This window comes from Pinus tabuliformis, chromosome 3_1, assembly GCF_031772625.1.
Source record: "Pinus tabuliformis cultivar Carrire ecotype Pingquan chromosome 3_1, CPIR1, whole genome shotgun sequence".
Taxonomy (NCBI): domain Eukaryota; kingdom Viridiplantae; phylum Streptophyta; class Pinopsida; order Pinales; family Pinaceae; genus Pinus; species Pinus tabuliformis.
The window spans coordinates 787,912,330-787,984,418 of NC_142301.1; the positions used below are offsets into that span (position 1 = coordinate 787,912,330).

A 72,089-nucleotide genomic window follows, 5' to 3' on the forward strand; every position below is an offset into this window, starting at 1 on the left:
GCAAGAGCTGGCGCCATCTTCTCGGCAGAATTAATGATACATTTGAGAGTCATGCACTGGCTGTGTGGTTTTACCAAGTACGTCCAATAAGAATCCCAATTCAACTTGGTTAACCTTTTGATGGACTCTGCTTTTTCTTGAGCCTTCTGTCTCCAGCTTGTCTGTAGATGCTGTACATTTGGTAGATATTTACATACCACTTGAGGATATCCTTGATAAATACCACTGGTTTTTGAGTTCAGGTTTTGCCTTTCGCTTTTAGCATTTTTTCCTACAAATTTCCGGGCTTACAGGCAACTGAGCGATTAGAGGCTTTCCTTCTCAAGGGGTTTTGCCTGGCGATGCGTGATTAGCGCTAATCGCGCATCGGAAACTGCCTCCTTTTCTCGATCTGGGCTTCCCTGGTGCTATTTTTTGCCTCTTGCGCGCCTTTTGTTAGAGGATATAAACCTTAAATTTTGTGGAAAGAATGACTTCGTACATTCTTGGCTCTGAGTCTTAAACTGTCGGTCTGTTATCTCAGCCTTATCCAGTACCCGTTTGACCGTGTCCATGTATGGAAGAATTTTAGGCCTTGCCACTATCTGGTGCAAGAACGAACATGCTAGTTTTGTAGTAGACGCCTCAGATGACTCGTGTGAGATAGCAGTAGTTGTAACGTCCATTATTCTGGGGTTTTCTTCCTTGAGTAGACTGTACATGCCTTCCCAAGTAGTAATACCGGCATCTTTGTTACAGGTGGTGTCTGTGTATAAGGGCGTCATCTCTTTATCTTCAGAACTCGGAGCTTTACCCTTCTTTCCCATAATATTCTAAACATTGCTATGTACACTTCTCTGCTCTTTGCTCCTGCAGTTTACAAATGAGGCAAGAGTAATGATAAGAAAAAGGTGACAGGAAAGCTTTAAATGCCGAAAACATATAAAATATATCACCCTACGTGAAATGGCTCTTCGATCAGATCAAAACCATATTTCATTAATGATTGCCAACTAACTCATTAATTAACATTAACGCGCATAACTGGGCATCGGTTTATGGAAAAAACTTTTTCGAACAACGAGCCCTGTAGATCTGCGATAAGGCGATTTTGCGATTTGCTTCGCAATATCGTAGATCGCAATATCACAAATTCGTTGCATGTGGCAATCATCCGTTACAATGTGTTTTCTGCGAAATGTGATTTGCGAGATGCGCCATCGCATATCGGCGGTTTGAGGCATTTCAGCTTAAGTGATATTTGAGGCATGCGATGCGATGAGGGTCTTTTGATGCATGATTTCGCATCGTGATTTCGCAATCTTAGGATTCCGCTTGTAGGAAGGCATCCATTACCTTTTTGCGATGCGACGCTTTTTATTAAGGGAATGGTTTTGTTCGAACTTATCATAAAACTCAAGTCTTTTTTAAATTTTTCGGGGATTCTCCTATGTTTATGATAGTAGGTTTTATTCAAGAAGGGAATACAAGCACTAATTTATTTTTTTAAATTTTTGAATAAGGGTCCCCACTTATTTAGTATTAGTAATAAAACTAGATAAGAAGGGGGGTTGTTGTTGGCCACAACAGGTTTATATTTGGGTTTTGTTATAGTTTTGGTTTTAAAATTAATTCAACCACCATGCAGGTGTTCAAACATTATAAGACCTTAACTCTAAGAACCCAAATTAGAAAAAATGCATTCCTAAACTCGGTGGAGGGAGTTCGAATGCACCTGGTGGGTTTTAAAAGATAGTTTGTTCATTGAAGTAGAGAGGGAGTTGTTTTGGGTTTTTGTATGCAGGTTCTGGAGGTTATAGTTGATTTTATTTTCAGTGTAACCGGGGCATCGTGAGTCGGAATTGGAAACCATGACAGGCGTTCGAAAGTTGGTTCAGAGAGATATCCTTTGGCAGTGACCAAAAGTTCCTCCGTGCACATTCAGATTGGTCAAATTTCTGTGTAATCGACCTCTTTGGTTTCAATCCTAATAAAGCGGTTGCCCATCTTGAAAGTGGACCCGAAGACGTAGTCCATCAGGGATGAACTCCGTAACTAATCTTTCTGTCTAGTATCGCTGTATTTTTTTCTGTTCTCACTTCTGTTTTACATCTTACTCATGTTTTATCAACTATCGTAAAGTATTTCTTCTCAAGCAGTTCTCTCGGTTTCTGCACTTTCAGTTAACATTCTATTCATTAATGGCGCAATCAATTTTACTTCAGTTTTAACATATGAACATTCCAGATCATTGAATAGTAAAATTCTCTAAGCAGATTCGCTAGCATGTGAAGGTGCATTCTGATCATTATCAATACTGTAAGAAGTGTGCACTAAATGAAGAAATTGATCGTACATAATAGAGGCCACTTCATCATCATTTATTTGCACCTCCATATTGGAATTTTCAATTGTGTTAATGTAATTGGAAGGAGTTTGAGAAAAGTTTGAAATAATTTCACATGGATTATGAATGGGAGGAAGAGAGAAAATATGTTCAAACCAATCTAATAATTCCTCTTTTGAAGGCTTTTCTTCAATTTTAAATCTCAAACAATTTAAACGAAATTGAATGGTAAAATCAATCAAAGACTCATTTTCAAACCTTCTTAAATTTTCGATTTTGTCACATATCTGTTCGTAGTTATAACGGTCAAAGTTGCAAGGAACATTGTAACAAATTGATCCCATCTATGAATTGAGGCAACTGGAAGCGATTGACACTAGCTTCTGGTTTTTTCCAAGAATGTAAGAGTAAAAATCCCGCATAAAATACCATCATCAATTCCTTGAGGAATAAAATTTGAAAATTTTTAAATAAATTGAAAGGCATGATTAAAATCAGAAGAATTTATCTTACCATTAAACTTTACCTGAGACAAGAGTCTTACCACTTATGGTGGAGTATTGGAAGATGCACGTCCAGAAATACAACTCCAAATTGGAAGTTTAAGAGGAGCCATTGTAATAAAAATACGATGTTAGAATACAAAGACTCCAATAGATAACAAGTTTTAGGCCCTCCTTCTAGTGCCAAAATGTTGAAGCCTCGAAATTTGTTGTAACAACATGGGGGATGACCACTCAGTCTGGACCTTAAAGCAACTCCTTTTCCGTTTGGAATGGTGGTTCCGACTGGTTCAACTAGGTCCAGTTACCTTCTCTCAATCTCCAAAATGGCTTACAATATGACTTTCATCCACCAATGGAGAAGAGACATCAGATCAACCCTCTTGCTGATCAGGCAAGAAAGTGATCCTTAAGCTGATCTGGGGCTCAGCCAAGCCACAACTAAAGTTTGCCTCTTTGGGAAGAGGACTTATAAGAATGTAAAATTAAATCTAAATGCAAACTTATTCTATAATGCAAGCAAAATGAACTAAATCCTAATCCTATCTCAATTAGGTAGATATAGATCTAACCCAACTGAGAGCAAGATATTTAAATGATTGGGATTTAAATATGTTTGGCTTATAATGAATATCAAGCTAACGAAGTAGTTCAATTAACTGACATTATGAATACCAAGTCACATTCTATTAAGAGACCTCTTGACTGAAATAATCAACCAACAAAATTTAGGAAGAAGTTCACAAAAATGATATTGATTGTTTAATCAGTAATTCGAATAATTAAACAATAATATGAGGAAGAAGTTCACAACATATTACTATTTGTTAAACTAGTATTAAAAGACAGATTTCTGAGTAAATAGTTACTCAGAAATCAGAATTCAACCCATAAGAGCAGAGATAAATAATAACATATGATTGAGACAAATTACTCATACCAACAAAAGTGCACAAATATGAATAAAATGACACATTCCTGCCATCATAAAATGAAACTAGTATTTAAAACAGTAGTATTAGAAATACCAATTTATTGAATCTATTTCTCTAGCTCTGGTCTCCAACAGTGCTTTACATTGCTTGAATATATGTTGTTACAACAAGAGCTATAGAAATGCAAACTCTGGCCATCACACATAATTCAAAATGCAAAAGAAAAATCCTCAATAATCCCTAGATATTAGATTTTCACTCCTCCCACCTACAACTCTAAATCCATATTACAGAAGTGCTTTTAGAATTCTAGAATTGCAGAGGAGAGAAGCCCTTCTTACATTCTACAATATGGTATTTATAATATTTATAAAAGAATTTAGGATAAGAAAGTTTGTTGAAGAATAAATCCTCTTCATCAATTTTTCATTGGCTCAAAATTCCATTCTTCTATTGCTGGAGCATTATCATTGATTGAGATCTTGTTCTCCTCATCTCTTCAACTGTTTTCCTACAAAATCAAATCAAAACAAAATTAAAATGCAAAAATAAAATCACAATGTCAAATCTGGAATTAAAATAAATCTAATCAAATTCAATTAAATAAATATTTGAAAATGAAATATGAGCTTTCTATTGATGTCTGTGATGATTTAATTGGCCAAGGATATCATTGACGATTGAATTTGCATTCAGAAGAGGCTTGGGCAAATGAAAATGCAGAAAATAAACCTCAGAAAAATTAGTTTTATGAGAAGGGTCTTCAATGAAAATCACATCATAATTCATATTGCCGACACGTTTCAAACGACGAGTGTGGTGACGATGAACCACACTCGTTGGTTCGAAATGCGTCGGCAATATGAATTATGATGTGATTTTCGGTGAAGACTCTTCTCATAAACCTGTTATGGATCGCAGAAGGCTTAATTCAACAAAAAAATAGTTTTATTAAAAAATTCGGAGCTTGATCTTCTGATAAATTTTAGACCCAATAAATGATCAAATATGTTAATGAAACCTCCTTAGAAATGTTTTCCATGATTTTATCTTTCCAATGAGCCGTCCTGGGCCTCATTTGGTCAAGTGAAACTCCATTTATGAGCTTCTAAAGTTGGTATATTAAAATTGCCAGAATTCTGGAATTTCTGTTGCGTGGGCTAAAAATTAGAATTTTTGATTAAATTCTATTTCTAAATTAGATTGCTATTATTAATTAATTAATAACAATTAATTATAACTGCATTATTAATTTTTTAATAACTATTTAATTAAAAAAATTAATTAAAACATTTAATTTAATGATTAATTAAAATAGTATTATATATATATATATATAAATTTAAAAATATTTTAATATTACAAAACCCATGGTTCATGTATTAGTGTGAGGATGGTGGAGAGTGTAGTAATTAGTGAGGAAGGTATGGAGTGATAAGGTGTGACGTGAGGGTGATGGTGAGGCGAGTGAGGTGGAGGGATACGCTGTGAGGGTGATGTGAGGGTAATGTCATGGATGGATAAGGAGGATCGAATAAATTTTATGTTAAAGATTTTAACCCATGCACATTTTAAAAAATTGCGTATCAGAGTTTTAATATCGGTTCATAAAAAAAATAAAATAAAAATATTTGCGATATGCGATCTGCGATGTATCACAATCGCAATATGGCATCGTAAATTTTGATCATATTTTTTGATCATAATTTTAAAATTGCAATTCTTGGAAGGACGCAAGTGATATGAAGTGGGGCCCACATGGAATTAATAATCCTACAAATTGGACTATAACCACTTTGCAATTTTGAGAATTTGGTCTTGGCAATTTGTTTTAAAATAATAAATTGGAGTAAATTACCAAGATTCCGAAACAAGTTTTCATCCATTGTATGATTTAGCTGGGTCATTTTGTAAGACCGTTAGTGAAAAAATGAAAAATTAATAAAAGTTAACTAAAAGTCAATATTTACAATGAATGACTATTGAACTTGTTTACTTACAAAAATTGAAATATTATACATTTATTTATAATTTTAGTCCACGCGATAAAATGATCAAACTTCAAAGTAGTGCCATTTACAAATCGTTTGACCAAATCAGGCGAAACAAGTATCGATGTAAAGCTTATGAAAAGTCAGATCCAAAGAAACAATCAAAACATAAATCTGAAGAAAGTAAAAAATAAAAGCAAAAATTCTTAATGAAAATTATAAAAGGTGTTCTGCCAAGAAATAATGGAAAGGGTCCCCATTATTTGAAGTAATTGGGGGGTGTTGGGTTTTTCCTACAACACAACCACAACTTTTTTTTTTTTCCTATCATGCATGATCCTCATGCTCAATATTTGTTGTGCTGGACCCAAATCCTTCATTGCAAACTTGCTGCCCAAATCTTTCTTTAACATATTGATCATATTCTTATCATGCCCAACAATTAACATGTCATCCACATATAATAATAATATGATATACTTTCCTTGATCATACCTCTTGATATAGACACAATGGTCAACTTCCAACTTGTGAAAACCATGTTCCAACATGAATGAATCAAATTTCTTATACCATTGTCGAGGTGCCTGTTTCAACCCATAGAGGCTCTTCTTCAACCTGCAAACTAGGTCTTCTTTGCCTTTTTCTATGAAGCCTTTTGGCTACTCCATATAAATTTCTTCCTCCAATTCACCATGAAGGAAAGCAATTTTTACATCTAATTGTTCACATTCTAAGTCTAAAGTAGCAATAAGACCAAGAATGACTCTAATGGATGACATTTTGACATCATGTGAGAAACTTTCAGTGAATTCAATACCTTCTTTTTGGAAAATCCTTCACCACCAACCTTGCTTTATACCTCTCCTTCTTTCTGTCACTTTCATGCTTAATCCTATATACCCATTTGATTTGTAGAGCCTTTATACCTTTTGGGAGATTTACCAATTCCCAAGTTTTATTTTCCAGCAAAGAGTTCATTTCTTCCTCCATTGCTTTCTTCCATTCTTTATTGTGTTCAACTTTACAAGCTTCTTGAAAACAATTAGGCTCGCCTTCATCAATCAATAATATATAGTTTGAAGGAGGATACCTTTGTGAAGTCTTATGAGGCCTAGACAATATGGGAAACAACTGTGGTGGTGTATTATCAGGTTGTATCTCATGTAAAGGTTTCTGCAAGGGTCCTTTTTATTGGTGTTCATCATTTTCCACTTGTTGTCCTTCCTAGTTGTGAATTTGTTGTCCATTTTCTTATATTGGTGGGATGTTCCCCTACTGCTCTTCAAACCTGTCAATAACTTTCATGACCTCCAGCTCACCTATAGTCCTCTTAAACATTTCTGACTCATTACATATAACATCCCCAATTCTAATAATTTTATGTTTGACTGGATCCCATAGACGATAAAAAAATTCTTCATCCACATATCCCAGAAAAATGCATTTCATATAGTTACCATGTAACTTAGTTTTATTTTCTTTGGGAATGTGTAAAAATGGTTGACATCCAAAGATTTTCAAATGAGAATAATTCAACTGCTTATCAGTCCAAACTTCTTTAGGGATGCCACCATCCAAGGCTAAAGTTGGAGATCGATTTATAAGATAGCAAGCTGTCCTTACAACCTTTGCCCAAAAATGCTTCTCCAAACTAGAATTTGACAACGTACTTCTCACTTTCTCCATAATCACGCGATTCGTCCTTTCTATGACACCATTATGTTGAGGAGTACCAGACACAGTATTCTCATGCTTTATGCCAAACCTGTTACAATATTCCTTGAACGCATTTAAGAAATGTTCTCCATCATTATCTGTTCTTAGGCACTTGAGCAATTTGTTAGTCTCTCTTTGAACAACAACATGGAAATTTTGAAATATTTCAAACAATTCACTTTTACTTTTCATAATGTAGGCCCAAACCTTCCTGGATGCATCATCTATAAATTTTACAAAATATGATGCTCCTCCTAATGACTTGATGTTAATAGGCCCAAACACATATGAGTGTATCAATTCTAACAATTTTTTCTTTCTATCATGGCCACCTTTAAGGAATGAAACCCTTCTTTGTCTACCATATATACAATTCTCACAAAGATCAAGATTATAGGATTTCAAACTTGGTGGTAAATTTTTACCAACAAGGATTTTTAAGCCCTTCTCACTCATGTGACCTAGGCGCTTATGCCACAAATCTGTTAAATTTCCTTCTTTTGTGACAACAACCAAATCTAATTTTCCTATAATTGCCTTTGATGTATATAATGTTCCTATCTTGGGTCCTCTGGCCACGACCAATGCTCCTTTGCTAATTTTCTAGCCTCTTTTTCCAAATCTTTTGGAATAGCCTCCATCATCTAGTCGTCCCATAGAGATCAAACTCATGCACATTTATGGTACATGCCTGACCTGTTTCAACAATATATCTTGGCCATCCTTCATCTTGATTTGGACATCTCCCACTCCAACAATACTGCAAAAGTGATTATTCCCCAAATGCACTCTACCATAATCATGGGGATTATATGCAACAAAACTATCTTTGCATGGGGTTACATGGTGAGATGCCCCAAAGTCAAGGATCAAATCAAAGCTACTTCTAGATGTATATAAACATGCATCCTCTACTGAAACAGTAAATAACACATCACCATATGTGACTATAGCAGTAGTCTCACCTTCATTTGTGCTGGATGAATTATGATTTGTACTGGTCGATTTTTTATCCTTTTGTCCTTTCTTCAAGACTTGAAACTCTTTCTTCATGTGCCTAGGTTTTCCACAATGAAAGAAAATGATTCTGCCCCTCCTTGATTTCGATCAACCTCTTGATCTTGATCACCCTTGTTGGCCTCGATCAATTCTCCTACCACGATCAACTACAACTAGAGCTTCTCCTCCTTGGTTTTCCACAATTGACTTGTGACACAACTCCTTATTCATCAAACTGCTACTAACATTATCAAACTTCAAGGTCCCTGCAGGTGTGGAAGTTCTCATAGCTACAATTAATTTTTCTTAGTTGTTTGGCATAGAACACATTAATAAAATAACTCTAATTTCATCATCTAGAATGATTTTAGTAGAGGTTAGGTTACTAGTAATAATATGGAATTCATTCAAGTGCTCAACAACTGAAGCACCCTTCTTCATCTTGAGATTGTCAAGCTTCTTCATCAAGAACACTTTGTTTGATGTTATATAGATCATGGAGCTTCTTCCATAATCCTTCTGTTGTCTTTTCTCTGGACACATTGAAATACACATTCTTTGCTAGATATTAGCTGATTGTTGCAATCGCCTTTCTATCTAGTTTATTCCACTCTTCATCCATCATCGATGAGGGTTTCTTTGTTGTGCCCTTAATCGACAAATACTGATCTTTTAAAATCAGTGTATCCTCCATCTATGATTTCCATAGGGAAAAAACAGCCCCGCTCAACTTCTCCATGCCAGTTACTACTGTTGTCTCCAAAATACAATTCACACCCCAAAAACAAATCTCCACTTACAAAATGAGACTTTGATAATTTTTCCTTACCAACTTTTAAATAAAGAGCCAAAAATAATTAATCTCCTTTAAAAAAAATAAATTATCATATAATAAAAGATCACCTCTTAAATTTATAGTGGCTAAGATCACCTCTTAAATTTATAAAGGCTTTAATTAATTAATTATGCTACACCTTTTAACTTAATTAAAATTCTAACCCATTCTCAAATTTAAGAAATCAGTATTCTCAAATTCAAGAGATAAAACCATTAAAAAGTTCCTTTTCTAATAATCGACAATAGCTCAACTTATTTCAATGGCTACTCCATAAAGCCATTATAGATTTTTTCCTTTGTAAACGATGCCATACTAACATACTCAATGCCATACACAGACACGATGTTGCCCGCTCTTAATCACACATCTCTGTTTTTCTTCAACGTCCGTCCTTTTTCCTGTGCAAGGTTCAGGTAGGCACCCAACAACTTGATATTGTGGAAGAAAATGATGCCTACAGATATGCGACGACCCTGACAATTTTAGATGATGAGAGCGCAATTAATGGTTTCAGAAACAAGAGGCTTCTAGATAAAGTTCATTTTGCGACCATGTACAAAGCGTATTCTATAGGGTCGGAAGAAGCTAGATGGCCTTGGTCTATCTCTGATACCAGTTGATGGGAAATCAGAGCATACACAACAGGTTCAAAGGGAAAAATTAACATACAACTTAGAGAATCCGAGTGGAGCACATCGAATTCATACAAAGACAATAGAACACTGCGTTTATTACAAATTCAAAGACAGGACAAACTGATCATAAAACTGGAAGAAATCACAAGATTTTTATTACGGGATGACCTTTCCTTAGCTTGGATTTCTCAGGTAGAGGCAAATACAAATTTATAGATGAAGAAGGAGGATCTTGAATTTTCTGCATGTGATTTAGATGACTACACTGTGAAATCATGAAATCTAGAAGTCAAATTACGGTGTGGTAGGTTCGGCGTGGGTGTGGTGGTGACGGCTAAAAGTGGTGTCGAAAGTAACTTTTGGCGTAAGGTGGTGCCGACTTATTCATTATGGATTCACATTTAATAATACTCCTTTGTTTGTAAGAGGAATAGTGTATTAGCCCCAACCCCTTCCAGAGATTCCAAGACTCTCCCTTGCATAGAAAATAAAGAAAATGAAAGATGGAAAAAGTGAGAGGAAGGCCAAATTAAATGAAAGGGAGCATGTACATCCTTGGATACCCTGAGGACTGATGGAGGGGAAATGTGGGGAAAATTGGAGCACTAATATTAAAGGCACTGAGCATGATGGGCCGACCCTTCACACTCCCGCGCCATGATAAATCTTCAGGAAAACAAGGCTAGGCGATTTGAAAAGATGATAAGATGGAGGATATGGTGGTGGTAATTTGTTTGCAGCGACAGGAAGTGCCTTGGGTGTTATCTGGTTCGCCTTCTCTTTCTGCATGAAAATCAACTTGGACTTCTAGTGCTATTAAATGTGCTGATGGCTAAAATCCACCTCAGATCAACTTAGACGTCAGGTCCAGACACATAGTTCCATTCTTTGTCAGGCTACTCATTCCAAGACAACCCATCGATGGATGTTTATCAATATTATTGGTCCAAAAATAAATATTTATGCAATTGATTTCTAATATTTCTTTCATTGAATTAGACATGAAAAGCAACACATTGAAAATAATAAATATTTCGCAATGTATCAAGGCAAAAATGATAAATATTTTTTAAAATAATAAAGATTTCTAAACATATCCATTCCCTTAAGCACAGACACTTTGAGATGCACCCTACACCATGTGATGAAGTGGATTAAGTATCTTGGAATGATGAAGTGGATTACATATTTAACATATTTTATTGAAGGCTCCTTAGGGAATTGGTTAGAGCACACGACATTATAAAAAACCATATTCTAAGAGTAATTATATTATTTTTCTTTATAACAAGGTGTAATTCCCAAGCTTCAGTAATCAATTCTACACATCATTCAATCCTCTTTGGTGATCTCATTGCAACATGTTTTTTCAATTTTCAATTCCACAACAACCTCCACCGAGAATTTCCACATCATCTTTACATTTAGTGATGTTGACTATAACTTTTAACAGTTGGAATTGTGCTCTATCTCCTATGTATTCTATTTTGTTGAAATCCATTTCAAAGTTGATTATACAACTGGTCACTGCTAATATTGAAATGCCTTAAAAACCATACACCCCTAACAACTTTCTAAGGGACACAATTTCTTTTGATGCATATTTTAGTAGATCAAATCAAAAGAGTCCATTGTTAATCCAGATATTATATACATTTCCTTACGACATCACTAATATATATTTACGCAGATATGTGTTTTCTCTGCGGGCTTGGGGTGAAGCAAAAGCTGCTTCACCCTAGCAAATCGCAAGGATGCATTTTCGCCTTTCTGTCTAATGAAAATCTGACACGTCGCCATTTAATCACAATTTTCCAACTACATTATGCCACGACTTTGTCACTGTTTTCCAACTGTTGAAAATGCAACAAGAAAATCGTAATTTAATTTTGTCCTTGAATTAAATTGTAATTCTACATCTCATGACAACTTGTAATAGTTAACTAAGTTAATTTGACTTAGTTGGCTCAGTTAATTCGAGGTGGGAGTCTAACAAGAGTCATGTAGAGTGTCTCCTATTTTTTAGGATCCTTCGTCGAGTTTATTTTGAGTTGTAATTATTTAACTCAGTTTAACTGAGTTAAATTCAGTTAAACTAGTTCCCTATTATGGAGGAATTAGTGGGAGATCCAGTAGTGGGGTGTAACATTAAGAAGTGGGGTGTAACCAACATTGATCAACCAGTAAACTAAATATTCACTCATAATTAACTCATGCATGTCAGATCAGAGAAAAACCCAGTTGAGATTGGAGTTCAGGGACAGTGTACTATAAGTTGTATAATCATCTGAATTGTACAGGTCGTGCATGCAATCAGAGGAAGGCCTATAAGGATTGCACAATCCATATTTGTGGAATTTCCCAATTAAATATAGAATAATTCCCAAGGAAACTACACAAGAAAATAGGAGCTTGGCAGACAACAGAATTGGCTAAGTATTGACTTGAGCTTGTCTTGGAAGCAGTGCGATAGATAGAGATAGTGCACAGGTTTCTCGGCCTTAAGAAAAACATTGTAATTTTCTCATATTTTTTTATTAATGCAATATACATATAGCAAGGGTTTTTAGCTGTGGCTTTCCCCAGAAAATTATTGTGTTATCTGTGATTGAATTCTTTCTCTTATATTTTTTGTGGTTTCATCGATCGTTTATTGTTTCTGCTAATGAGTAGAGTAGATTCAAGTCAATTGTTTTAGCATATTATAATTTGCAGTTTGAATCTATAAGGAATTTCTACATGGAGTTTCTACCTAAAATTAAACGATACACATTATAATTTTAAATTTTATGTTACTAGATTGATTTTGAATTCTCATAAAGATGTTAGTCGTGTTAAAAAACCAATCATTTTATTTATTATTACTCTTGTTAGACAACCAACCATTTAACTATTTATTTAGTTTCTAAAATATTTTAAAATGTACAATTAATGCACTTTCCACCTAAAATTAAACTATACACATTATAATTTTAAATTCTCATAAAAAATATCATTAAACTAATTTTGAATTATGATGAGAATGTTATTAGTGTTTTCTCTAATAAAATTGCCTTAGACCAAAACAATCAATTAACTATTTATTTAATTTTTAAAATATTCCAAAATTTACAATTAACACATTTTCCACATAAAATTAAATTATACACATTATAATTTTAGATTCTCACTCGAAATGTTCCTCCACTGATTTTGAATCCTTATGAGGATGTTACTTGAGTTTAATTGGGGTTCCTACTTAGACCCGAGATATGGAACGCATCCCCAGGATATATATATATATTACCATGATTTATGCAATAGTTTGCCAGCTTGTAAGCATAAGCTCTAGTTCGTTAAAAATTACATGTATGAACAACTATGTATGCTCTAGTCTGTTAAAAATTATATATATGAAAACCTATCTTCTAGATTTTTTTTTCCAAGGAAAAAAGGGTAATTTTATTAGTGAAAACAAAATTACATGTTGCATTTGATGAGAATACATTGCATCATCAAGTCTATGACTGATGATAATCAGAAACAAACAGAAATCAAACTAATATACATTGAGGAGAAAAGTTAGGCTTTTCTCCCTTTCTTTTTCTCTACCTTGCGCCATTCCCCAAGAGACAGTGCTAAAGAGACAAGTGCAAGCTGATTTCCAACTTCAAGTCTTGCATTGTCCTTGTCTGAATCTGAATTGTCTGATGAATGTATATGCTTGTATCCACTGGTATCCATTGCTTCTGGTATGTTTGCTGGTAGTACTAGATCGTTCTATGATTCAGTAGGGTCTTGTGTGGATATCCCATGTGTTTCTGGTACCTGTGTTTTCTGATTGTTTCCCATGTGTGCGGGTTCCTCCCCAGCTTCGTCCTCCTCCTCTTCTGGCTAAGGTGGGGGGAATTTCCAACCTTTGGTCTATTTCCCATTCTTTTTCTTTCTTCTGGTGTCTTTCTTGGCTTTCGAGCACATATTTTGAAGATGCCCTATTTGCCTACAGTTTCTACATCTAAAAGTTGTGTTCTCATAATCTAAAAGTTGTGTCCAATTCCGCTGTTTGTGGATGAGTTGTATGCGATCCGGTAAGCCTTTGTTGAGATCTACTTCCACACATATATGTGCATATGAGTAGATCCTTTCCTCCAATCTTTGGGTATCTGTCTTGACATATTTCCCAATGATGTTTCCAATACCTGCTAGAACATGTTCGTCCCATAAATGGAGAGGGAGATTGTGCAGTCGGACCCAAACCGACATACTGGAAACAACCATGGTGTTTGCATCAAATTCAGGGAACCAAGGTGTGATGAAAAGACTTCTCGATCCCTAGAACCATGGGCCATCATGTAGGATGATGTCTCTTGCTTCCGATGATGGGAACTTTACAATAAAGAAACCTTTGGAGCAGAGGTGTATTTCACAATGTAATGACCAGTTGGTCAAACCCAATGATATAGCTCAACTGGTTTTGGCCATAAACAGTTGAAATGACATATAATGGCTTGTGATTCAAATGTAGCACAATGCTCATCTATTTTTGGGCTGTCTATAGCTAGTTCTGGAGTGAAGTTCAGTTGCTCCACTATGTACGGGTTAGGGGTAGCACCTATAGGTTTTGTTGGTTCAGAAACTATGCTTTCCCCCCCTTGAAGGATGTTCTTAAAGGAGAGACCTCCATTAATATGCTTCTGTTTTGTTTCTGTTCTCTTCGAAGTATTGTTTCCATAACCTCCTCTTGCATTATTAATTTTACTGGAGGTTTTGACACCCCCTCTTAGTCTCAGATTTAGGATTATGGAGGATGTTGATAGTATATGATAATCCTGCAATGAATGGTTATCCTGTAATGTTATGCCCTGATCTGAAAATGGAAGGTACTTGAAAAAGGGTGCAAGGTATCCATTTTCATTTATGTAAAGGAGTGAAAAAATACTCCAAGTTTTAATCTGAAAATGTGAGAATTTCTTATTTCTTATATAGAGATAGACTGTAGGAACATTTACCGGATATGTCACCTCTGAAGAGAGGATGAGATCCAGAGGCTACCTGGCCCTCTATAGGCTCTGCCTAAAGAAATAATAGAAGTAACACTCAGATGTCATTAAAAAAAAACCTTGCTTGATCTTGACGTTATGCAGAATATTAGCTTGAAAGAGGTGTATGTCTTATCTTCTGTTTATGTGTTTTTAACTTGATTTGCTTCAGCTGATATTAAACATATATATCAGACATATAAGGCAACAAATAAACATCACAAATAACAACAAATTTAATAAGGAATTCACCCCAATCTCGTGGGCTATGTCTCCTGTGAGCTCTAGTCAAATAGACTTGGCTCTTTGGGATTATGGCTTGAATTCTTTTACAAGTTCCACACTCAACTCCAAAAAGTTACTAACTGAACCTATGGGTTTAGAAAAACCATATACATCCCTGTCATGGCTGTCCTCTTTGTGCACACCGATCTAGGCTCCCTTGGACTTGATTCCTTCAGTAGATGCACTAAGCTTCCCTGAGCTTCTTAATGGCACAAACTCCTTCAGAATGCTTCAAATGTCTCTGAAACCTTTGCTAATGTCTCCATAACATATCTGACATAAACAAATGACTGTTCATTTGCTCAAAATGAGCACTGCATCCCCGATCTAGGCCTTCTCCCATGGTTGGCTCTGGGCTGCCTGGAACTTCTCTTCAGCATCTCGGCCTTTAGAAGTCTATAAATGCTTCTCAAAACACCTTCATTGGATTCAAAAGGTTCCTTACAACAGAAATAGGTTTTGGTTTCACCTCAAACATATGAACCTAGCCCAGCACAGCTCAATCACTAAAATGGCCCTAGTGGCTCCTGGAACTTCCACGAAGAAAAATCACCTGCCAATGATCTCTGTTGGCTATGAAACCTGTGCCAATGGCTTCAGAAGGTCGAAGAGCCCCAAAATATTAAAAAAAAAAAAAAAAAAAAAAAAAAAAAAATTCATCCAAAAAGGACTTCCCTAGCCAAAGTTATGGCTCATTCAATACCACTGCCAGTTTGCCCCTAAAAAAAATCAAGTTAACTTTAGTCAAGGCCAGATAAGCCTGCCAAATATGGCGGGACCGTAAAAAATGGCACCACTGCCAAACATCCGCCAACTAAACCTTAATTGCCAGCATAATTGTCAGTTAACTCCGCTGCATGTGATCGGTTCCGGAGGTTGGGGGTTAAATGCATTGAATTCTGTGCCGGGCGGTTTTGGTTAACGATTAGTCTCCGTGGTTTCCGCCGGGATATGTGACCACTTTGTAATGTTAACTGTTAAACATTGACCGCCGGAATCGTGGTTTAGTCGTTGGTTCTTGGACTATGGACTTGTGGAGTGGGGACTGGCCCCTTTCGGGCCCGCCACAAAACAATTTTAAACTTTAAATTAAATTTGGTTTGCAGCCCTTAACAACTCCGCTCCGGTGGTTGAACGGTAAGTCTGTGGGCTGTTAAACCGAAGGTCGTGTTCAATCAGCACCAATGCCCAAAAATAATTTTAACATACGCCCCCATTCTGCTGATGTCACCTGCGCCACGTGGTGGCCTCCGGGCCTACCACGTGGCAGCCTCATATTGGCTTGCCAGAAATGGAATATTCCAGAAAATATTCTATTTCAAATATTTTTTGAAAAAAGTTCAAAAATTAAGGGTTATTGGGCGATTTTCTTTTTGACATAACTTTTTCATACGAAGACCGTTTTTCGAACTGTTCGCGGCGCCAGAATCAGGAGGACGAGTTCTATCTGGTCATTCAGGTTTGAACTAGTTCTGACCACTTTCATTTTTGAGCATTTTTTGACATTTGGTCTTGAGCTCCTGATCATGCCCCCAAATATCAAATTTTTCATATAAGCAGGGTATCTGACATTATGCGAGATGATGTGTTTCATTTGAATCACACTGTCTATATTATTTACCCATATTAGTAAAGAAATGCCAACCGTGGTTTTTAAAAATATTTGAAAGCGAAGAGGATTTACCAGGTTTTGGAAGACAAGGTCCCTTTTGTTTTCGAGGGGCTACACTGATACAAATATCCCATTTCGCACAGTACTCTGTTTGGCGTGGTAGATGGCGCAAGTCGAGACAGGGGCCACCCCATCCGTGCCACATCGCAACTCTTGTGCCAATACTGACTCAGGAGAGAGGTTGATGGAGTATAGATCCAGTCGCAGAGGGAATTTTTCCTGTATTCCTTCAGATCTAATAAATTTTTAGCCTCGAGTACCTAGTACAGATGTTCTCCCATCTTAATCTGTGTCATAACGCTGATTTAGTCATGTAAGATATCCCACCTTCTCCTTATTGCCTAATAATCTTTCTGTCTTCATCTTTGTGCGACTCGAAGGTTTTCCTCTCGAGTATTTGGCACCAGGAGCATTGCAAAGACCGCATAAGGGTTCTGAGGCGCATAGTGTTATAATTAATGGAGAAAGTTAGTATTTTCCACATTTGGTTGTTTGTTGTTGTAGGATAGGATTGAGACCCACTGATTAGGTCTAATATCCTATTATTTAGGGAGTGGTTCAAACCACCCTATTTATGTGCTAGTTTATATGTAACAGGCCTTTGTGAGAAAGGATGTGGAGCGTTCTTCCAGTGGCAGTCTCCAGGTGTAGTCTCTCACTTGAGAGCTACCCAATTTGATTAATAATGTTTTATTCTTCAATTTTTATCATGGTATCAGAACTTCAGGGCTGAGAATGAGCATGTGTTCTTGAGTGGTTGTTTATGTGAAGTGAGTGGAGAGGCAAATTTGTGTGTGTGGATAAGTCAGTGCTGCATAAGAGGGTTGAGCAGGGCGCTGTCCAGAGATTTGCGTGTGAGTTGTTGATTGAATGTTGTGTCGACTGCGTATGGTGTTGAGTTTTTTTGTGTGAATTTGGAGAGCTTTAGTGATAGCTCGTGAGGAAGTTGTGTGCCACATGTGTGGAGGAGGCGCATACCTCAACTGAGATTTGTGTAAAGCGCATAGAAGTAGTGTTGTCACTCTGGGAAGGAAGTATGTCTACGTGGTTGTTTTATTATTCAGCGCCATAATGGATTATAAATGAAACATTAAGTTGGAGGTTTGAGTGGCCTGTGTGTCGCATTGATTTGTGAGCTTGCATGTCAGCTTTGGAGAATCTGGTCATGTGTTTTAGAATCGGTATCTACCACCTGTGTGAAGAGCTGATGGAAAGGTCTATCAAATGATTCCATCGATGGAGCTCGTGCCTCAGTTGATAAGATTTGTCGTTATTTGCGTAGGGAGGCACTGTGAATTGTCGATCTATGCATTGAGGAATTCGTAGATCGAGCTACCTGGTATTGACTGTGGATACCTGGTGGTGAACTTGATGTGAGAGGCCGCTGTTTGTGGATCGAATTCCATAGGTTCATCTTGCTGCCTATTACTGAGATGGATTTGTAGTTGTTGTCATTCGATTAAGGCCAATTGTGAAGGCCGAACTACTGTTCAAAGGTTGTGTGAAGGTCAATTCCTACTCAGAGATCATGAGAAGGTCGATTGTTATGAAGTCACTGTAGTGCTGAGACATTGGTGTAGATTGATTTCTGAGCTCAAGGTATTTGTTGGGTTCATGAAATAAGTTGTGCTTGTGTGGCCTCTTTGAATTTATGCGTTGTTGTACTGCTAGAGCATTGCTGCGTTGGACCAAGTTGCACGAGGCAGTAAAGGCAGATTCGTTTGAATCCTGGTGAGATCTGCTATCGGTGAGATCTGTGGCGTGGGAGAGGATGTCGAGTTTGTAAAATCTGCTGAGATTTGTCAACAACGAATATCTAAGTGATCCGTGGATTGCATACTAAACAGACGTGTATGTGTAGCTGGAGAGAAAAGCTACAGGATCTATGACGTGACTATGAAGCATTGTAGCATTAGTTGTTGATTTCGAGCGTTGATTCGGTAGAGAAGAAAGAAGAGGAGAAAAATCCTCACAGCAGAGTCTGCTATTTTGACCTCTGTTCCTCCATTTGTTCCAAGAAGCCAGAACGCCGGCATAAACCTCTAGTGGTGGTGCTGACGCTGGTGTGGCACGAATGAGTGAACTGTGCTGCGATGAGCGTGAGCATGAAGGTTGAATTATTGAGCTTGCCTGGTTTTGGTGAATTATGGGCAAGGTCCGTTGAATTGAAAGCAGTGGTGGCAGTGGAATAGATGCTCAGCAGTGGTGGAAGCTGTGTGCTGGTGATCTGTGGAGTGTTGGCTATACATAAAGCAAGGTATTCGAAGGCCAGAGTGGTGTTTCCAAGGCTGAAGGTCAGAGGGTGTTGTTGCTCCCTCGTACTCACCATCTTACAGCAAGGTTGAAGGTTCGTAGCTCGATCTTGCGTGGAGGTTGGGTCTACACTGCTGGGATATTTCCTCACAAGAATTGCCATGAATCTGGATCGGTGGCACTGTGTTCGTGGAGACGAGATCTGCTTGTCGTGGTCAAGGAGTTTGACTGAATTCCTGTTGGTCGGATATGTAGCGGATGAGTTGAAGGTCGCGTGGAGCAAAATTTTGTGGAAAAAGCGTTGTTCTGGTTCCTCTGTCCAGCGAGGAATCTTCTCCTATGGATTGATTGCGTGGAGCATGTCAACACTACGTTTAACTAGTGTTGCTATTTGTTTGTGTAAATGTCGACATCATTTATGAATTGGGAATTTCCATTTGACCTGTGCGTGGGACAAAGTGTTGTTTGGATCCCTCATTGTTCGATCAACCTGGTGGCCCATCCCTGTGTGGCTGGAACATTAGCGCTATTGGAGAAAGTACTATTGGAAAGTTTATAGTAACATCTAGAGCTAGTATGTAGTAGTGCAGTGGTCAGCGGACTGTTCCTGATCGAAGTGTTCTTGCACACTCGATGCAGGGGAGAAAATAGAAGGAGAAATGGGTCAACAAAGGAGACTGAAAGAGTCTCGAAGAAAACTAAGGAGAAAGCATCAAGGGACAGATGTAATATATTGTTTTGCTGAATTTGGTGAAGAGTTTCCAGTCGACGCTGATGGACTTATAGCTGATCAAGTCAAGGATCATGATGTAGATCTAGAATTTGATGAAATTGTTAAGAGGTTAATGCCGGATCTACCCTCTTTTTCAGGTATGAATTATGAAAGCTGGGCAACTGAAATGAAAACAACATTATGGAAGGTAAATTTATTGAATTATGTTGAAGATGCTATCAATTTAAACTATGATAGTGGAGATGCATCAACATTACGTCTTATAACATCTGCATTAGATGAAAACATCATGTTCAACATACTACATGAATATGGTAAGATTCAAAATGCAAAAGTTTTATGGGATATTTTAAAATGAAGGTATTGCTCTTGAAAATGATGATTGTGTTTTCAATCACATCACTGATTGTGAAATTGAACATGTCAACATTGAAGATGCAATGATGGGTGATGAATGTGTGCTTGTAATTGACATTAAAACATGTGATGATGAAGATACAACCATTATTATAGAATCTGTTTTTTTTTTAATGAAGAAAGCTTCCTTGATGCAGAGACCTATGAAGTCAAATTTGATGAGATCTATGTATCTCATGACGAGTGGATCAATCTGATGCATGAAAAGCATCTTATTGATGAATTGTTGTTCAGTGAGAAGAAAAGTCTATCTCCATATACAAATCAAATGCAGGACAACATGTTTGCAACAATAGAATTGAGTAAAAAGGTTGAAGGCATGAATCAACAAACTATGTCAGTAGAGAGAGATGGAGAAATGAAAGCTCTCTTGAAGGAGTAGGAAGACAAGAGCCAATATGGTCCTCTTTATGAATCTAACATTGCTTTTAAGTGTGCAGATATTAGCATTCAAGGAGAAACAATTGAAAAGTCCCAAGAACCTGCAACATTGAATGTTAGCCTACAATCGAGATCAAGAAAGAGAAGGATAAGAGTTCAAGCGTTCCGCCTTTGGGGAAGAAAACGTAAAAAGGAGGAGAAGCTCCATCACTACCTTATGGCAAGAAAAGTGAAGATGAAACTTCATTGATGAATGAACAATTATGGACTCTCAAGCAAGAAGAAAAAAAATCAAAAGCTCAGTTACCGAGTTTTTTTTATGTACTATTGTAAGCCTAGCTGAGACTAGACCAATAGGGATAAGCTATTTTTCCAAGCACCCATTCTCCATTAAGGGGAAGTGTTAGAATTAATGGAAAAAGTTAGCCTTTTCCACATTTGGGATAGGATTGAGACCCTCTGATTAGGTCTAAGATCTTATTATTTAGGGAGGGATTCAAACCACCCAGTGTATGTGCTAGTTTATATGTAATAAGCCTTTGTGAGAAAGGATGTTTGTGAGAAAGGATGTAGAGCGTTCAGTGGCTGTCTCTAGGTGCAGTCATGTAGCTGTCTCTAGGTGCAGTCTCTCACATGAGAGCTGCCCAGTTTGATTAATAAAATTTGATTCTTCAACTTTTATCAAAGAGGCTTTGAGACCCTGTCCTCTCATGAAATTGTTGCCGCCCCCTTCCACAAAGACCGTAAATGCAGCTGCGCTAGATTTATCCATGCTGCCATATTCAATCGATCCACGCGGGAAAAGCCATCTCCGGTGGTATTAAGCAGTAAGAGGAAACACATACGACAGACCGGATTCGACCTGGTTGCCCCTTGGATGTGACGCCACATGGAAAAGGGCTGCATTTCCTGTACATTCCAGTTCTCCTGCGAACCAATGTCCGGGTTATTCGCGCCGGTTTGGTGTTTCAGTTTGTGCCCACCTAAATGCTAGAGCCCTCAAGTGACCAGGTTTCTCGGATCCTTGGGTGCCATTTGAGCCATCCGAGGGGCAGTTCTTGGCGGCCGATCCAAACCTCGCTTGTCCACACAAAGAAACGCTAGCTCCATTTAGCTACATTTTTTCTCTGATTTCCAGTCTCGATACTCTCGATTTCGGAGTTTCTTCGACCATTACAAAGCTTAATCCACGCTCTATTGTTTGGTAGGCCATCATCTTATAGAAAAACTTGTCTGGCAGCTTTGAATGACCATTAACTAATTGTGATTTTGTGATTTTGTAAAGCTGGAATACTGAAATGCCCAAGAAAATCCAAATGAGTGTAAGTTTTCGTTTATCTACAATGGCATATTTTATTATGTTTTTAGTTAGTGTGGGGCTTGCCATTTGTAAGGAACATGTTTTTTTAATATGTACAACTTGAATACTGATGTGCCGAAGAAAATCCAAAAAATGTGAGTTTTCATTTCTCTAAAATTGCCTATTTTATTATGTGTTTAGTTAGTGTGGAACTTTCCATGCGTAAAGACGAACATTTTATTCAAGGGAAAATTATGTTCTTATACATCTCAGTAATATCTTTGGATTTTTGCTTCTTCATGTAGTATGATTATTATATTAAGGAATTTATAAGCTCATTATTTCTTAGCTTAGTCAATTAAAATGAGATATGATGCATCATGTTCATTATGATTTGTTATCTATGGTATTGAGTGGTTTAAGTATCATGCGTATTTATTTATTTATTTTTTTAAATGGATTTTAAATTGGTGAATTATAGTGTTTATGATAATGTGTTTTTTGAAAAATTTTATGTTTTAGTTTTGGTATTTAATTTTGTTAGCAGTTTGATGGTGATTATTTAAGTATCATGTATGTTTATTTATTTTTGAATTTTTTATTTTTATTTTTTAAATTGGTGTATTATAGTGTTTATGATAATGTGTTTTTTTGGAAATTTTTTATGTTTTAATTTTGGTATTTAATTTTGCTAGTGGTTTGATGGTGATTATGATAATTTAGTTAGTGTTTCTCTAGTAGATCTTTGATGTCTCTATTGTAACAAATTGTTTGTATTTGGGAAGTTAAATAATATTAGTCTTTTTTAAGACGATTTCTCACTTAAGGATTACATCTTTCTAGTGATGAAACCATTTGTATTGAACATTTTTTTAATGTTTTTTTTGTGTTTTTTAATGCAATTAATAAGTTTGTTTGTTGTAATTAATGTGGAATGACAATGTTGTTGTCATAATTTTTGTTTAGGATACATTTCATGTATGGTGATTTGATTTGAAATTTAGGTTTTTGATGTGCAATGTCCATTAGATGTTTTTTAGTTTCTTCATAATGTTATATGTGACTTTAACCCCTTAGGGGCCAACTCAATTGGCAATGGTCGTGAAAATGAAGTCTTATGTGTGAGGAGGTTTGAGGTTCAAATCTCGTTGATTCATATGTGCATGCAGAAAGGGCATACATAGGCACCGAGAGGTTATAATGGTAGTAGTTGGAATTAATGGTACCAATTGGAATCAAACCTCTGTCATGCGAGTACGAGACCAACCCAATTGTTGATTCCTCTAAATACAAAAAAAGGTTAAATGTGACTTTGTAGTGATCATATATTGTTAGAAAAATTGTCATAAAATGACACAAACGAATCATACTTAGTTGACTATAAACATTGAAAGTTATCCACCTAATCATCTCTACATGGTTCAAAAGGATGATTTTGAGGCTCTATACATTAGGCTTGGGTCCCTACATAATAATTTTATATTAATGAATGGAATATCCTCAATTTGCTTATTAATTCCCTCTTCAATCATCACTCGTCAATGTTGACCATTTATGAATCCTTTTGAATGTTTATAGTAATGTTTTGCAATTCATGTTCTTTGATTTTCCCTTGGTAGATATAATTGTTAGAGTTCTTGTTTTGGGTTGATTTATTGAGTTGAGAGGCTCATTCTACAACCTAGTATAATGTGTAACTCTGTACAACTGCCATCAAAGTTGAAATTTTACTCATTCGGCCCAACTAATAATAATAATAATAATAATAAAACTATACAAAATATTTAAATAATGTTGGTTCATAAAAAAATTTGCACATGAAAAAATTGATTTGCACATAAAAAAATTGGATCCCTCTCGGATCATGTTAGATCCGTATTTAAGATGGATCTATACTGGTGTATATGTTAACTCAATACTTGATTGGCCAATATAGTTGTTTTTTTTTAAATTTATTGTTTCTTCGACCCCTCCTAATCCACTTATTGATTAATGATACCTATCAGTTGTATTATTAGATTCACATCTACGTTTATTAAAGCAATGAAATAATGGATGATTCCCTCCTTAATCTAAACCTAAACCTATGGATTTCTCTTGTTCCATCCAAATCCTATTGTGTACCGCCCATTAATTGGAAATCATAAAAGACTCAAGTTTTCCATAATCTTAGGGTTAGCCTATTTTCCCTCTCACAACACCTATTTGATTATAAATAGAGGTGTTACTCTTGCATTTTTTTAGCTATGATCTTTCAATCTCTAATATTTTTAGGTTTACTTTTTTTCAACTAGGTTTAGTTTGTTAAATAGGTTTACTAGATTTACTAGGTTTACTCGGTAGATTAGGTTTACTTGGTTTATTAGGTTTACTATGTTGACCTACTTTTATTAGGTTTACTAGGTTGATTTATATTTACTATATATTTACTTGGTTGACTAGGTTGACCTAAGTTTACTAGGTTAACCTATGTTTATCAGGTTGACTTAGGTTTAAGGTTGACCTAGATTTACTAAGCTGACACAGGTTGGAATATGTTTATTAATTTTACTTAGATTTACTAGGTTGAACTAGGCTTATTACGTTGACTTACATTTACTAGGTTGACCCAAATTTACTAAGTTGAACTTGGTTTACTAGGTTGACCTAGGTTTATTAGATTTACAAGATTGCCATGGTTAAACATGGTCAGGAAGTTAAACATGATCAACATGGTTATCATGGTCATTTTAGTTAATCATAATCAATCATTTACATCCTTAATAAACCATGGTAATCATGGTCAACCATGGGTGACCATGGTGAATTAAGGTCAACCATACCAACCATGGTCAACCTTAGTTGATAAAGGTCTACCTCAATCAACCATGCTCAACTTTGTCAACCCTCTACAACCATTAATGTAACCACTATTCTAATGTTAATGTAACATCAACCATGGTCGACATTAATGTAATGTGAATGTAACAATGTGATAATCATCAACATTAATCTAACATTGTTAGATTAATGTGACATAAGTACATTGTGACATTAATAGTTGACGACGGTCAACTTCAATCAACCATGGTCAACCTCATCAACCTTGTTAAACCATGGTCAACCTCATAAACCCTCTTAAACCATGGTCAACCATCAACAACAATGGTCTTGACAACCATTTTTAACCATAGTGAGCCGACATGAACCATAGTCAATCATGCCATGCACCATAGTCAATCATGTTTTACGAATACATGCCATGCATGTTAGTTGTAAGTAGCACAATCATATTAGTAATTGTGGTTGATATGCCAATCAACTACTATTTAGTCTCGTAGACCTTAAAAAATCATTTCATTTCATTTTCCACCTTTTATATGCTTTTCATGTAGATAATAACAGTGAACTACATTTATTAACATGATTGTGCTAATAATAATTTGATTTAGTTTTAACATTTAGTTAAATTTCCTATAAAATTAAAAATGAATGATCAAATTTAAGAATTTTTAATAAAATCTAAATATTATAAAATTTCCAAATTTTGTTATAAATTTTTTTAATTGAGTTTAAAGAAATTTTAAATATTAAGTTTAAAGAATTTTTAAATAAACCAATCAAAACATTTGATGTTGGTAAGGGCAGAGGGGATTTGCGCTGGCGACTTCTGTGGAGGATATCCGCTGCGCAGCACATGAAGCCGACCCTCAGGTGGACTGCACGACAATGATTTCTGGCCTACGAAATGAGTCTAATATTGGTGGTGCTGCCCTCAAGCTCTGACGAAGCCTGAAGCCGACCCTCAGGTGGACTGCACGACAATGATTTCTGGCCTACGAAATGAGTCTAATATTGGTGGTGCTGCCCTCAAGCTCTGACGAAGCCTAATGGAGTACAACATCGAAATGCTTCTTTATCTGCAAGTGGTGGTTAAAGAATATCTGAGGATGCATCTGCCGGGTGCTCTCCCATCACGGGCTCGCCTCTGCACGGAGGATGTGGGTTCCTGCTCGCATGATGGCCGTGGTGAGCATGTGGTCCGTCACTCATGGCCCAGATGAACAGCTCGGATGTTGAGAAGCTTGCCCGGGCACACTCGCCAACCGACAGGAAAAGGAGCAATGCGTAATTCCACATTCTGACCGCCTTTTAGGGAAACCTACAATCGGGTTAAGGATGGTCTGTGTGAAATTGTTGAGGTCGTTCGTACATCTCCGGGTCATCGGTAATGGACGTCGACAAAGTCCTCTGTCGGTGCTCCTCGATGATGGCTCTCACAAACGATGTTACACGTTGGACTAACCGAACGCAGAGGCTATGGATTCTGAGGGTGTCAAGCGCTGGTAGTGATGGCAAATGATCGGTCCCGTTGAATGCACCTTGGAGCTCGAATCCCTCATCCATCGGCTCCGAAAGAATTTTCTCATTCTCAGTATGGACGGACCGTCGTCCCATAGCCCCGCCGAACGTCCAAGTGCTAAACCTCAGTATCCGATGTAATCATCGAGAGGAGGCTAAATGCCATGAGTATTAACGAGACACGGAATTTGTGGTGAGCATGATTATAGCTTGTAAAAGCAAGGATGAGTATTAACGAGATAGGGAGTTTGTGGTGAGCATGATTATGGCTTGTAAAAGCAAGGATTTAGTTGGATAATAATGGTATAAATTTAGAAGAATTGAGAAAAATTAGAACAGAGAATGAATTTTGTATCTCAATATTCATGAGAGAATCAATACTTAAAACCATTAAATTAAACTTAATTGCATCAAGCATTAAGGTTAAGTAAAGCTAAGTGTGTTTTAAGTTATGCTAATGTGCATGTATACCACATGCAAAAACTAAACCTAACTAATGTGCATGTATACCAACACTCCCCATTAAGCATAATTTAAGTGAGTACGATGCAAGATGGATGAGTCCTAGCAACAAGGCCATTTTAGGTGCCCATATACAATGCATGAAAGAGTAAAGATGGAAAACTAAAATATAACTGCTAGGAAGTTGTGTCCTTCACCCCAAGACGATCCCGCAAAATGTGGAACTTTTTCTTAGTGAAATTTTAGTGAAGATGTTGGCAGTCTTCGCAGAACTCAGACAGTACTATAGATCGATGATCCCATCATGTATCAATCCTTTGATGTAGTGCATGTGGATCTCAATATGTTTGGTATGTTGACGCTGCAATGGATCTCTTCAAAACTTCAATGTAATATGATTGCCGCACCATATGATAGTGAGGCGATGTTTAGTGATACCAAGCTTGGAAAGGAAACACTACAACCAAATGGCCTGAATTGCAACATTGACTTCTCCTATGTATTCGGCCTTTGCTGACAATAAAAAAATGGCAACCTACTTCTTGTTTGACCAACAAATGGGGCCAGATCTCAAACAAAGTACATCACTGTAAGTGGACTCCTTTGCAAATGGACCTGGAGGAACACGCTTCCTTTTCAGAAGTAGAGGTATTAACTCCTATGATTGGATCAATGACAAATTCTCCTTATCCATGGTTGCATGGGAGTATGGATTCCTTGCAACTTCATCATGTGTTTGGAAATCAAATGCATGTACCATATATGCATGCATTGGTCTCTAGGGATGCATGCATGCCTTCATGGATGCATACATGGTGTTATAGATGCCTCTTTGGATGTGTGCATGGGTATGCATGACTTTGCGACTGAGAGTGTATGTGGGACATCATCAAATTGAAACCTCATCAGATCTATATCATCAACATCATCAATAATAGAGGAATTAAAGTCCTCTTCTAAGTTTTTGAAAACAATGTCTCCATATGTTGCAGACAATGTCTCCATCTGTTGCAGAGCCTTCATCACCAGCGAAGGAAGAGATTTCTTCATGTGCAAAATCTTCGTTATTGGACAAGATAAAATTCTCATCTGCAACATTTTCATCAACAACAGAAGAAGCAGAGTTTTCATGTGCAACACTATCTTGAGAATAATTGTCCATGTTGTTGAAGAAGTCTTTACCAGTTTCATCACTACTATGTTAGATCGTGCTCTTTGTATCTAAATGGTGTTATTATAGATCATCTTCATCGCCATATAATCCTTTCGATGTAGTCACGATTTTCATGTGACAATTCAATATCTATGATCTGATAAAGAATATCATGAGACAAAGATAGACACAACCTTCCATAAACCATGCCAGATTTATTAAGCCAATCGAACTTCTCATCCTCTAACATTGGTTTTGTCTCAATTCCCATTACTATCCGGTACAAGTATTTTCTCCTAAGATGTAGCAAATCATTGGCTTCCATTCATATTATATGTATGGAGTGAGAATGGCAGAACCTAGGAATTCCATTCTTTCACCAATTCAATTTTCCTGCCGTTTTTTACACTTTCAATTTGTGGAAAATTCTATCACTTTCAATCTTCGAGCAGTTTCCACTGCTTTGATCTTCAAACCTACAAAAAATTGTTCATGCACCTTCTTCAGGCCCCTCGTTGCTTTGATACCATGTTAAATTATTAGGATGTGAACAAGTAAGGACTTAGCTGGAGAATAATTACATAAACTTGCAAGAATTGAGAAATATTGGAAGAGACAATAAATTATGTATCTCAATATTGATGAGAGAATCAATACATAAGACAAGTAAGTTAAGTTTCACTGCATGCAAGTACTAAGGTTAATTAAAGTTAACTAAAACAAAGTGTGCGTACATATACACCACATGCAAGCACTAAAGCTAAATAATGTACATAGACAATAATAATAACACTCATGTCCATAAAACTATCTAGTATTCACCATCATGTGTGGCCAAGAATGGGTGAGACGCCTTTCTTACATGTTGCAGCTCATGCATGGCATCCCAAGGTGAACGAGGAAACCACAACCTCACAAACAACAATGATAGATATTGCTATATAAATCGAGAGGCCACTGCTCTGTGCAGAAATATTGTTAGTTCAAACAAAGAAAAATCCACATACTCCATTCTTTGTAAGAGGAATGGTGTATTAGCCCCAACCCCTTCCAAAGATTCCATGACTCTCCCTTGCATATAAAATATAAAAAATGAAAGATGGAAAGAGTGAGAGGAAGGCGGAATTAAATGGAAGGGAGCATGGACATCCTTATATACCCAAAGGATTGAAGGAGGGGAAATGTGGGGAAAATTAGAGCACTAATATTAAAGGGACTGAGCGTGATGGGTTGACCCTTCATGCTCTTGCATCACGAGAAATCGATAGGAAAACAAGGCTAGGTGATCGGAAAATATGGTACGATGGAGGATATGATGGTGGTAATTTGTTTGTAGCGGCGGGTAGTGCCTTGGGTATTATCTGGCTAGCCTTCTCTTTCTGGGTGAAAATTGACATGGACTTCTAGCGCCATTGAATGCGCCGATGGCTAAAATCCACCTCAGCTCAGCTTAGATTCCAAGTCCTGACACATAGTTCCATTCTTTGTCAAGCCACTCATTCTAGGACAACCGATCTATGGATGTTTATCAATATTGTTTGTCCAAAAATAAATATTTATGCAATTTATTTCTAATATTTCTTTCATTGAATTAGACATGAAAATAAACACATTGAAAATAATAAATATTTCGCAATATATAAAGGCGAAAATGATGAAGATTTCTTAAAATAATAAATATTTCTAATCATAGTCATTCCCTTAAGCAAAGACACTTTGAGCTGCACCCTACACCATGTGATGAAGTAGATTACATATCTTGGAATGATCAAGTGGATTAAGTATCTTGGAATGTATTATTTATAATGGACATACCCCTTACATATTTATCATATTTTATTGAAGGCTCCCTAGGGAATTGGTTAGAGCACACAACATAATAAAAAACTATATGCTAAGAGTAGCTATATTATTTTCCTTTATAACAAGGTGTAACTCCCCAACTTCGGTAATCAATTCTACACATCATTCAATCCTCTTTGGTGATCTCACATTTTTTTTTCAATTTTCAATTCTACAACAACCTCCGCCTATAATTTCCACATCATCTTTACATTTAATGAGGTTGACTATAACTTTTGACAGTTGGAATTGTGCTCTATCTCCTATGTATTCTATGTTGTTGAAATTGATTCAAAGTTGATTATACAACTAGTTACTACTAATATTGAAATGCCTAAAAAACCATACAACCCTAATAACTTTCTAAGGGACATTTCCTTTGATGCATATTTGAGTAGTTTAAATCAAAAGAGTCCACTATTAATTCCAGATATTATATACATTTCCTTACGACATCACTACTATATATTTACGTCGATAGGCATTTTCTTTGTAGACTTGAAGCGAGTAGACAATGTTCACCCTAGCCAATCACAGGGCTGCATTTTCACCCTTCTGTCCAAAAAAAATCTGACATGCCACCACTAAGTTAGTTTGCAACTACGTTATGCCACGACTCTATCACCATTTTCCAACTAGGTCACAGGAACTGACAGCACCAACATCCCCGTCGTGATGTCACCATTTGCCAATTGGGGACTAACAACATGAACATCCCATCTTGCTGCAACATGGTTGTGGCTGTTATCAGGATTTATGCGTTTGCAAAGTTTCTTTCCATGGAAGAAATCTTGAAGGAGTTCCTTTACATTCGAAATGTGGTTGAAACCTCCCACTAACACAACTTTGTTAATTTGTTCTTTGCTCATCTTGGCATTTTATATACCTTCCTCAACGATTTACATGTACTTGCCCAAGTAATGAGCGTTGGGCCCTTTGAACTTGACTCCTATAATTTTCTTGTGAAAAATCTAGCCCTTCGTAGAGATAGTCGATATCAATAACTGTTTACGACCAAAGACAGTTTTATTTGTCCTTTTCCATTATGACTAGAGCCTCCGACGAAGTTTCACGCACAGTAAATTATGTTTTATGTTTTTTTTGGAACGTTTAATACAATAAATGAGAATTTTGTTGTTAAACAATGAGAATCTTGTTGTCAAAATATTTGCCACCAAAATGCACGTCCCCTTCGACAATCTTCACCTCAAATTTGCCTCTCTTGATATTAACAATGGATACATCAAAGGTGCCTCCACCTAGGTCGAAAATCAAGGCATTCTTGCTCGATCAAAGGAATAAGCCTCTGTACCAAATTCATAAGCTATAGCTGTGGCAGGGGGTTAATTAATATTTTTCATGGTGTTAAGACTAACAATGGGGGTTAATTAATAATTTTCATGGTGTTAAGACTGACAATGGTAGCAGCATCTTTAGTAGACTTTCTATGAAAATAGAAATAATGGGCCACTACAGTGATGACAACATTTTCCACCTCAGAGCTGACGTAAGGTTTGTGTTGCAAAACTTGTCTTTATGCTTATGGAGTTTAAAGAAGTTTACACAGAACATTCTAGAGGTTTCTAATTTTGGGATTTTCAAGCCAGGAAACCTCCTTCGGTAGCTAGTTATCAAGCGAATTTTCCATTCCATCACCAAATTTACTATTCTAAACTTCACCAAACAAGGAGCACTCTGAAAAATTGTGAAGAGAGAATCGACAGTCTCAAAAATTAGTTGCATGATCTAATTGGATAAAACCTTTGTTACACCGGAACCACTCCCGAGAGTTGGGAAAAGTTCCAATGGTTCCCGCGTTCCCGGGAGCTTTGGAACTATATGGGAACGTTCCCTTTTCAGCGGGAGCTGCAATGGGAGCTTGGGAATGTTCTAGGAGCTTTGAACTCTATTTTTTTTGGATTTCCGACGTTCTCTGGGGTGGGGGAATACAAAGTCCATAGAAAAATATGCTGAACTACCCACAAAACATGAGCCTAAGTTGAAACCTTCACAAGAAGAAAGGCCAAAGACATCCTTAGCACTGACATCCTTAATTAAGAAACTGGAGCAATCTCTTGATGGGTTAAGGAAGTGTGTGGCACCTCGATGTAAGGTATGCTGAACTACCCACAAAACATGAGCCTAAGTTGAAACCTTCGCAAGAAGAAAAGCCAAAGACATCCTTAACACCAATATCCTTAATTAAGAAACTGGAGCAATCACTTGATGGGTTAAGGAAGCGTGTGGCACCTCGATGTAAGGGCGATATCTGGGATGTCAGGCTGATGAGTATTTCTTTTGTTGTTTATGCATATATATCGCAAAAGATTGTGTGTGCATATTGTATGTGGCAATCAATGGTTAAACATTAGAGTTGCTTTACTTTTTCTCTTAAGAATAACTAGAGAAACATATGTAAAACTGTTCTTTTGTATTTTTAAGCCAGATTGTTTCAAAGACTCGTCGTGTATCATAATGAACTTGACATTTTAATATTTTATATATATAAAAGAGAGAGACTCAGGGAGAGAGACACCCAAAGAATATATTTATATATAAGAGAGATTATATATTTATTATTTATATATTTAAATTGATTTTAATATTTGAATATTTTAATTCAATATTAATTTTGATTATTATATAAATTATATAATTTTTTTTTTTTTTTTAATTTTTATTATATAATATTACTGCTCTGGATTAGTTGTTTCTTGTAAATTTTGGGGAGACCTTTAACCGTTCCCACACCGATACCTAAGTTTCCATTGTTCCAGAAACTCAGACAACATAAGATAAATTTCAACCCCAAATCGTGATAAATGAAACTCATAGCAATTCATGCCAAACCTCCGATAGAAAGAGTTATACGCTTCATAAAGAGCTCTATAGAAGCCATGGTGCTTATTCATTCATCACTTAATCATGGTAAGGTATTATACTAGTGAATCTCTTTCTTCTCACATTTATTCTCTTCTCTCTTTTCATAATATGCAAGAAACTTATTTTTTTAAGTACGTGTTTCTCTGACTTTATGTACAAGACACTTATTTTTAGTCCATGCCTGGAGTAATCAGAAACTATTAGTTTAGTATTAGTTGAGCTGTTTTTAGAACTGGCTAATTAATTATAAACAAAGTTTTATAAACATATTGATTTATCATGTTATTTGGCCTCTTCCCGAGGACCAAACCTAATCCAAAGCTAAAAGATAGGTTATAATTGTTTTGTTTGTTTCATATTTCTAAACTTGTAAATACTATCTAAACTAATGTTGGCATTAGTCGAGGGCATTAAATGTTCAGAAACATGCTATATATACAAAAGCAACATGACATAGCAGAGGACCTAACAGATCAGGACATAGCAGATCAGGTTGCTGGCTACACCACATGGCAGTTGCATAGTAGTATTTCCGCCATCTTGCCATCTGTCAGTGGTCAGTGTATGTTTAAAATAATGTTGGCATTAGTCGAGGGCATTAAATGTTCAGAAACATGCTATATATACAAGAGCAACAGGACATAGCAGATCAGGACATAGCAGATCAGGTTGCTGGCTACACCACATGGCAGTTGCACAGTAGTATTTCCGCCATCTCGCCATCTGTCAGTGGTCAGTGTATGTTTGTGGCGTGGCCAGGCAAGGCACGTTTACGATGGGCTGGACATGATTTCGTTGCCCGTATTTCCATTACTGCGACAGGTTCACAGGATTGCCCGTATTTACTACGGCAGGTTCACAGGATCTGCGTCACTTGATGAGCCTCCAGGATCTACGTTACCTAATGAGCCTCCAAGATCTGTGTCACCTAATGAGCCTCCAATTCCTGGAAAACCATCTCAATATTCTGCAAAACGATCTCAGGTATTTTGATTTCTGTCAGGTATTTTGATTTAGCTTTGCAATTCTCCATAATCAATATTTGTATATATGTAATTCTCCATAATTAATTTGTATCCCTGTAGCATTCACAACAATTTTAGGTTAATACAGTTCAGAGAATTACTACCATCATCACGGCCTCCATCAACAGTGTAATTGCCTGGAGATGAAAGAGGAGAATGCCAGTTGGCAGAATATGATCCCAAGACATCAGATAAACCTTGTTCTCGGACAGTTGACTCCTTGAGATTACCATTGTTGGAAACATGCACACGTAGAGGCAGTGCCGAAGATGGCCTCCATTCCTGGTAAGACCTTATATGATAACTGTTGCTTCCCGTTGAATCTCCACTCCCACCGTAGCCATCTTGTTCTCGCCTTCCAGCGATGTCCTTGTGCATATTCAAAGTTGTTGCAGCCTCATAACTGGAGGACCCTGTTCTCTTCAATATTTCAGACCTGCCCCAAATTTTGTCTCGATACTCCATGTCCATCTTGAATGGAGAGTCCCATTCGCTGCATCTTGAGTGCTCTCGTGCTAAAACACCTTTTCCTGTAAAGCTGTTATGAGATGACTGTGCCAAAGGAGAGATCCTCGATTGCGTAAACAATGGAGAACTAGGTTTAGAAAATCGATATCCATTGTGCCCTCGGCCTGCATATTCCATGAAATTCTAAGGAGCTGGTGGGTGACTGAAAGGGCTTTCAGGTCTTTCTTACAGGGTAGGCGATAATGGCAATGCCACAGACAACTCGTTGGTCTAGACATAACAATCACAAAGTTAAAGCGAATTTGACATGTTACACTATCCGTGCATGCAGCCAATGATTTATGTGCACAGGTGTTATGCTCTAGAAAAACATGCAGCCAATAAATTATGTGCATAGGTGTTATGCTCTGGAATTTCGAATCTATTTTATCGTAAATGGAAAAAGGATTTAATATTTCCAATTTTATAAAATTTAATTTGCCAGGGCCTCTTTAGTATTTTCTTAACATTTAAGATAGTATAAATTTTTAACGAATCTAGCCCCGTACGTGCATATTTCTCAATAAAGTGCAGTTCAATCATTCTCGAACTATGATTTGTGCAGCTGTTCTGTTCTTCTCATTCCCATAAAGTCCAAAAGTATATGTTTATACAGTATCAGATATCTCACATCATGAAAAAAACTAGTATTGTTATGCAAATCCATTCGCATTGCACTGTGCATGTATGCACGCCAAATTTTGTAACATGTATATAGAAATTATAGTCTATGAAAACAATTGCCTTTTTTAATGTCTTAAAATTAGATGCATTCCAATGGCTGCCAAATGTGAAGCTTGTTTTTCATATATAAATTCTGAGAACTTCATGACACCACCCTTACAAAGTAGATCTGGTGAGTCACCTATACTAGGGGATATGCATATCAGCTCAGTTGAAACACCACTTGTACCATTTCATGATCAGGTGCAAGGCATCAATTCTGAGAACTTCATGTCAGAATTTGAATCGGGCATCAATTCTGAGAACATCATATCAGAATTTCTGTCTAATGTTCAGTCTGATGAAAATCATATTGAATTTTGGAATTTGAATTCAGGTTATAATTGCAGTTATTTTGATGACTGGTGTTCACCTCAAGGGGTTGATGATGTTAATACATGATCTGCACTCAGCACTACTGATGTGGCCAATTCGGCTAATATAATTGGTATTTCTGAGGGCATCAACACTACTATTGTGGGAAATGTGGCAGGGCAAGCAACAATGGATATTCCTGAAGGCATTCTTCAGAATGATAGCTCATTGATTGAGAAGAATGTTTTGCAGCCCCAAACAAGCCAGGCAACCTTAAAATCCAATTCAATTGAGGAACCAGGCATGGATTCTTTCCTTGCATCGCTTCAATTTCCAGAATCAACTGGACACGCTGATACCAGTGAAACCTATATTTCTTTGCCAGAAGAATGGAATTTTGATGATGAAATGTCCAAATTGGGTTTCTAAGTTAACCAATGCAAGCTGGAATTTTGATGATGAAATGTCCAAATTGGGTTTCTAAGTTAACCAATACAAGCTGGAATTTTGATGATGAAATGTCCAAATTGGGTTTCTAAGCTAACCAATGCGAGCTGGATGTAGCTCCATCAATGTAAAAGGCGACTTGATATGAAGTTTTGACAGTTAGGCAGTGCTGATCTCATTATTCATTTTGTCTGTAGCTTGATATATTCAAGTTGTTTTTTTTGCCTCATTCAGTCATTTATATGAAGATGTTATTTGTAACTTCTATTCTCTGCACATTCTGAAGTTATTTATGAGCCTTGCGGGATGAGCTTTTTATTGGTTTATCTGGTTTTTGTCATCAACTTGGTCTGCCAGAAAATATTACACAGCTGTTGTAAACATTCAAAATCAATTTTGAAATTCTGGCTCTTTTTATCAGTTCTGCAATCATAAATTTGTTGATGCTAGATCACGCTGACATAGTCAAAATTCCGCAACCAAACGTGAGCCGTAAAAGTCAAAATTCAGAAACTTTATGGCTTTTCATGCTCAGCCAGGGGAACACTAAGAACTACGCACAGTCGTCATAAATGCCTGTTTTGAACTTTGTTTTGGAGTTGTGATATATGGTTCTCTTTTGGAACTTTGTAGTGTTAAAATACCAAATTTATCTGATAAGTTTTGCTTTCATCCACAGGCAAAGAAAATGTTATGATTACTTGCTTTTGAAATTTGAAGTAACAGAATAACACAGGTAGAATGATTTACTTTTGCATCACAATTTTAACAATATTTTTATCTGGTTGCGTTTAGAGTAGTTGTCCAATCACATGTGTCTAAATCTGGCAACCATGCAGTCCTCAACCACCCGGTCGCTGCACTTAAAGGCAGGGACTAGCGGCCATGCAGAGCATCTTGTTTAAGTATGTGTTTGCATACAGTGACATGGGGTTTAATGGTAAGTTTCGCTAGGTGAAACCCACGAGATGGAGGTTCAAATCTCATTGAGTATATGGCCTGTTGTGTCTTGGCTAAAAGAGTAGGCAACCCCTGAGCGGACGTCTCGGCTCTTGTTGAGGCATAAGTTAATTGCTATTGTGTGTAGCTTGCAGCCTGTTGCACCTAGCCTAGGTTTATAGTGGCAGCCAGTTAGATTTGATCCTGGGCCTGTTCAAGATAACTCTCACCAGTTACCAATTATCCTAAATTAAAAAATATATATGTGTGTGTGTGTGTTTGTGTGACTTTATATACCGGACACTTATGTTTTAAGTATGTGTTTGTTTTGCTTGATGTATAAAAGTGAAGTATCGTTGTTTCCATAAAGACGTAAATCTCAGTTATAACGATATAAATTTTTTGTTTTCCATAATCTTTAATGAATTTGATTAAAAAATTACATAAATTTCATTTTGAATATAAAGATGTGATTATTTTATAATAGTAAATATGATTTTCTGTTACTTTCTATTGGGATTTTGTTTTTTGTTTTTGTTTTCTATTATTATTTTTTTAAAATTAATTAAAATACATGTATGAATAAGATAAATAAGAAAAACTTATTAAAAAAAATAATATAAATAATTATAATTATAAGACAATACTAGAAATAATAATTAATTTTAATAGGTTTTTTCCTATATCAAATTGAATTCGAACTCAAACTTGGTAACCATGCTTTAAACTAGCAATTGCTCCTAAAGATGCAAAGATACACTAAAGGAATAAAAGATTTGGAAATATTATCTAGCCACAAATAGAACCCACTCATAAGGTTTGCATAATTTTTTATTCACCATCAAATATATTTCAAAAAACATAATTTACCATCAAATATGTTTAAAAAAATAGAAAAGCAATCTTTAGAACTTAAAATTTCAGCATGACCAACATCTAAAACTCAAATTGAATTCAAAGACTCTCAAAATGCATGCCAAAACTGGGAAATTTCACTAGGGATCCATGGCAATGATGACGTTGAGAATTTAATTAGGCGACAAAAGCTTCTTACGAACTTTGCATGATAGGGTCATAATGTTCAACTTCTTCTCCTAAAATAGAAACCTTGACTGGGGCTGGTTGAAATTAGAATATTCTTTACACATAAAATAGAGGTTAGAACTTAAAACCATAAATTGCAATTTTCTCATTGAGTTATTTGATGTCGTGAAATCAAAATGTATGGCATTCATTCTACCGATACTATAGATGGAAATGCCAATGGAAAATACAAAATAGGGTAGATACTAGAACCATAGATGGAAAAATCTCAAAATTCATTTGTCATCCTCCTCAATGTCAAAATCATCAAGCTCGCCACTATTTCTATTGCTCTCTACTCCATCCTCCTCCCCCTCTACATCTTATCCAATACTTGCATCTAGTGTTGTCGAGGATGACCCCTCAAGACTATCACCATCATTAAAAGTGACCGGTTTTAACATTGGTTCATTGAGATCCAAGTTGTCTAATGTCAACTCAATGCTGTTGTCAAGACCCATATTGTTAGGAAATAAATCCCACATCTTTGTCTTTCCCTTAAGCTCACCACTTGCATTGGTATGCCTAGGTTGCCTCTTTCTGCATTGAATAAACATAGACTTCTGTATGTCCAGGGCCATACCCACCTATTTTTGCATTGAATAGGCATATAAGGAAGTAAACATATTCCATGTTATTTGTTGTAGTAATAGCACAAAGAACAACCAGAGTAGGACATTGCAACAAGTTCAAAGATTGTTTTTGTTTTGAGGGGCATGCTAGATATGTCTGTATTCAACTTAGTGAAAGTGAGGATGCACTGAAACCTATTTTCTGAAACCATTTTTGGAGCTAGCTTGTTTCAACAATATCTCGATTTATGAGAAGGCAAGTGGTGGAGATATTTCCAATCATGTGCTTTCATTGAACTCGAAAAAATGACCCCTTTGATTGCAAGGACGGTATTGGTTCCTAAGGTGCGAAGGTCATAAAGTTTGTTCCCTTCAACGTAGCATTGCGTACCCCTAATGTGACATCGATCTTGCTGCTTGACATGTCATCCAAGGCAAGAGTTTCTTTCCACATTCCCCCACTCCTTTTATCGACATTCCTTTGCACCTATGGATACAATTACTATTATATACATTTCTATACAACATCACTAGTAAATCTCTCCAAAAACTAAAAGGCTCATCAACGAATTTGTAAAGCAGATATATCTCTGATATAATAGTTCAGATCTTGTTCAGGACGTCACATATAGTTCACAAACAAAATAACTTGGCACATACAATAATAATGATTTCTGAAAAAATAACAACAATCTCTAGTCCCTTAAAAATTATACATGTGAACAGTTGTGTATATCATATAAAAAATTGTCTTGCCCTTTCGAATCACCATTAATTTATCTGGGCTTGAGATTCGGCTAATTGTGATCAGAACAGTGACTACGGCTACAGATCTACATGGGCGTTTATCAATATACATTTATGTGCTTTATTCCGAACTAGAATTGAGATTAAAAATATATATACCATGATGGAAAAAGGTTTGATGCAACGAATAACCAGTAGCCCGAAGTTCCAAGAATGACCAAAGTCTTTGAACCAAACCTCTTAATGAAAGGTGTTGCTACAAATGAACATACAGTGAATGAAAGATGAAGAATACCCAGTGAGGTGCTAAATCTTCATAATTCGGCGACTTATCAGATTTTAATACACATAAACGCCCCCCCAAAAAACCAGGAATTCATTTAAACACTTTCTTTCTTTCATAAATCCTCTCAAGCATGACCCCTTTCTTAAAGGAAAAATAAACACCATGTAAATTTCAACAAAATGACACAGAAAAACTCACAGAATTTAACGAGCTCTCCAAGTTCTGAGTTGCAGAATAGGCAACAAAGATGAAGAGAAACGTGAAACTCAAAATGTGGAGATCTTTGAGATGACGGCTAGAAGTTTTTGGACGTAGCTTCGGCACATTTCTGTCAACAGACGATGACTCCGGCGGCAACAGACGGCTCTAATCTTCCTTGGCCATCGCCATCCCGGATTTTCAAAACAGAAGAATTCCTTCTCACTTTAACCTCTGGACTAGAACATAATTAAAAGTATATTTTTGGGAAAACTCCAAGCTCGGAGCTGTAAACAATATCCATTCTGGGAGCTGTAAACAATATATCTATGGACTACAATATAATAAAAAATTCAGCACGCTCGCATGCTCAGAGCCGTAAACGATAACATATATATGCTGTTTTAGATTATTCTTTGCTCCAGTTGCCTGTCGTCGTCTGTGCATTTCCGTCCTTTTGTCGAACGCAATATTGTCTCGAAAGTTATCCACCTAGGGGAGAGATTCCTAATATTGTGCAGGGACCAGTAGTTGATATAATACTGGTCCCACCAAAGTAGTTGATATAATACTGGTCCCACCAAAACCACCAGTGATTAAGACTTTTGAAACCAAAATTTAAACAGAAATAAATAACATTATGTATAAATAAGTTTTAAATTATGTCCAAAAATCACCCATATATTGACTGGGCCCACAACTGTCCATAAATAGTATTTAACTATTTAATATTGCAAAACATATTGACCCAAGTAGAAAACAGCTAGAGCCATAAAGGCTTCCAAACTGGTCTATTCCAGAAGTACAAAACAACAGTCACTTCAACCCCCACTCATCAGAACTGCAACTTTGCATCCCAAATAAATATGCCTACCTGCACATAACAAAAGGAATGTATGTCAGCCATAACTGCTGTGTTGTTCAACAACTAAACACCCTATGTTCAATAAATGACACCCAACCCAATAACAATTAAATCCAATTTGTTCAATAAATGACACCCAACCCAATAACAATTAAATCCACTTTGTTCAATAAATGACACCCAGACCCAATAACTGCAATAAATGACACCCAACTCACTCTATTTCTCATTAAAACAGATCAAAGCACATGGATCAACAAATAAACAATTCCCAACCATTAGATCACAGCAAATTAAATCCATACCACACATTCAAAATGAAGCCATTGCAATCCATGTGCATCCATGTCCACCAATTAAAATCAAGTCCCCAAAACTATAAAAGAAGTCCACCCACTGTTGAAGTTGCATCTTATGCTTTCAAACTATTCAACAAACTTCAAGACAACATCACAAAACAGTAGCCAATATATTCAAGTCAGTTATATGAATTACAACTCATTCTTCTTACAGTTCTGTTTTCATTGTTTTCTGTTTTCATTGTTTTCATTTATCAGATTTCTTACATTACAGTTCTTTCCATTCATTTATCAGATTTCTTACATTACAGTTCTGTCCATAGGGTGGTGACAGTTAACCTATACAGTTACAGTTAACCTTTTTTATACAGAGTTTATGTATGTGTTCTAGCTTATAGAGTTAAGCTATCGAATACAGTCGTATCCATCTAATCAATGTCACAGGTTGCTTACCTTACAGGAATTGAAGGTTAGCTTACACGAATTATTCGATCATCAACTTCATAGGGATTACAACTTACATATCACAAATGTTACGTATGTCGTGCTAGTATTGTAGTCATAACTTGTTTACCTAACAGGAATTGAACCTTGAACCTTAGCTTACAGGAATTGAACCTTGAACCTTAGCTTACAGGAATTGAGCGATAGCTTGTTTACTTAACAGGAATTGAACCTTGAACCTTAGCTTACAGGAATTGAGTGATAGCTTGTTTACCTAACAGGAATTGAACCTTGAACCTTAGCTTACAGGAATTGAGTGATTATTATGGCTTGGGTTCTATGGTTCCTCCATAAGAACACTGAACGCCTAGCTTCGCAGAGCAGCTCTCCCCCCCAGCCCACAGCATAGTGTGGAATCTGGATCGTTTCATCGAGCACCATTTCTTTTAGATATAAAGTTGTTCTGACTCTATTGGATCAAGTCACAATCTACACCTTTTACTAGTATACTACTATGGGGAGAGACTAAGCTCTATTTCAGAGATTGGACTCTCTTACTGTGATTAGCCCCTACTAGTAAGAAGCTGTTCCCGAGCCAGGTTCCCTGGATCCACTCCTAGTCGGGCCTAAATGAATGAATGAAGAAGGGGGCGGGCATCACTCTAAAGAAAGAAGCCTTTGCCCGTTGGACAGCTACGGAACTGGCTTGCTTGACTTACTTTACTGGTCGACAACTATATTATTATAAGACCTCCTGTCATAAAGAAGGAAAGGTTATTGTAAAAGAAAGAATGCCAGCCGATGTCAAACTGTACTCCTAGTGTGAACCATCCGATTTTGGGCAATTCAGAAGTGACAAGATCCGAGTGAACATGGATGAGTTAAAACATAGAACAAAAACGAATTGTAACTTTAATGACTCTGATAAACTTAGTAATTTTTCACATATTTTCAGAAGCATGAAGCTATTGAGAAAGCAAACATTTTGATATTGAGTCGAAAGACTGCAAATAAGTGAATTTATACTACTGATGAATGGACCATAGAACTGGGGAATGGTTTCTTAGAATGGAAGCCCGAGCAGATGACCATTTCTCTTTATTGGATTAGATGACTGTAAGATTTTAGATAATGAGAAAACACAATTATAAGTAACATAGCAGATGACAGTCTTATTGGCCTTCATATCTTTTCACCTCGTTGAGCTCGAGACCTTAGGGTATGGAGAGCCCGAGCCATACGGAGTTGTAAAAGTTGGACCAAAGGAATGGGGATTTACATAATTCAGCACTGTAAATTAAGTCACAGATAATGGAGAGAAATCTTGGAGCAGAGATTGTTCTTCACAATATTCAAAATAAGTAAATAAATTATATGAAAAAATATAAAAAATAAATGACTGCAATGAAACTCAATTAAACTGAAGTAAAACCAATTGTCTATGACACCTGGGAGACCATAGAATCATAATGTAACAAGCTCTGTATCCAAAATGTTTTGTCCTTACTGAAAAAATGAAAAATGCGGGTAACATAATTTTCAATTGGTAATAGAATTTGATCATGGGTAAACAAGTAGAAGGAATCAAAGACCAAGATTTTTTAATTCCAAAAATGTAGAGCAAATTAGGAATAGCATTAAATATCCTCAAATTGTTAGCAACTATAGAATAATATTTGTTCTGAAATATTTCATCTCTTATCAAATTGAAATTCAACACACAATCTCAGTGAAATATTCATGGCCAAAAAAGTTACAAATTCGATCCTTGTAAAATATCAAAAAACTGAGTCTTTCTTTGACAGCTGAAAACAAATGCTCTATCAGGACAAAATCAACATATTGAGTCTTTCTTTGACAACATTGAAAAAAAATGCTTTGTTAGGACAAATTGTTGCATGAATCTGTGACCTAAAGGCCTAAGCTCATTGTGTCCATGGGAAAATTTGCACTTCAACCCATTTGAATAGGTTCCCTTTTTCTCATAATGCATGGACAACTTGATTTTATAATTATTTACCTCGTCATAAATGTTGGAACTTATTGCATTGCCATAAATTGTTTCTAGTTTCTGACCAAAAATAGAAAATACTTGCTGACCCTTTTGAAGTTCTTCTTCTGAGTGAGCAAACTGACAATCAGTTCCCCACCCACACTTCTTTTTAGCCTAATAAAAATGGAAAATAACATATTTGTATGGAGGAAGTGTAACTATTTTAGTAGCACGTATCTCCTTCACATTTGATAATTTCCTGTAACAAGCTCTGTATCCAAAATGTTTTGATAATTTCCTGTAATAGAGGAAAAGTAATTTTTGCAGAAGTAATAAAGCATAATTTAACATATATTCTAATGTCTAAATGCATGCAATAATTTTACAGGTTGTTGCATCTATGGCAAAAGGAAGTTACTCTGCTCATACAAGGAGAAGTGGCAGGAGAGTGACAAGGGGTGCGCAGCTGCGATGCACATCGTCTGATGATGACAGGCCAGCTGATGTCGATGCCAGCAATGCACCAGGGAACATTGTTGAAGATGACCATGTGACAGCCGCTGATGTTAACACACCATCAGCCACAGAACCACCATCAACAACAGTCCAAGGGGCAAGCTCAACTAAAAAGATCAGTGCTATAAGAGGATGGACAAAAGAACAAATGTTAGTTGCAATTGACGACATAGAGTTTAATGGATACTCAGTTCGGGCATCTGCAAAAAAACATGGTATTCCTCCCTCGTCAATACATTATTGGATAAATGGACTGACTCATACAAAACGTAGAGGGCCTCTTACAGTTATGACTGAGGATGAGGAGGCCGAGGTGGTTGAGTGGTGTAAAGAGATGGCCCAACTGGGACATGGGCTAGAGTTGATACAACTCAAATCAACAGTTGCTCAAATCTGTCAAGGGAGGCCAAACCCATTCAGAGATGGGTTTCCTGGTAAATCATGGTGGTTTGGGTTTAAAAAAAGGCATCCAGAACTTGTATTGCGTACTGCTGAGGGCCTTGACAGAGACAGAGCATTAAATTTGCGCCCTGCAGTTGTGCAAAAATTCTATGACACACTTTCTAGTGCTTATGATAAACATTCTTATGGAGCAGACCATATATGGAACTGTGATGAAACAGGTTTACAGGCAGGGAGGAATTGTGGCATGCGGGTAATTGCCAAGAGAGGGAGCCGAAATGTGCCAAAGATTTTGCCCAAGAGCAGGGAGTGGATAACTATTTTATGTTCTGTTAATGCAATTGGTACTTCAATCCCAGGATTTTATCTATTCAAAGGTAAAAATCAACTGAAAAACTATATACAGAACTGTGAACCAGGTGCATGCATGGCTGCACATCCCCATGCATGGATGACTAAAGAACTGTTTCTAAGTTGGCTTTTTCACTTTGCTGCATCGGTACCAGGTGGCGTCTCGCCTAATAACAGACACCTTTTGATATTAGATGGCCATGGGAGCCACATGGTTGTACAAACAATTGAGGAAGCAAACAATTTAGGCATCGACCTGTTGACATTGCCCGCTCATACCACTCATAGGCTGCAACCCCTTGATGTTAGTGTGTTTGGCCCTTTCAAGAACTATTTCAGGTCGGAGCGTGCTGCATGGATGGCAAAGAATCCAGGGGTTGAGGTGAAAAGGTTTGAGCTAGCAGAGCTTGCAAGTAAAGCTTTTAAAAGGGCTTTGACACCATCAAATATCAAGGCTGGCTTTAGGAGGACAGGAATCTGGCCACTGAACTATGATGCTCTTATGCATGATACTGGTTGTAGCCAAGCGTTTCATGTGGATGGTCAGGAAGAAGGGAATGTCCAAACATGTGTTGAAGTGCAAGAAGAAGATGACCAAGATGATGTTGTTGCAGCTGGTAATATGATTTCCCTGTCTCAAGGACAGTTATATGCTGAAGATGATGAAACTGTATGTGAAACACAATATAACAATGAACAAATTCCTAGTAACATGGAGATTGTTCCACCAACTCAAGAACATCAAATTCCTGTTGCTGATATTGCTAATGATATTGTTGAACATGCAGTTGACAATGACCAATTGACATTGCCAAGCCAAGTAACCCCACCTTCATGGCTAGCAGAAGAAATGATCAATTTGAATGCACATAGTGTCTCAGCAACCAATGAAGAAAGCATGAACATGCCCTCACAACCAGCAGAATTGAACAGTGAAATTGTTCATTTTTTTGTGGACAATAGATCAATGGAAGAAGATGAAGGACATAATGAGGCATCAAATGAAGATAATGATATGGTTCAATCAGTTCCAACAGATACTGAAAGGGAAGTACCAAGCAATGACATGCAGGTGGAAGGGGTGGAGAAGACACTTGGACGGTTCCTAAAGCTACCAGTAGAGAGAGTATCAATGAGAAAAACGCAAGGTGCACCGGGTAGTCTTCGTCTGGGCCGAAGCTCACAGCTACTCACCTCAGAGGACTATATAAACCTGTTAGTTGAGTCAGAAAAAAAGAAACTTGAAATGCAAGAATTAAAACAGAAAAAGAAGGATATGGTCAAGGAGAAGAAGGCAGCAAGGATTGTTGCAGCACAACAGCGAGCAGAAGAAAGGATTGAAAGAGATAAAGCAAGGCAAGTTAAGGACCAACAAAAGCAAATGGCAAGACAGGAAAAGGAAAAACGAAAGGCACAACAAATGCTTGAAAAGGAACAAGGGATGATCAACGATACAAGAATAGCTGATGAAACTAGGATTATTTCAAACTCATTGGACTCCATTGCAGATAATACACCATTATTCCAAGATCTCATAAACATTCAAGTGCCCCACTATCAAACTGAGGGTTTACCCACTTGCCTTGTTCCTACCAGAGCTGGTGTCAATTCTCTGTATGCTCATTACACACCTCCACTTAATGCAGGGGTCAGTAGTGCAAATGTGAGGTATGGGTACCCAATACCTCCATGGTTGGAAGCTGCAAATTGGAATCAATCATATGGCAACAATCAACCATTTCCTAATCAGCCTGGTAGGCCAACCTACCTGGCTCAAGAAGGTAACTCGGGGAGTTTTGGCACTCAAGATTCTCAGGGCCATAAAGAATAGGGGTGTCATATGTTTTCGGTTCTAACCACATTATGATGTGGATTTTGGATGGATTGTATCTTTTTCTTGGCACAGCAACATTTTGGCTTACAACCTAGTAGTGATTTCTTGTGGCAACCTAACTGTGTGTTGATAAGAAATTTTCAATGGAATATGTCTTTCTGTAAAATATTAATTATGATAAAACTATTTCTATAAGTTATTCTGTGCGCACTGTACAAAGCTCTAAACTCACTTATGGCTCCAATAAGTGGACCGTTATAATGTGATGACAGTGCTGGGCAAGTTTACAATCACTTAACACTGAATAGAAGTCTACACTCACAATTAGAAACACCTCCTGCTCGCTTCTAATGTACGAGGCACTAGTAGTAAGGAACTCTATACTTAGCATGTTATTGATTGAATTAGAATGAATAAGAACTTTACATTGCTGGAAACTAGAAATACAATAAAGAACATAGTTATGATTTTTATCAATCACCTAGGGGAGGGTCGCCAATACATGTGCGCCCTCCCCACCACGTCAGTTTACCACGCGTCAACCCACATGGCTCCGGTACGACACCTGTCCACCGTGGAGTATGCCCAACTTATAGAGAGCATGTGTTTTTATATGTGTCAGTAAAAATGATGGAAGTATCTAAATTAATCAAATCAGTTGATGAACAACTATGAGAATCATATTGTTCCATCTTGTTACATCAACTTTCCAAAAGATAGAGAAATTTGGGTGCACAGTAACCTAATCAGCTATATGACGAATTGTGGCTTAGTCATTAATTCTTTTCTAAGCACCTATTCACCTTTTTCATTTTCCTTCATGAGTAGATCAATTGTTTGACAATATGAGTGATTCACATATGACAATTGTTTGGTTAACTAATGAATTGTTATAATTGACACAAAGTTACAACAGCCTTCTTAGAGGGGGAAAAAAGAATTGGAGTAAAAATGGAAAATTAAAAATAGCTAAATTATTATAAAAACTAAATAAAAATAAAATTACAATAATTTATAAATCTACAAAATATAAACCAGCGTAGACCCATCTTAAGATGGGATCTTTTAAGCATCAAGAGAATCATGTCTCTGTTTCTTTAGATCCCTTTTTACACTTATGATTTCTGGAGTTAATATTGATCTATAACAGTGTATTACGGTACAGAAAAATTATGAATTGCCTCTAATACATGTAAGAAGGAAATTCCAAAGCAGTAGGTATACAAAAATCCCACAAAATTGCTTCAGAGCTCAAAATCTACAGCATGTTAAGCTTTCCTGTAATTTAAACTTCCCTGCACAAAACTAGGCATTGCAAAAATAAGAGAGATTCAAAGGAAATCAGTGTACCGAAAGGAAATCCAGGGTAACTGCAATTGTGGGTCTTGTCATCAACGCTGGAGATAAATAAAGTTTAAAATTTGAATGAACCTTAGGAAAGATCAACAATCAGGCAAAAGCACATGCCATTCTTAAAGGGATTGAATTGGCTCTTGATAAGAGTGTTCACAGTATCTAATGCATGGCAACTAAGCAACAATAATTATGTTTTTTGGAATAGAGATTATACCGACTCCATAAATTTAAAATTTCAGTAGGTCATGTGCTATATACGGGTCAAGGAGGGTTTTGATTCAATATTCTTTTCACATATTACAAGAAATTTACATTCAGAGGTACACAATCTAGACAATTCAACAGCTACAATGGACACTAGCACCCTACAAATATATCACTATTATCAACACATTCTCCTCTCCCGATAGCTCTGTACTCCTTATATCCCTGTTCCCCAAGCAACTAGGAAGAAAAGTTTCAAAAGTGCATAGAAATCTGTTTGCAGAATCAAATATTCCAACTTAGCACAATTCCTACACATCCCTTGGAAGTACAAAGGTTGTCTCCAACACAAATGGCAGACCACCAAAGAAATGGACTCTCCTATAATTGTGATGAAAAATATGCTCCAGGTCATAGGTGTAAAAAACAGAAATTGTTCCAAATTGATATGCCCACTCAAGACCTGACCGAAGACATAACTACTAAGAGACACTGGAGTTACAGGTTGAAAACACCAACACTCCGACTCAAGCAGATATCGAACCTATTTCTTCATGAAGAACGGTCAATCTCTCTGCATGCATTATCGGGCACTTCAACTCTAACAAAACCCTGACAAAACTCTAACAAAACCCTGACAAGGATTTAATCCTATAAAGTTTGCTAGTAAAAGCTGAGCGATATTAAAAGGAAATAAAAGAGTAGAACCTTTGTTCATAAAACAGTAAACCCTACCCATTTCTTAACTTATAAACTCATCAGCTGTAAAAACAAAATAACCTTCAAATAGAGATGCACCGTCACAAGTGAAAACGATCTCAAAAACTTAGCACTATGCAAGGTTTTACAGCATAAGGAAATCATAATATTCTACAATGAGTAAATCAAGAATAGTAGCGTTCAAACAGTATCCAGAGAAATGCTTATAAGTCAATTTAAATAATAGAGAATGCAACTTGTGTGTAAAATTCGGAATAAGACTTTCATAGAAGGAAACAAGATAACAGTTATGACTTCAAGAAACCATAAATAAATTAACAGTATAACTGTGATTAAGGTCGTAAAATGTCCACGGCTTCCATACAAAGTCCATTAGAAAAAAAAAAAAACATATAACTTATACAGAATGTCTACAAGGGCCGAGGCCGCTTGACAAGTCTCACTTCCAGAAAGGAGATTAAAAATACCAATAATTTACCGACAAGGAAATTACCAGGCTCTTGGCTAGAAATACATAACTACAACACTGTAGCCCAGAGAGCAACCTGAGTAGCAAGTCTGCGAAGAAGCTTCGTAAGGGTTTAGTGAGGCTTTAGAAGAGCCTTCCCCTCCGAGCAGTCGAATATAAAACAAACAATAGCACGAAGCAGAGCACTCAGAACTCTATGAAAGAAAAGAGAAACCCTCATATGCCAAATGAAAAAGATACAATAGCAGGGACAATAAAAATGCAGCGTTTTTATCTATAAAGCAAACACAGTAACAAGGCAATTGAGAGCAGCTACAGAGAGTTTCGAAAGTTGGTCTGGGCTCATTTCTGCAATGTTCCATTTTCCCTTTGTCTTTCTGCTCGGGGCCGGCTATGCAAGTCAGGGGAGAGTAGCTATAGAGCGTTTTGAGGGCTAAAACAAGCTAAAACAGCAAAACAGCAAAAACAGAATGCCATAGAATGCCTAAAACCCTAAACCCTAAAACAGCAAAAATGCCATAGAATGCCTAAAACCCTAAACCCTCAAAAAAATGCTCAAAATACTGCCATAAAATGCCATAGAAAGTTCACAAAATATCCTGTTAGAGATGCTTGTGTTGAAAAACACAGAGTAAAGCTGGTAGGATTAAAAATCCTACCGGTTACAGGCCATGGATGGTCGCCGACCTCCCCCACCTTCCCCACAGCTCGCCAGACCTTCTCCACACCTGCAACGTCCTTTTCCACACCTGCAACACCTGCAACAGGAAGAAAAAAGCCATTAGAAGCCATTAGAGATCAGAAAAACAACAAAAACAGCAGAGCAAAACAGAAAAATCCTATGTTACCTCAAGCTCAGTAGAATGGTGACCGACTCCTCCCCAAACAACAAAATCGCCGAATAAGACCACCACCAGAGAAATGCTAAACAACCGACATTCCATGTTAAACAACTTGCATTCCAGAACGACCAAGAAATCCAGGCGGAAAAGCACAAGAAAAGCAGAACCGCTGTCCCAGCCAGAAACCCAGAAACTCCATCAAACCTTCGCACCAGCACACGAATAAACGACTCTGCGCGCAACAATACAAACCCTGTCGACCGAACACAGCATTCCCCCAACACACGTTCTAACCACCATGCGCGCAGGTTATAGGGCCGTCCCGCGCCATCTTCGGCGGGGGGCTTCGCCCAACAACCGGCCCCGAGCAGAAAGACAAAGGGAAAATGGAACATCGCAGAAATGAGCCCAGACCAACCTAGTAAATGGCGCGAAGGAGGTGTTTTAAGACGCGAGGTGATAGCCCACACGGCCAGCTCCACGGTGGACAGGTGTCGTACCGGAGCCATGTGGGTTGACGCGTGGTAAACTGACGTGGCGGGGAGGGCGCACATGTATTGGCGACCCTCCCCTAATCATGTGCATATGGTTTAAAAGAATGATTTTGAGGCCCTGCCCATTAGGCTTGGGTCCCCCATGATAATTTTATATTAATGAATGGAACATCCTCAATTGGGCTAATTAAGCCCCTCTTCAATCATTAATCATTAATGTTGACCACTTACAAATACTTTTGAATGTGTATAATCACTTTTTGGGATTCATTTGCTTTGATTCCCATTAGTAGATATAGTTGTTATACTCTTTGTTTTCGGTTGATTTATGCATGTATTGCTCAAGTTTTGATTGATTAACATAGTTACGTATTTTTTAAAATTATGCTTTCTTCTACCATTCTGATTCCACATTAATGATATTTATCAATTGTATTATTAGATTCATATATAACTTTAGTGTAGCAATTAAACCATGCATGATTCCCCTACAAATTTATGGATTTTTTTTGTTCCATCCAAATCATAGTGTGTACAACCCATACATTGGAAATAATAAAAGGCCAAGTTTTCTACAATCTTAGGGTTAGCCTATTTTCCCTCTCACAACACCTATTTGATTATAAATAGAGGTGTTTCCCTTGCATTTGTTTAGATATGATCTTTTAATTTCTATTATTATTAGGTTTACTCTTTTGCACTTAGAATTTCCTTTGGGTCATGGGTTTTCCTCTGTCCTCCTCAAACCTTTGACGATGTTACCTATTTGAATTATTGTAGGTTTTTCTACAGGTGGAATAGATTTGTATTTATTCTCCCTTGTTGGGTTCTACCTCCATGATCAATGACGTTTCTTGGTGTTTTAGATTGGATCTCTCTCTACCAACTCACTTAAGTTGATTTGGAACCTTATTCTTCTTATTGCGTAGAAGCTCTTCACCCTTTTCTATTCTCATTTTATTTTTGTTTATTAATTACTTTCCATGTTTGATTAGATATTTGCATTTTTGAATCATATCTTGGTGCTAATATAGTTATCTTGAGTCAAGAAATTGATTGATTTTCTACTAGGCAAGTCAAAATCAACCAATGTATCTATGCCATAGATTCCATTATAAACCAATAACTTTGTTTATGAATATTATGGCATGGACTTCTTATTAAGAAACAACAAACAAAGAATAAGGAAATCACACAAAAGATTCATCAAACATTACAACAATGTTTCTATACTAGAGAAAATCCCACTTTCTTGAGTAAAAGATTTGGGATCAATTTAGAAATATAATTTATCAGCCAACAAATTTTTATATATGTAATATGCACAACCTCTATGACTTCATATCCATAGGGTAACATTTGCAATGCATGGCAGTCCTAATAATTAGAGTCAAGGTTGTCATTTCTTCAAGGAAAATCCTTCTCCTTTTCTTCCTCTATTATGATCCCCTAATCAATTTCCCAATGAATATACCAATGCTCAATCCTTTAATTGTCTAACCCTAAATCCATGCTCCAACATGCCTTCTTTTATGCTATCTCCAACAGTCAATTATTAACCATTCACCTTCCTCCACCATTTTAGTTACACAATAATTTAACTCACATGGTAATCAAGACAACAACATCATCAACAAATTCTAGATTCATGAATGACACATAGAAAATCCTCTAAATGACATGGGTCCTTAACTTACATAGTACTACAAACAAGGTCTCTCGATCTCTAGCTAATCCATGTTAACTCAATCAATGAAACATCATATCTTCTATTGTCAACATATGCACTCTAGTCAACTCTATTGACACTAGATGATACCTCTAGTACATCAATATTCTCTAGTCAATTTCCATTATTTAGTCAACTTGGTGCAGTTTAGTTTCCTTACAAATTTCTACCTTAGTCTATCCTCACTCCAATATAAGTTTAGATTGAACCTCTTTTTTTTGGAAGTTTTGAATGCCTCCAAAACTTAATAGTTTTGAAGAAGATAAGGAAACTTGTATTGCCACATCCTTTAATGATACCACTTTTATTTTGCAGGAACTTCTCCCATTATAACAATTCTTGATAACACTTATCTAAATTTTCTAGCTGTTTCAAAATACTTACTTTGCAACCAAGATCTTGTTCCAACGTGGTGTGCACATTTGGCACAGGTCTTCAACTTCTAGGAACCCTAACAACTCTTCCTCATGTTCATCAAGCATGAAAGGCTAAAAAAGATTCAAATTATCCATGTCAACAACATAATAGATGCTCATGTATGGTGTCAACTATAGTCCAAAGGCATTCTCCCCCCTCGTTATAAAATATCAAATGGGCCATAAGTAAAGAGTTTTAACTTCTTCCATGGGTCTTGTATTGTCTTCTAACTAAGATATAATGAAACCATATCTCCCACCTGAAATTGATGAGATACCTTGTCTTGATCATGCCACCCTTTATATTTATTTTGCGCTCTTTGTAGTTGCACATTATCCTATCTATGTATCTATTGAATCCTCTCAATAAACATAATTCCTTTGTGTCTGTTTATATCATGCTCCATCAACTTATCTCTAGCGGTCTGAGAAAATGAAATGTCAAAATGTGTTTGAAGGAAAACCCCAAACATGTCCTAAATAGTGACTTCTAGAACTATGGACAACTTGATTACAATAGTGTTGTTTATAGGTCATACTCTTATCCCAAGTCTTAGGATGCCTTATGTTCAAATCCCTTAAAAATGAACCATGGACTTGTTTACCACTATCATTTTACCATCTATATGTGGATGTTTTGTAGCTATATTTGAACCCTGACCTCATTTTAAAACTTTGTAGAATTTCACCTACGTTTCTTCCTCACCATTAAAAATCAATGAGATACACATAAGTCTTTTGATTTTATATAAAGTATCATGTTTAGTGAAGTTTAAATCCTATGTTCAAATCCATCTTTAGTCATCTCTTGTGGAAATGGTGAACAAATTCTAACATTAAAAACCTTTGAAATATAATATCTGATGGTAGTTTGAATGAAATTTACTGTTTTCTTGACCATCTGACGCGATCTAATGGTCATAGGAGATTTGATCCAACAATCTTACTTCTCTATCAGATGCTAAGCAGAGGCTTCATTAATATGGTTTTCTCTACCCAATAACATCTAACTACTAAGACTTGCCCTATTCAATGGTCACTAAGGCATATCGTTGGTTGACATGTGCATGGTTTCACGTTGTTTTTACAATTTGACAGGATCAAACATCCTATATTTATTTGATCTGACGATGACCATGAATAAATTTATTGTAGATTCAAACTCCTTATGTAACTCGTATTTCATGCGTGCATGAGTTAATTATGGCTGATTCATCATTTAACTGGTTGAACACTGAAGTTGCACCCCATTGCTAGACCTCCTACTAGTTCCTCCAACTATTGGAACTAGTTTAATTGACTTTAACTAAATTAAATTATTACATCTCAAATTAAACTCAACCTAGGATCCTAAAATTTAGGAACCACTATACATGACTCAAGTTAGGCCCTCAACTAAAATTAACTGATCCAACTAAGTGAAACTAACGTAGTTAACTCATTCTTGTTGTCTTGTGATGTGGAATTACAATTTTCTTCTAATTTAATTCAAGGGAAAATTAAATAAGGATTTTCTAGTTTCCATTTTCAACTGACCATATCATGTCAGATGGAAAGTTATGTCCCACATACAGGCCTCTCTACCACTCGATACAATCTAAAGGTGGAGAAATGAGTAAATTAATGGCCTCCGTGTTATATTGGATCACAATATGTGCAAAATTTAAAGGCTCTGGTCTAACCTGATATACTATGCTTATATGTTGTCCTAACATGATTGGCTTGCTGCTTAAATAAGGGTCATTTCATTAATCAAACCTAATAAATTTTGGGTAAGGTGGCCTACTATGAAATTAATTCACAACATGCATAATTTTAATGAAGGTTAAATTCTAATTTAAGCCTGCATTTTCATGGTACAGATTCATTTCATTCACGATGCCACCATATCCTTCGAACTCTCTAGATTTCAGTGAAGAGCCAAGTATCCAAGTTAGGAAAACTGGTAAGTACACTGAATTATACCATTAGGAAGCCGTAACATTGCTATGATCCCATCTTTCTTCAATTTATAGTAAAGAAAAATGGATATCAACTCTGTAGAAGAAATTCTCGTTGATCCTTTAGCTCAAATTAGGGATAGTCTAGTAGAAAACACAAAATTGGAGTTCAGTGTTATTCCTAGCTCAAAGGAATGTTTAATAAAAATTGGGTTACTTTGGGAAGCCTTTCTGGCGATGCATTACAATCTTAATACCATTATGCTACTACACTATAACAAATCCCTGTGATTAGCTCCCTTTTTTTGTGTAAGTCTTAACCATCTACAAAAATTACCCACAAACGAATTCTTAAAAATAGAAAAATATACAATGGCAAGAACATAAAACAAATATACATAGATATTTCCCCCCAGATCCCAAAATAAGGAATACTAGATTGATTTTTCATTATATTCCTTTCAATGTTACAATACATATAAATAAATGTTGAAGCATTCATAAACCCCAATCCACTAACCTTGGATTAGAACATAATTGTAGTTCCCTTGACCAGATCTATAAATACCATGGGAAAAAACCAGCGTACCCAAAAACCATGCACAAAACCATGGGTAGTTTTTCCCACCATCTTTGGGTCCGCCCCCATCCTTAGGTATGCCCAACTATTATTAGGTTCACATAATTTTATTTATTATTTTTTTTTTTTTTTAATTTTATTTATTTATTTATTCTTAAATTTATTTATTTTTATTTTTAATTTTTTAATTTTTTTTTTTTTTTATATATATATATATATATATATATATATATATATATATATATATATATTCGAGGCATTTCCTCGGACCCCATGACGCGTGGAAAGAATATAACACACACCCAACATTCTCCCACTTGTTGTTTTCTTTCCACATTGGGGGTCACAAAAGAGCTTAGTCATTGGTCTAGGGATGCAATGCCCATTGTTTCTCTACACCAAGAAAACTTCTCAGCGCTCACAAACTTTGTCAATGCAACTGCAACATTCTTGAGAGTGTCCATCTTTACCAACAATACCTCTTTATCTTCAACCATATCCCTCACAAAGTGATATTGAACATCAATGTGCTTTTTGTTGGAATGATCAACAAGGTTTTTTGCCAAATTTCGCTTTAGCTATCATAGTGTATCCTTATAGGTTGTTGTACCAACCCCATACTTGAACACAATCTCCAACCAAACTGCTTCCTTACTTGCATGAGTGGCTACCCTGTATGCAACCTCTATAGTTGAAAGTGCCACTACAAATTGTCTCTTTCTCATCCAACTAACTGCTCCTCCAAATAGGTTAAACACATACCCACTTGTATATATTCTCTGATGCAAATCTCCAACTCATTCTGCATCAAAAAAGCCATGTATGTCGAAAACTCTATCCAATAAATGTCTTCCTTGGTAGCACAAACCATCGTCACTAGTTCCACGCAAATACCTAAAAACCCGCTTCATTGTTGTCCAATTCTCCTTCCATGGTTTTGAAATAAACCTACTAAATACTCCCACTGCATGTGCAATGTCTTGTCTGGTACATACCATTGGATACATCAGGCTACCAATTGCCTAATGTTACAAACCATTCCATACATCAGGATACCAACTACCCGATGTTACAGACCATTGCATACATCAAGTTACCAACTGCCTAATGACATCAATCTTCTTCAAGATGATTTCTCACTTAAGGATTGTGTCCTCTTAGTGAGGAAATCATGTGTACTAAACATTTTTTCAGGTTTTTTTTTGTGGTTTTCTATCCAATCAATAAATTCGTTTGTTGTGGTTAATGTGGAATGACAATGTTGTCGTGCCACAATTTTTGTCTGGGATACATTTCATGCATAGTGACTTGATTTGAAATTTAGATTTTTGATGTGCAATGTTCATTAAATTCTTTTTAGTTTCTTCATAATGTTAAATGTGACTTTATCCCCCCATGGGCGATGACCATGAAAATGAAGTCTTATGTGCAAGGAGGTTCGAGGTTCAAATCCCGCTAATTCACATGTCCCTCTGAAAGGGGCATACATAGACACCTAGAAGTCATAGTGGTAAAGGTTGGAATCAAACCCATGCCATGGGAGTACGAGACCAACCAAATTGTGAGTTCCTCTAAATACAAAAAAAATGTTAAATGTGAATTTGTAGCAATCATATATTGTTAGAAAAATTGTCATAAAATTACACAAATGACTCATACGTACTTGACTATAAACATTGAAAGTTATCCACCTAATCATTCGTGCATGGTTCAAAAGAATGATTTTGAGGCTCTACACATGAGGCTTGGGTCCCTACATGATAAATTTATATCATGAATGGAGCATCTTCAATTTGCTTATTAATTCCTTCTTCAATCATGACTCATCAATCTTGACCATTTATGAATCCTTTTGAATGTTTATAATCAATTTTTGCAATGCATGTTCTTTGATTCCCCCCGCATTGGTATATATAGTTGTTAGAGTTCTTGTTTTGGGTTGATTTATGTATATGTTAGCTCAATATTTGATTGACTAACATAGTTGCTTGTGTTTTTTTTTTAATTTATTGTTTATTTAGCCCCTCCTAATCCACTAATTGATTAACTAATAATATCTGTCAATTGTATTATTAGATTCACATCTAAGTTTAGTAAAAAAATGAAACAATGGATGATTCCCTCCCAAACCTAAACCTATTTATTTCTCTTGTTCCGTCCAAATAATATTGTGCATTGTCCATTAATTGGAAATAATAAAAGACCCAAGTTTTCTACAATCTTAGGGTTAGACTATTTTCCTTCTCACAACACCTATTTGATTATAAATAGAGGTGTTACCTGTGCATTTTTTTAGCTATGAACTTTTAATTTGTAGTTAGGTTTACTTTTTTGCAACTAGGTTTACTAGATTTACTAGGTTAACCTAGGTTTACTAGGTAGACTAGGTTTACTTGGTTTATTAGATTTACTAGGTTTATTAGATTGACCTAGGTTTACTATGTTGACCTACTTTTATTAGGTTTACTAGGTTGATCTATGCTTACTATATTTACTTGGTTGACCTAAGTTTATTAGGTTAACATAGGTTTATTAGGTTGAATTAGGTTTAAGGTTGACCTAGGTACTAGGCTGATCTATGTTTATTAAGTTTACTAGGTCAACCATAGTTGACCACGGTCAACCACGATCAATTGGGTTTACTAGGTTGACCTGAGTATACTAGGTTTACAAGTTGACCTAGGTTGACATATATTTATTAAGTTTACCTAGGTTTACTAGGTTGAACTAGGATTATTATGTTGACTTACATTTACTAGGTTTACTAGACTTACTAGGTTGACCTAGGTTTACTAGGTTGAGCATGGTTTACTAGGTTGACCTAAGTTTATTAGGTTTATTAGATTTACTAGATCGCATGGTCAAACATGGTATGGAATTTAAACATGATCAATGTGGTCATTTTAATCAATCATAATCAATCATTTACATCCCTAGTAAACCATGGTATTCATGGTCAACCATGGGTGATCATGGTCGATTAAGGTCAAACATACCAACCATGGTCAACCTTAGTTGATCAAGGTCTACCTCAATTAACCATGATCAACTTTTTCAACCCTCTTCAACCATTATTGTAACCACTATTCTAATGTTAATGTAATATTAACATTAATGTAACATCAACCATGGTTGAAATTAATGTAATGTGCTAATAATCAACATTAATGTAACATTGTTAGATTAATGTGACATAAGTACATTGTCACATTAGTAGTTTCCACGGTCAACTTCAATCAACCTTATCAACCCTCATAAACCATGGTCAACCATCATCAACCATCAACAACAATGGTTGAACCTTGACAACCATTTTTATCCATAGTTCGCCAACATGAACCATAATCAATCATGTTTTAACAATGCATGCCATGCACGTTAGTAGTAAGTAGCACAATCACATTAGAAATGTGGTTGATATGACTAGATTTTCATGTAGATAATGACACTTAACCACATTTACTAACATGGTTGTGCTAATAATAATTTGATTTAATTTTAATATTCAATTAAATGTTGTATATTTAAAGATGAAAGATGAAATTTAACATTTTTTGATAATTTTGTTTGTTTGTTTGTTTTTCAAGTTGTCTGTGTTCTTCCAGGCCTGACCCGTGGCTTGAGAAACCACGACCTAGGGGCATCTAAGCCATCAAAGTCACCCAAGGATCGCACCCGCCCTGGTCATACCAGCCCTAAGATGACTGGATTTTAGCATGTTTCCTCCCCCTAGCACGAGCGCAACAACCTCTGTGAGGTTTGATCCTGGGTCGCTTTGCTAACAAGGTCCATCCTCAATCGGTTGTGCTAGTGGGACTTGGCCATTTTTTTAAATAAAAATTAAATATTATAAAATCTCTAATTTTTATTATAAAACTTTTTACTTGAGTTTAAAGAATTTTTAAATAAACTAATTAAAACATTTGATGTTGGTAAGGGTAGATGAGATTTTCCTAGTCTCTAGTATGTGGTCTAACATTTAGGATGTGGTCCAACAGTTAGGTGGGGAGGTTTGGTCCCAAGTCTTGTGGTTCAATCTTGGGCAAGACTATGTATCCCTTAGAGCTGCTCCAGGATATCCAATGGGATTTATGTTGGTGACTCATGTGGAGGATATTTGTGGTGCCTGTGGCAAATTGCATCACATGAAGCCAATTGCGAGGAGGACTGCACGAAAATGATTTCTATCATACAAAATGAGACTATTATTGGTGGTTTCACCCTCAAGCTCTGATGAAGAAAAATGGAGTACAACATCGAAAAGATTCTTTATCTCCAAGCGGTGATTAAATAATATCTTAGAATGCATCTTCCGGTTGCTCTCCTATCATGGGCTCGCCTCTGCATGGAGGATGTGGGTTTCGAATCACATGATGGACATGTTGAGTATGTGATCTATCACTTATGGCCGAGATGAATAGTTCGGAGGCTGAGAAGCTTGCCCAAGCACACTCGCCAACCGATACGAAAAGGAGCATGGCACAAGTCCACATTCTGACAACCTTTTAGGGAAACCTAGAATCAAGTTTAAGGATGGTCGGTCTTTGCTAGTGGAATTAATGGGGTCGTTCTTCGATCTTAGGGTCATGTGTAGTTTACCATGCCTAAAACCTATAATCAGGTTTAAGGATGGTTGGACCTTTGCTTGTGGAATTGATGAGGTCGTTCTTGGATCTCATGGTCATGTGTAGTTTACCATGGCTGTAATTTACCATGGCCTTAGTGCTGACCGAACAAGCCATATTTATGTTTATTGCAGATTTTTGGAATATTGTGGGATCTAATGGATATGGATAAGGTCAAATGTCAGATCAATATTCTAGTAATCCAAAATCGACTTAAGCTTAGGGGGTTTGCCATGCCCTAAATTCCAAATTTACATACGGGGTTGTATATAGGTTTGGAACTTAGCACATGGAAAACACCCCGAGCTTAAGTGGATTGCGTATTTCCGAAGTATTCCAAGAATCTGCAATCGACATAAGGATGACGGGCAACAAATTCTCTTTGATGGCAAAAAATTACTGGAATCTAGTAATTTTTTCTCAAAAATTCTGATACTAGGAGTGTTTGTGTCCTGTTTTTTATGGTGGAAATAGATTCAACACCTGAGGCCACCCAAAATCTTACTATAACCCAAATTTCCCAAAATTTATGTCAGATTTTATCAAAATATTGCCAGAATTTCCATTGTAGCCTCATGAGACTACATGCATGTTGATGACCAAACATGATAGTAGACGCCCGGGCTAATGAACTCTCACAAGACTCTCTCACCACTGCTTGGGCGATAATATGATGGAGGATACGATGGTGGTAATTTTACAATGACAGACAATGCCTTGGGTATTATGTGGCTTGCTTTGTCTTTCACCATGATAATAGACATGAAATACCACCATCCTTAATGCGTCAACGACTGCTATAATCCACCCCAACTCAACTGAGATGCCAAGCCCCGACACATGGTGCCATTTCCATGATAATTGATCAATCGATCTTTATCAATATTGTCAATCCAAAAATAAATATTTATGCAATTGATTTCTAATATTTTTTTCTTTGAATTAGACTTGCAGAGAAACATGTTAAAAATAATAAATATTGTTCAATATCAAGAAGAAAATGATAAATATTTCTTAAAATAATAAAGATTTATTAAACATAGTCATTCCTTTAAGTACAAACACTTTTCAAGTGGAGGAACCCTTTGAGATGCACCCTACACCATATGATGAAGTGGATTAAGTATCTTGGAATTTATTATTTATAATGGCCATACCCCTCATATATATATCATATTTTATTGAAGATTCCTTAGGGAATTGGTTTAAGATGTGAGATGCACCTCGCACCCTATCATGAAGTGGATTAAGTTTCTTGGAATGATGAAATGGATTATCTTGGAATGTATTATTTCTAATGGCCATACCCATTACATATTTATCATATTTTATTGAAGGCTCCTTAGTGAATTGGTTAGAGCACATATTAGAATTTAAAGTATACTAATTAATAAAAATCCATATGCTAAGAGTAATTATATTATCTTCCTTTTGTTGTAGCAGCTAAAACCACCCTCCAAATTTTTTCCTTAGCTTCGTTTTAGAGCCTCCCTATCGACCATCTTCAGCAGCATGTCTTGCATTGTCAAGCACATCAACTTCAACTATTTCATAGAGTCTTGTCATCCTGTGCATGCAAGCTTGTTCCACTCCCTTCACAGGCCGCTTTCCGGATTTAGTGTCAGTTGCTGGTTGAGCATCTCCCTCTGGGAATTGCACAATTCTGGAGGGGAACCAACCTTCCCTCCAGAAATTGTGCAAACCCAGCTAGGCTCCAGAATTGTGCAATTCTTCTTGATAGTATTCCTCCCAAAAATTGCACAATTCATCCTAGGACAGTTGCTCCGCCCAGAAATTGTGCAATTCTAAGAAGCAGTCACCTGTTGCTCCAAGCAATTGCGCAATCCCTCTGGGATAGCCAACCCAACAGCTAGTAGAAATTGTGCAAATCTAGCCAGGCAGTCTCCTGGGCTCAGAAATTGTGAGATACAGTCAGACAGGCTTCCTTGAGAAAATTGTAAGGTCTGACCCAAGACGACTGCTCAGCCAAGAAATTGTGCAATCCTGGGAGGCAGTCACATGTTCTTCCCAGAAATTGCGTAATCCCTCTAGGACAACCATCTCTGCTTAGCCTAGAAACTGCGCATATTTTCATCCTAGGCTCGCAAACCGATGCATGTGCCTTCAGGTTGACCGATTCCCTCCGAGACCAAGAAAAAATGATTTGCATGCATGGACTGCTTCTCCCAAGGTAGCATGCAAAGGCATCCCTTGATTCAGGGATTTATTTTTAGTAGCTGAAGGTTACATGCAAGGATCATTTCAGGAACCTCCCACCAAGTGTCGTTTTTCCTATATTTGTGGCATGCATGTCACAACCTCGATTTGATCAAAACTCATCAACCGGACACTGTAGAGCTCATTCCTCACATTTACCTTGCAGCTTTGACATCCCACATTGCATCTAGGAGCCGTTGGCACATTCAAATTAGTTGTTTTGGGGTAAGCTCGCTTCTCATGTCTTGTGCAACGTTTATGTCGCTTTTCATGTTTCGCTTTGTGTGAGTGTTGTCTGCTTGATTTCAGTGAGCGCTTGCTATCGTTTTGATGTATGTTATCTTGTAGAAGCAACGTTTCAGTTCTCATTCACATATCACTGTTGTTGCATGCATGACACTGTTTTTGCATAGACGGTCACCATTGTGGCGGCTCGCTTCACACACATGCATGCTTTCCCGTTTTATGAATCTTGCACTTGTTGTTTTCATTTATGATCATTCACTCTTGTTTGCACTCATCTCATCATGAATTCAGGCTTCTTATGTTTTCAGTCGCCTGTCGGCCGACCTGGGCTGCCTTGGCTTGGATCATGCCTTGCTCGGCTAGCACTGTGCATTACTGGAAGTGAAGGCTCTGCCTTCCCTCTAGAAATTTTGTAAGTCTAACCCAACACTGACCTCCAAGCTTGCAGTGCACAATTCTTGGAGGCAGTGTCCTGCTGGCCCCAGAAACTGCGCAATGTAGTTTGATGGTTGTATGTCACTGCTGACTGAAATTGTGCATTGCGTAGCTTCAGTCCTCAGCAGGCCAGGCTGGATTGTGCATTGCGTAATTCCAACAGTCAATCAGCCTCCTAACTGCCCGGACCGTGCCTTGCACAGTTTTGGTAGTCAGTCTTCCGACCTCCCAGGAAAAATTGTGCAACCTTCATGATCAGTCACACAAGTATGTTGCAAGTCAGTCCTCATGTTCGTTTTGGTTTTCAACTGAAAGATTGCTTTCCACGAGTGTTTCTATGTCACTAGGTATCGTAGGTGTTCTTCTACCTCTCAAAAGCATAGGTACAATGGATTCCAAGAGCGCAGACTCAAAGACACCGTTCAAAGTACACTTGGGGATGCAGCTGATCAAGTGTCTATGAATTTTCCTATATATGAAGAAACCAAGTTGTTCATGGACAAGGATATCAAGGTGAATGAAAATGGTATCATAGCGAGGAACACCATTAGTAGTGTAGAAATTTTGAATACTATAACACTTATTCACAGAGATTATCTTGATTATACACTATTTGTGGAATGCATGCATAATACGTAACCTCCTCTACTATTGATCATCAATTTTCAGTATTCAGAAACAATCACATGCGCACATTGAAGCATCAATCACACATATCAACACAGTATATCACGGGGAAAGCATACAGCTGAAAACCCCCAACTATATGTATATTATAATGATAGAGAACATGTAACAATACATAGTACAATACTCCTCACAAGTACTTAGTACTATCTCCACCTGCTACAGATGCCTTTGATGAAGATCTGTCCTTGGTATTCCGCCTGATCTTCTCCTGCACAAGATCCGACCAAAGTCTCTCCCATCCTGGAAATTTCTCCCAACCATTGACAAAGTCCTGATAGGAATGCCAACTCTTCGGAAGACCAAGTAAAGCCAAGCTCACCAAGTCCTCATCATCGACAGTCACCCCCACACTTCCCAGCTCATCCCGGCATTGGGTGAACTTCGTGAGATACCTGGGCATACTGTCTCCATTATCACACTTAATGTTTCTGAGTTTATCCTTGAGCGCCAACTTCCTCTGGTCACTCTTGCTTTGGAATAAATCTATCAACGCTTTCCACATCAAGTATGGAGAAGCCTTTCCATGTAGGCTGGACATAATGTGATCCTTCATTCCCTTCAACAGAATCCTTCGACACTTTGCTGTCTTCTTTTGCCAAACCTCAATGTGAGCAGCATCAGTAGGCTTTGGGACCTCAGCCTCTATGAACTCCTTCAGCCCATTTTCATCTAACACCACCTCCATCCTATCTTTCCATGCAATATAATTCGAGCTGCCCTCAAGAGCATACTCCAATCGCAATCCGTTGAAAGACATTTCAACTTTGACACCAAGAAAACACTGCTGCAAATTCGAATTCCACCAGCTCAAAACTCAACCGCTTCTGATCTAAAATTCGTGAGAACAAAGTATTTCTCGTACGGAGATTGACTGTATGGGCTTTTACTGGATATCTCACCTTCCAAAGGAAGGATGAATCCATAGGCTACCTGGCCCGATTACAGACTCTGCCTGAAGAAATAAAATGTAAACAATTTCTGAATAATAGATTTGATGATCAACTCTTCTCTGATACCATGTAGAAATTTTGAATAATATAACACTTATTCACAGAGATTATCCTGATTATACACTATTTTCAGAATGCATGCATAATGCATAACCTCCTCTACTATTGATCATCAATTTGCAGTATTCAGAGACAATCGCATGCGCACATTGAAGCATCAATCACACATATCAACACAGTATATCACAGGGAAAGCATACAACTGAAAACCCCCAACTATCTGTATATTATATTGATTGAGAACATGTAACAATACATAGTACAATACTTCTCACAAGTACTCAGTACTATCTCCACCTGTTACACACAAACTAGCTCAGATCTGAATCAATCACAGGTTCAAATCTCCTCCGCTGCTTGCCTGCCTCCACTGCGCAATCCTACATGAGAATAGATGAGAATGACTGATCCAAACTCGTATTTTCCTTGGCTGAACCACGCAATCCTCATTGGAAATACTCAATCCATTGATTGTGCAAATCTCATGCACAACTATAGTCACAACTGACAGTTGTCTTGCCCTTTCACTCACCTCTAACACTTGTCTCCACTGAACTGTCCATGCACTGAGTTAACTGATGTATTCTTTAGTTGATTTATGAGTTAATAATTAGTGAATTAATTAACAATTAATTCACATCACTCATCACTAGTGTATTCTGCAGTTAGACTAAATACAACTAGTTCAATTCCAAGTCAAACTGAACACAACTCCATCAACTCCTCAATCAACTCCACCAAACTCAATCACTTGAGTTCTAACTGAAGTCCATCATGCAATAGATCAACTGACCCATAAGAAAAGCGTATTTCCTTCTGGCAGTTGCATGTGCCACATCCGTAGCTCGAACTGAAGTGCTCCAAGAGGATAAGATAATGTTTATAGTCCAAATATTATTAAGAGCTAATAATATTCGATTGTTCTATTTTTAGCCTGGCAGTCTAAAAATAGACTCCGCCCATATTTCTAAAAATAGAAGTCCATCTATTTTTAACAACATGACCAATCATCCACAAATAGCATCCTGAAACTCATATACCATGATCCATATGTCTAAAAATAGACATAGTCTAAAAATAGACTTTGCACCAAAAATAGCCTGCGGACCCACTTAGTGAAGGTGACTCCTTTTCACTAAGCTCCATCATCTTGTTGCATTTTCAACAACTAGTAGCAAAAGGAAGCACACCTACATGTGACGAATGCAAGAGGAAGGTTGTTGACATCATAGAGGCAGAGCAAAGCTGCAAGTTCAAAGCAGATCCACTCATGACAAAAGCAGCTTTGGAGATTGAGGCTATGAGGTGACGGTGTGACATGTAGATCATGTGAAGGAAGAAAGAGAAATAGAGATTAAGTTTCATGCGCTAAAGCAGAAACTCAAGGAAGAACAGGAGATGCATAGACGAGAGAATGAGTTGCAACAAGAACATGTACAGCAGGGGGCACAACACGCACAGACGGATGAAACTTTGTCCGTACAAGTTATACATCCATCCCAAAAGCTGGCACGATGTAGACAAGGTGAGAAGTATTTTTGATCGCATGAAAGGGAATTCAGCAACATGCATGTCATTGTGCGCATGCATGCGATCCCACCCATTTGGCACACTCACCGAGGCGAAAAAAAGAATCAAGTCCAGCTGGAGTTGAACATGTACTTTGACAAGTTGATGCGCATGGTCACCAACATACACTTGGAGATCAAAACAAACACTATGCATCAGTATCTTGATGGTCCAGCCATAGTCAAGATGATGATGTGCATGCTATTAAACGAGTTGGACAGAGGGGCCATATTAGTGTACCCGGATGCAACGGAGGCAAGATTTCGCTTCAGCAATATGTCACCATTGAGTGCACGAACACCATCACAGATGACCAAGCTTGGCATCATTTCGCCACCATCAACCATCACAAGGATGTCAAAGAGTTGGTCTCACCACAACGGTCTGAGTGTTAGTGATGTCTTGCATGGCTTGCTCAAGCCATTTTGTCTCACATGGGTACATGTGCAGATTGTATGTAACATCTTGTCAAGTGGAAGTTCAAGTGTCGATAGTTGGATGTAACAGTCATAGAGTAGATGAAGATTCATGAGGGTAGATGAACTGTCACAAAGGGGAATGTCAAGGGCCACCCCACCCTTTTCTATAAATAGTCCCTCATAACTCATTGTAAAGGCTTTTGGTTAGCCAAGCTTCCAATAGGAGTATCTTAGAGAAAGCTTGGACAATATTGTAACGAGCCTTGGCTTCTCCACTGTGCAGAGCTAGTATATCTCTTTGGAGGAGCAGGTGGTTGTGGCTATAACGTTCCGCTATCAGAACTAGTGATTAGACATGGATGTATTGTATGAATAGAACTTACACTTTTTAATATAGCAGAGCCGGCATGTTCCATGCATATGTTGTATTGTATTCAACTATCTTGTATACTCTAAATGATATATATATCTGTTTGCTCACGCATGCATGTAAGGACTATTCTGTAAAAGTATGTATGAATCTTACTAAAATGTGTTGATTGGTTTAACCATCACTTTGGATTGTTAGCTAACTTGATTTCTAGTTTGTGATGCATCTTCGCTCGTGTGTTCCCTTCCAAGCCGCATGCTATCACAAGTTTCCAAGGGGTACACTCACCCCACTCTCCTTGTGTTAGAACTATTCATGAACCTTCCTTGTCTTGCCACAGCTGTCACACCCTTGCTACCAACGGAGACATATTACTTGCCTCTATGCGAAACTGCGGTCAAGGTGATACCGTACGACCCACTGCTCAGACTCCTACACTAAATGGTCTGAGGTCTAATTGGGACTTCTTACCGGGGAGATCCCCTGACATGTTGGCGGGTCCAACACTGTCAACATTTCTAGTGCTAGAAGGAGGGCCAGATGACAAGCTGTGTCCTCTCATCCTGTTTTGAAGCTTTTCACATCTATCATGGAGTCTTGCACACTCAATCCTCTGTGATGTTTTTAGCATGATGAACCTGTCCACATCACGAGGGAGTTTTTTGATCTCTTGTCTAAATACACATATGACGGTGAAGGCAAAGTGGTCTGGCCATGCTTGATGAGGAAGATAGATTTTCTAACGAACATGCCAGTCTGTTGCTTGCAAACACACTTCGTGAATCCCCACATCGGTGGTTGCGTAGCCTACTGGCTGACAACGTGCACTCACTTGAGCACTTCTGTGATCTCATTGAAGATACTTTCCATTATTTTGATCCAAAACATCTTGACCACAAATTGTTACAAAAACAAAAGGCTTCGCATGAATCGCTTGATGATTTTTGGCAACGCTTCCGTGTTTTGCAGTTTCAAGCTCCAAAGAGCCAGATGAAGTTTCAATATCTCATTAAGAAATTCGAGTATTTCCTTATCAAATATGTCAATCACAGATGAATACGGTCATTGTCACAAGTGACTATCCACCGTCCCCTCATCAAACAACTCCACCACTGTAGAGTGATGCGGGAGATTAGGCACACACATCTGTTCAACTGTCACATCCTCCCAACATCACTTCGCTTAATTTTCACGTAGATTTGGTTGTGAGTCCATCGAGTTGTCATATGCATTTTGTACCACAACCTCCGTCTTCGTACTCGGATGATCCTTTGGATGATACTGTCTTGTGTTCTTCCATTTCAGACTCTACACTTATTGTGAATGAGGATCAAGCCATCGACGGAGTTGGTGTTGCACAACCAACATGCGTTGTCATTCATGAAGAGTATGACTGGGAGCTTGAGCATCAACACTCGGTGAAGGATGACTCCCTTCTATCCAAGCCTCCTTCGTTCTTTCCTGACATCTTTGGTGAACCTGCCATCCATGATTTCGCATGTGTATCTTCATCTACAGATGCACCCATTGTTGATCACTTGCAGGACACACCGGATGTCAGTCCATCATTCGACAATGGAGAGGATAAATTATTCATTGAAAATCCACTTGACCTTTCATCTACCTTTTCTGGAAACACAGAGGATGAATTTGTCCGCTTCTCATCTACCCCTCTGTTTGATTCATCAAATCATGGGGATGCTAATGAAATCATATATTTTTCTAATCGTATCTGTCGTGATCTATTTACTCCCATTTTCAATCATGATGATGATTCTATTGTAGTTGATTTTCGAAGCCACCGGTTTATGATGATCTATCTGACGACGAAGTCGAAACACCCCAGACTGTCGAGGAACTTTAGCCTGAGCTGATGGTTATGTCAGGCCCTCACTGTCCTGAGGTTGGTTTCACTTCCGATCAGGAAATTGTTGAAACACCTAAGGCTCCTCATCACTCATTTGCATGCATTGAAGATCGACCTCACATAGATCATACTTCCCCCACTCAAACTGCACGACCCCATCGCTGATGCATTGGAGGAATCTTACATTGCAAGGACACATGCACAACGCAAATTATCTTTGTTTTTTTCGTTTGCTTGCATGTAAAAGTCAAGAGTATGTGTATGATTCACTATAGCACGCAGTGTCGCACAACACCAGTATAAGTCCACGGACTGCATTTCATGTACTTGCACTCACTTATGTTCTGTGGACACCTTTAAGCTTGAAGTGTGTTTGTCTTCATTATTATATTTTTTTTGTTTGCTAGTTCGCACAACCGGGTTGCTCGTGGACCAAGCCTTCACCAACATGGGTCAACTAATGTGCCGGTGGATGCATTGGAAGTATCACTTCACATGATCAGACCCATGCACCGTTAGCTTAGGAGTAGGAGTAGTGTTTTCTTTCAGTTTGTTTGTTTGCATCTTGTTTTCTTACTTTCTTTGCATATTTTTTGTTTGCTTGCATGCTTGTTTGCTTACTTTCTTTGCATGTTTGTTTGTTTGCTTGCTTGTTTTCTTACTTGCTTTTCTTTTACTTATTCTTATGCTTTTCTTTGTTGTTTGTTTGCTTGTTTTGGTTTGTAGGTTAGTTTCGCATGAAACAATACAGAGTCTTAAAACACGCTGGGTACAGTGCAAGAGGCCTTGTGCAACTATCACTACTTGGTTATTTGTCATCCTGCCTCTGTATGAAGAAATTGTTACTTTTAGTCCATGATACGTCAATGGAAAATACGTACTGTTCGAAGTGAACCTTTGTGAAAACACAACGCTTGCGTGATAACTAGTGTCACCTACTCTAGTCGGTTATTTTTGGGTTAACCCTTGGCAACTCAGTCAAGTAGAGTAAGGTGAGGGGGAAAACCTTAACAGGCATGTCAGAGGTATATAATAAACTACTTCTCTGAAGGAAAAACCTCTTCTGCTCTCAATAAGTCGAGATCCCTCTTCCGCCTCTGAAATGAATAAGTGCCATGCATAGTAATGAAAAAGGAAAAGTGAACAAATTTCAAAAATGAAAAATGAATAAGGTGAAATAAGAGAAAGGCTTCCTGCACAGAGAGGTGATGCAAGTAACTTCGCCAAGGTACTGACCGGGCTCGTTGGCAGCGAAGTGATGCTTGTGTTCCTGCGTGACTCCACCAGGGTACTGTCCAGACCTGCTGGTAGTGGAGCAACACCAGAGATGAAACTAAGACTCTGACGACTATACTGCTTGTGCACCAATATACCCCTCAACCCCAATCGAAACAACTGTATTGACTTGGCTTGGAATGTGTGTCGATTGACCAAGAGCTTGGCAGATGCTACATCTTACAATCAAGCAAGTGAGAAAAATAAGACGACCAGAGAACTGAAAAATACTTCTGGAGGAGTTAGAATTGATTTTCATGAACAAGGTCCACTCAGAGGGCTAGAGTTCTACCTGTGTGTCGCCAAGTGTTGTAGTGGCTACAACCACCCTCCAAAATTTTTCCTTAGCTCCGTTTTAGAGCCTCCCTATCGACCATCTTCAACAGCATGTCTTGCACTGTCAAACACATTAGCTTTAGCTATTTCATAGAGTCTTTTTAGCCTGTGCATGCAAGCTTGTTCCACCCCCTTCACAAGTCACTTTTCGAACTTAGTGTCAGTTGCTGGTTGAGTAGCTCCCTCTGGTAATTGCGCAATTCTAGAGGGGAACCAACCTTCCCTCCAGAAATTGTGCAAACCCAGCTGGGCTCCATAATTGTGCAATTCTTCCTGACAGTCTTCCTCCCAAAAATTGCCCAATTCATCCCAGGATAGCTGCTCAGCCCAGAAATTGCGCAAATTTGAGCAGCAGTCACTTGCTACTCCCAGCAATTGTGTAATCCCTCTGAGACAGACAGCCCAACAGCTAGCATAAATTGCACAAATCTAGCCAGGCAGCCTCCTGATAGCCCAGAATTTTCCTTGCGCAGTTTTGGCAGTCAGTCTCCCGACCTTCCGGCGGAAATTGTGCAACCTTCATGATTAGTGGTCCAGGAGGCTCCAGGGACACACACAGGACAAAGAGGGCTTATGGAAGCTCAAAAATCAAAGTGTTTGGATTATACTTGAATCAGGTTCATGTTAAATATCTCGTCATCGTGATGGTGGTGGTGTGAACGGTTTGTCAATCCGAGTCCGGTTGAGGAAGATAGAGGAAGTCAAAGTTTTGGTTGAATTTTGCTGACTGAGCAGGTTTAATAGAGACATAACTTGGAAGTTTTCCTATGGACGGAATCGAGCCAACTTCGGTCAGATTCAGGGCGAATTTGTGGCCTGTTTAATTTGACTCCTTCAGTGAAATTTTGGAATTTTCGAAAAGGGCCTTATTACTATTAAAATAATATATATATATATATATATATATATATATATATATATATAGGGGGTGGTGGGTCACCACCCCACACCTCACCATATATATATGAACCTTAGGTATTAAATTGAGGAGGCCGGTGGGAGTTGAACCCATGGCTAGCGGGAGGGCCAACCCCACCCATGCTGCGGCCCCACGTTGAACACCAAAACCATGTACCAACGACCCCATAAAATGCACTCATCAAATCAAACAAACACCCATGTATGCCGCCATTCCAACAGCGCGTCTGTGGGAGTTAAGAGGTGGGACACCCAATGCCGACCCGACCCCCCTAAAAAATATACATGCAGTTTAAAAAAAACGGTAATGTATTAAAATGAGAGGGGCAGGGATTGACCACCCGACCCCTCCTCAACTAATTTCAATTTATGCCAATCCACCAAACTGATTTCATTGGTAATTCCACTCGAGAGATTATATAAGCCTTCAGTTCATCAGTACACCTAGGTAGCATGGAGAACCAGGAGCGGGCACGGAAATCGAGGCAAATTTTTAATTAATTAATTTGCAGGTGGAACCATGATTGAGTGAAATTTCCAGGAGGGTGAAATTTTTGCAGTGTCCAAATTGGACAAATTTTATACTGATCTTACACCTCTTAGCGACATGAACCCTATAGTGCAATCAATTCTTTGATGTGAGCAGTAGATTTGCAGAGGACCCGGAGGAGGGAATCTTTGAGGAATCTGGGGGGAATCTAAAAGATTCCTTAAGCCCTAGATTTCCACTTTCTCAGAATTCAGAAATTTGATAGTCAATTTTGCACTATTCGATGCCACTAATCTGATGGTGAGCTTAGATTTTCCATTTGATCATTTCATTTTCTGGCCACTTCTCAAAGTGGATTGCATGTGTCAGCATTCAGCGTGTGAGCTGTCATTTGATGCCGTGAGATTGATGGTACGGCCAACTTCAGCAGTTTGACATCATTTTCTTGAGATGGCCTTAGGATGTGAGGTATGCAATGTGTTCATGTACTTCTTTTTCTATGCATTGTGCTGCACAGATTCCTGTATAATGTTTGATGTGGGATCTTGTTTTCTTACTTGCTTCTTGATTCCTGCTTGATGTGATGCAAAATCATTTGTGGGATCTACTTGTTGTCATGATTCATCATGTTTTATTTAAG

At 37.4% G+C, this 72,089-nt stretch overlaps 1 long non-coding RNA gene across 1 annotated transcript; it reads left to right on the top strand.

Moving 5' to 3' along the window:
• Window positions 1-33,342: 33,342 nt before the first annotated feature.
• Window positions 33,343-35,804, top strand: LOC149189788 (uncharacterized). Its single transcript, XR_016256433.1, has 2 exons — window positions 33,343-33,670; window positions 35,435-35,804. It is a non-coding gene; the product is annotated as an uncharacterized LOC149189788 (long non-coding RNA).
• Window positions 35,805-72,089: the final 36,285 nt, after the last annotated feature.